This window comes from Thamnophis elegans, chromosome 4 (assembly GCF_009769535.1).
Source record: "Thamnophis elegans isolate rThaEle1 chromosome 4, rThaEle1.pri, whole genome shotgun sequence".
Lineage (NCBI taxonomy): Eukaryota > Metazoa > Chordata > Lepidosauria > Squamata > Colubridae > Thamnophis > Thamnophis elegans.
In genome coordinates, this window is record NC_045544.1 from 81,835,550 (window position 1) to 81,907,638 (window position 72,089).

The following is a 72,089-nucleotide window of genomic DNA, read 5'->3' on the forward strand; positions in this document are numbered from 1 at the left end:
TCGATCTCCGTTTTTCTGCTTCTCCGAGGGAGGAAAGGCTACCCCCTCCATCTTGCAGCCACATGGCCTGCCGTTTGCCTTCTCCTTCCGCTTGTCTCTCCTCTCTTCCAAGTGAGTCAGGAAGTCCCGCCTTCAAAGTCCTACAGTAGAAATCTTGAGCCTCCGAAACAGAGTTAAGACGAAATCTTTGATTCTTAAATGTAACCGTGATGCCGGCAGGGGCCTCCCATCTGTATCGAATCTGTTGACTCCTAAGCTCTTTAGTTAAAAAGGTGTAGTCCCTTCTTGCTTTCAACATCTGGAAAGGTATATCTTTGAAGACAATCAGGTCCTGGTCATCAACTCGGAGACTGTTGTTATGAAACTTTTGCACAATCGCGTTTCTAGCTTCTTTTGTAGAGAAATGTATAATTATGTCCCTCGGGAGCTGTCGCTGTTCCGCTATCAATGAGTTCTGGCGATAGATTTTCCGAATCTGCCAATCAAAATTAAGTCCCGGGCTTCCCACCGCATGGCTGAAGGCTTCAGCAAAGGTCTGTTTCAGATTCTCTTGCTCCTTTTCACGGAATCCTCTGACTCTTATTGCAAATGCCTTCCTATTAAAATTTATCATCATAAGCTGTTGTTCAGTGTCTCTAATTTTTTGTTGTAAAATTTGAATATTGGTAGTCAAATTAAAATTAGCCTTCTCCAAACTTTCCAATTTGTTCTCTATTTCAGCAGAATAATCTGACAGGGCAGACACGGCTGCAAACGTATTCGCCTTCATTTGATTAACTTTAGACTTTAAATCATCATATAGTTCCAATACAAATTCCTTAATTTCTTGTTTAAAATCATTAAACATTTTAAAGAAATATTCCTGTGTTAAAAGTTCTCCAGTAGAGGGCGTAGGAGACAAAGGCTGTGGTTCCAGTAAAAATTCTTTAAATTCTTTAGACACATTTGTAGCAAGGCGCTTCTTTGACCTGGGTGCCATAATAAATAAACAAGTAAGCAGCGCTTTGCTCTCCTCTGTTTCCAAAGAAGAAGAGTTTATTTTGTTAAGGAGCGGTCTGCAGGAAGGTAAAACCGGCTAAGTATATCCACTATCAATCATCCACGGAGAGAAATCGCCATTTTGAAATCCATTTAGACAAAGAAGTCTCTAAGACAAATGGTGCTGGTATTTAAGATAGTAATAAAAAACATAAATCTCACAGGGGTGGGACCCGCCCGTATCAATTCTAGCTTGAGAAAAACTTTGTTTTGTCCTGGGGGGGGCTAGCCTGTCTGGGGCTGCCAAAAAAAAGGCAGCTGAGAAGAACTGGCTGGAGATAAAAGCTCCGCTCCGGCTGGATCTAATCTCTATCCACAGCCAAAAAAAGAAAAAGGCTGTGGCTCACGAATAGACCCTAGCCTACAGAGCTACTCCCTGCCCCTTTCTTAGCCAAAAAGGGGTGCTATCTATGATCTTATTTAGATATACAGACCAGATCTCTGAGGAGCTCGGTGGAGCCCTCCTCGGCAACAGGCCACGCCCCCAGGAAGTCTGTCTGTCTGGACTTAAAGCAATCCTTTTTCTTTCTTTGTGCTTGGTTTTTCTTTTTCTTTGATGCTCCTGTAAATAGTTCTATAATACATCTACCTCTTTTATTTTTAGTCCAGATGAAATGTCCTATCCCTATTTGTCTTGTTTGACAAACACTAAAATCAATTAAAATGCAATTCTATTTCAATTCTGTGTTCCCAAGCATGGGCCTTTTTAAATATATAGCAAATCAATACAGATTGCACATTGGCTTACCTGCTGAGCAGGGGTGAAAAGCACACTATAGAAAGATGGATTAAAGAGGATTCGTCTGTGTTTTTGAATCTGTATGCACCTTTATTTTGTGGTGAGTAAATTGATGAATTCACAAGGATTAGACTGAATTAAAGCTTTGTCGTTCATAGCAAAGGCCTGGCACAGTATTCTTTACTCATTCTCTGTCTAAAGCAAAAGTAATGTAATAAGTTTGAGGTTGGGAAAGTAAAATGTGAAGGTTGTGAGAGGAATGTTTTGATTGATTTAGATCAGAAAAACTGAGAACAGTTTCCAAACCAATCACTTTTTTCAATGCCATTGTAACTTTGGTCATTATACCACCTTTCTTGCCACAGTTCTTAAGTGAATAACTGCAGCTGGTATTTTGTATTTTGGATAGAATCTTTTTTAAAATAGTCTAAGACAATTTAAAAAAAGAATCCACACAGAATAAATTGAAGTAAAACATTTCAAACTATTCCACACAGAATAAATTGAAGTAAAATTATTTTTAAAAATTCTATGCACAATATATTTCAAAGTATTGTGCATAGAATTTTTAAAAATGGTTTCACTTCAATTTATTTTGGATAGAATCTTTTTTTAAATAGTCTAAGACAATTTAAAAAAGAATCCACACAGAATAAAACTATTTTAAAAAATCCTATGCACAATAAATAAAATATTATTTTAAAATACATTAAAAAATAAAAGAAAAAAACCCAGCTCACTTACCAGCAGGCACAAGTGAGCACTCTAAGTCAATCCAGAATGATATAGATGTTAATACAAAGAACTGAGCAAATTAAAAAGGTGAAATTAGTCAGGGAAATATTTTTCAAAGAAACTTTGCCACCATTTTTTCCACATGAGCCGACCTCCAACCTCCGTGCCCCTCCCCTCCGGGAAATCCAGGAAGAAACAGTCCTTACTTCTCTAGCCAAGTATTTCCTGCAGCTCTATGGTACTGGGTCATCTTTTCTTATAAACAGAAGTAAAAGGGGTGGAGGGGGGTCCGTTTTGTTGCTTTAATGTTTTAATATCTTCAATGAAAGTACTGAGACAGAGAGAGGGATTAGACAGGGTGTCTTTTGTTTTGCCCTGGTTAGGATTTCTTAAGCAAATCCACTGGGCTTTCAACATGAAGCCAGAAAATTGGGACTTTTTTAAAACGCCCCGGGACATGGGACAAATTGTTAAAAATCGGGACTGTCCCGCTGAAATTGGGATGTCTGGTCACCTTAGGTATAAATAGTATTTCTGAGATTGGACATCTGTCACATGTCAACTGACTTCTGCTTTGAATTTATACACCACAAATTTCAGATGGAAATGCCAACATGTGATGTTTTGCTATCAGAAATTAATCTTATTTAAAGTACTGAGAGAGCCTCATGAAACTTTCCTTTCTCTTTGTTCTTGAACTTAGAGCATTACAGAATGCTTCTAAGCAGAACAAGGTTTTTTCTGGGCTAATCAATATTTTAATAAGTAATAGCCTTATTGGTGTAAAACACTTGAGTTACTTTTCTAATTCTTCAACTTATTTATTTTAAAGCATTTTTTAAAATATTTTTTTTAAATATTGTTTTTATTGTGTATTCTTAGTGGTGGTGCGCAAGACCTAAAATTCAAAATTAAGTTTCAGAATTTAATGTAGAGTAAGAGAGTTTAGAGTTTAGAGTAATTTATTTATATGCCGCCCTTTTCCCTGGGGGGACTCAGGGCGGCTTACAACTCAAAAAGGGAGGGAAACAAACAATTAACGCATACGACAGTACATCATTAAAAGCACAAGATTCATACTATTCGGGTGGGTTACAGTCTTTAATCCCAGGCCTGACGGGATAGCCAGTTTTTAAGGGCTGTGCGGAAGGTCTGGAGGGTGGTGAGGGTACGAATCTCCACGGGGAGATCGTTCCATAGGGTCGGAGCTGCCACCGAGAAGGCTCTCCTCCGCGTAGTTGCCAGTCGACATTGATCGGCAGATGGGACTCGGAGGAGGCCTAATCTATGGGATCTAATTGGGTGGAGGTAATTGGCAGTAGGCGGTCTCTCAAGTACCCAGATCCACTACCATGAAGGGCTTTGAAGGTGACAAGTAGCACCTTGAAGCGTACCCGGAGATCGACCGGTAGCCAGTGCAGCTCGCGGAGGATAGGTGTTATGTGGGTGAAGCGAGGTGCACCCACAATCGCTCGCGCGGCCGCATTCTGGACTAGCTGAAGTCGCCGAATACTCTTCAAGGGCAGCCCCATGTAGAGCACATTGCAGTACTCCAGCCTAGAGGTCACAAGGGCACGAGTGACTGTTGTGAGAGCCTCCCGGTTCAGGTAGGGGCGCAACTGGTGCACCAGGCGAACCTGGGCAAATGCCCCCCTGGTCACAGCTGACAGATGGTGTTCAAAAGTCAGCTGTGGGTCCAGGAGGACTCCCAAGTTGCGGACCCTGTCTGAGGGGTGTAATATTTGACCCCCCAGCCTGAGAGATGGAGTACTAGCCGAATTAGTGGGAGGGAAACACAACAGCCACTTGGTCTTATCTGGGTTGAGCACAAGCTTGTTAGCCCTCATCCAGTCCCTAACAGCTTCAAGGCCCTGGTTCATCATGTCCACCGCTTTATTGAGTTGGCACGGGGCGGACAGATACAACTGAGTATCGTCCGCATACTGGTGGTATTTTATCCCGTGCCGCCGAATGATCTTGCCCAGCGGTTTCATGTAGATGTTAAAAAGTAGGGGGGACAAGACCGAACCCTGCGGCACCCCATATGTTAGGGGCCTAGGGGTCGATCTCTGCCCTCCAACTAACACCGACTGCGACCTGTCCGAGGTAAGAGGAGAACCACCGCAAAACAGTGCCTCCCACCCCCACCTCCCGCAGTCGTCGCAGAAGGATACCATGGTCGATGGTATCGAAAGCCGCTGAGAGGTCAAGGAGAACCAGGATGGAGGCGTGGCCTCCGTCCCTGGCTCTCCAGAGGTCATCGGTCAATGCGACCAAAGCGGTTTCTGTGCTGTAGCCAGGCCTGAAGCCAGACTGGAATGGGTCAAGATAACTAGCTTCCTCCAAGGACCGCTGGAGCTGAAAGGCCACCACCTTCTCAACAACCTTCCCCACAAAAGGGAGGTTGGAGACTGGACGATAGTTGTTAAGAACGGCTGGATCCAAGGATGGTTTCTTCAGGAGGGGTCTCACCACCGCCGCCTTAAGAGCGGGGGGAAAGACTCCCTCCCAAAGGGAGGCGGTAATAACCGCCTGGATCCAGCCCCGTGTCACCTCCCTGCTGTTAGCAACCAGCCAGGAGGGGCACGGGTCCAGTACACATGTGGAGGCACTCACAGCTCTCATGGCCTTGTCCATGTCCTAAGGGCAACAGCTTGAAACTCAACCCAGCGATGGCCTACCAGATTATCCCCCTGTGCCTCGGCTGGATCTGCGGAATTGGAGTCCAAGTCCGACTGAAACCGAGCAACTTTGTCCGCTAGGAACTGGACATAATCCTCAGCCCTACCCTGCAAAGGCTCCCCCGTATCCCTCCTATTTAGGAGGGAACGGGTTATCCTGAACAGGGCGGCTGGGCATGACTCAGCGGAGGCAATCAAGGTGGCAATATAGGTTCTTTTCAACGTCCTGATTGCCCTGATGTATTCCTTGATGCAAGAAGTTAAAAGTGCTCGGTTCGATTCGGATTTATTGGATCTCCATAAGTGCTCTAGTAAAACAGGAAAAGCCAAGAAAGTATCACTAGACAAAAATCCATGTTTATTTTTACAGAGCCAAAATAGTTCGAATCTTCCTGTTCACTAAGATCCTTAGCCAGATAATGTAAGTTCTTGCTGGCTGGTTAGTCCAAGTAGAAACTGGAAGATTGAAGAAAAGGTGATGAGAAGGTTAAAAAAAACACAAAATCTATGCTCCGCATTTTGTCAATGTTGGCATCTCCACAGCCTTTTATACCTTTTTGGGAATTTGATTGGTAAGTTCACTTACCTTCAGATCAGCTTAATGGGTAGCTTTAAATTCTGAGAGAATCAGGCCTCTATTGACAAAAATATTAGTAAAGAGAAAGGTAATTGCAGAAAAGCATTTTTTAAATTTAGGTTGCATTCAGAGAAAGACTCAAAGGGCCTGGAGAATTTAAACAAATTGCAGGTTGCTTAACAGAGAGTCAAGGGGATTATATTGGAATAGATTACCATCTCCTAAATGTTTTAGAACATTGGTTTATACTGAAATGAAAAAAGTGCGAAATCTATAAACTAAACCAAGCAAATAAAAATAGCTGGAGTCAAGTCAGCTGAAATTAGTATCACTTTATATTGCAGTTGGTTATATATATATTTCCTTTACTGAATTTGCACTTTTAGTGATCATGATATTATTTCACCTCTCCCTACAGTTTATTCATTTATTTATTTAAAAGATTCTGGGAGGCAAACAATGATTCAAACCATCACCACAACATATTTCCCTTGAGGGTCTGATTAAAACACACTTTCAAAAATTTAGTATTTATTGAAAAGAATCAGCGTTTTAAAGAAGTGGATCTCTCTTTGGAAATATGAAAACCATTAAAGTATGGCAGAACACTGAATGAGCCTAAGTGAAAGAGATCATTCTCAAGTTACGTTGCAGCTTAGTTTGGAACCTCTGAGCAATACAGAGTTTTCTTGTGTTGCTGGGGGATGCGTCCTCTAATATTTCTATTCCAGGTTGTAACCTTAATGGGAAGCACTAAATCTCATTTTTCTCAGCAATGAACATGTATTGAGTGGCCAGGTGTGATCTGTCCATCCATCTACCTAGGGATTAAAGATCGGGTTCCCTTGGCATGCTATCTTGAGATCCTACAGAAAAAACAAGATCAACATTTCATGAATAATTTTTTTTTTAATGTAGCTTCTGTTTCATGGAAATTGCCTACATTTCCTATATTGCTCTGCCCATTTATGGCATTTCTTTTGTAGCCAGAAACAAAGCAGAATTTCCTACAATAAAGTTGCAAGTATTACCGGTATATGCAAGTATTTGCAAGCTATCATACATGTATTTTGAACTGAGCTGTGCTACAATTCCTGCTTTCAACAAGCTTCCTTTATGGTCAGTACCTGGGACGTGGAGCCAATACTTTGGCCTTGTAGTGGGAATAGAATAGAATGGAACAACAGAGTTGGAAGGGACCTTGGAGGTCTTCTAGTCCAACCCCCTGCTTAGGCAGGAAACCCTACACCAGAGGTGGTATCCAGTAGGTTCTGACGAGTTCTGGAGAACTGGCAGCAGAAATTTTGAGTAGTTCGGAGAACCAGTAAATACCACCTCTGACTCTCCCCACCTCCATCTATTCTCTGCCGCCCGAGTCCCAGCTGATCGGGAGGAAATGGAGATTTTGCAGTAACCTTCCCCTGGAGTGGGAGGGAATGGAGATTTTACTGTATCCTTCCCCTGCCACGTCCACCAAGCCACGTCCACAGAACCAGTAGTAAAAAAATGAATCCCACTACTGCCCTACACCACTTCAGACAAATGGAGTATGGTGGACCAGACTACAACAAACAACCCCATAATAAACATCCTCCATATTGTTCTGTGAGTAGCCTTATGATTTAATGTTATCTTCCCCAACCTTCAGGTATTCTGGGATGCCAACCTGCATTGGATTACTTCAGTAAAATCAGAGGCAAGCTTCCTTTCTGCAGCCAGGGCCAATTTATATATGCATGTTTGGAGGCTGCAGGAGAGATAACAATAACAGAAGTAGGGAGCCAATGCTTTGGCCTTGTAGTGGGAGTATGGTGAACGTTTTTAAATAAAATAGTTGCACCCAATCTAGTGCAGGTTTATCAAACTTATTTTTCTTGCTATTTTAAGGTGGGAAATTGTGCCACTAAATGTCCATGTTTGACATTGAATTTTGGCATCATGATGGGGGGGGGGGGTATAGACACTACAGAAAGGGGGAGGGGCTGATACAGGTTGCCCGTCCAGAATTAATAAATTGCTTCAAGTAAAAATAATAATAATATCATTGCAGAGAATTCATAGAAGTAACAGCACTAAAGCAAGAGGAGGATAGGAATGTTCCATTGAAAAAAATGAAGTTCTGTTCACTGAAAACATAAAAATAAAGTCTCTGTCAGGCAGAGTTTAGGGTTTATGTTTTTAGAATGGCAATAGTTAAAAAGAGATCTTTCCTTCCCTCCCTCCCTCCCTCCCTCCCTCCCTCACACACACACACACCACTGCACAAGAATATTAACCAAGAATAAAGGAAAAGATAGATAAGTATAATAAGTACAACTTTTCAGTCCTTTCATCTTACATACATATTTAGTCTTCATTACAGGATCTACTTTTGTCACTTTTTGTAACAAGCAGGTCTTAATTTCATTGGTGTTGAGCCCCAGAATTCATTTTCAATGGAAAAGCTGTGGGGGTAAACAAAATACACACACACAGAGAGAGAGCACAATGTCTTTAGAAAAGCAGAGGCTCTTTCTATCAACACATTTCCACTCACTCAGCATTGAGGAGGTGCATTTATAGGATAATGACAAAACTACCTAGGATGGTTTTACTGTCGGAATAAAAACCACTCTTTTTTGTTCGTTTGTTATTTTATTTAAACACTGGGACACTTCTGAAAGCTTAATACTGCATCTCTGAAATGGTGATTTGCTTATTTTGCTCTTCCATTTATCATGGTGTTGAAAACATTCTCTCAGGGAACGACATTAGATTCCTTTATATTCACATCACTTTTAAGATTAATATTGGAAGCCAAAACATGTCATTGGAAAATTAATTTCACAATTGATTCAGTTTTCACAATATATATTTGGATTGTAGTCACCGTGAATTTCATCCCACAATCATGGAAATCTTTAATTCAGAGAGAAATAAGATGTCAAGATATGTGAGCATGGCCAGAGCTGTAGTAAATCAGAGATACTGACTAAAAAAATCTGGGATGATTTCTCGCATTCTGAATATGAGTAAACAAAGAGAGAAAGTGGTTCTGAAAACTCCAAATGAAATTTAAAACTCAGTTGAGTCAGAATGAAAATCTCACACACCTCATCCTATCTCTGATTCAAAGAAATCCACAAAACAGCTTCTGGATCATAATTTCGGAATCCAGAAGGAGGGACAAGCTGTGCTCTGCATCAAACAGGTGGGGAATTTTTAAAATAGTAGTTTGGGTCCTGCCTTATGAGCAAGCAGTTTGATGCGAAGAGCCAAATCAGATTAACTTTCTGATTAATTTTGATCATTTTGCCTGAGTTACTGCTTTTTAGAAAGTGATGATATTATGAGAGGTAGCGAGAGAGATTCACTGATTACTGCAAGCATCTGAGGAGGCCTTACAAAACAATGCAAAGCAAAGCAGGAGGGCAGGAAGACTTGGCACCTTGATCTGCATCCATAGTCTATTTTGCTCAAAGCACCATTGTGGATAAACACCACTTCCTGCTCTGAAGAACCCTAAAATTCTTTGCTTTATTAACTATATATTCTGCCCATTCTTGTGCTCTTAAAAGTAGAGATGTATTCCAGTCCCACAGATTCTATAATGGCCATGCAAGTCTAGGCCATTGTGTTTCAGAGAATTGGAAGAAAGGAAAATCCAAGAACTTGGTTTATCGACAGAAGGCTGGTTTCCATAGCTGTTGTTAAAGGAAGCCAAAGTAAACAAGGATCATTTTCTTCTCAGCAAGACTCCCTTGAAAGAAACATTTAATAATCAGAGCATCAGCAAATAAACACCTTCTCGGCTTCTTCTTCTCACTACCTCTAGAATTCTGACTAGCCATCAGATCAGATATGCTATCTGTCATTCTGCTTACCCAATTGAGAAGACAGTTTGTTTGCTTGCTTTTATTATAGTATGAGCAATGTCCTTAGGCCTAGGCAATGAAATTTCAAATGCTACAGCCATGAACTCTGTTTTCCTAACAGCTACTGATGGGTTCCATGCTGTGTGCCCAGCTGGAATTTGGGGAACCTAATACAAAGAAAAAAGGAAAACAAGAATAACCCTTTCACTGCAGCAAGTACAACTGAGCATCTTAGGCATTTTCTTTTCATTTCTGTGCTGTCGTTTTCAAATATTTCTCTTCTAAAATTGCTTCTTGCTACATCACTCATTATGTGTAAATTCATCAGCTCCACTGATCATTCAGAATTCCTATTGATCTTCACTCCTAATGCTCTCTCTCTCTCTCTCTCTCTCTCTCTCTCTCTCTCTCTCTCTCTCTCTCCCTCCCTCCCTCCCTCCCTCCCTCCCTCCCCCCCTCTCTCTCTGTATGTATATGTATCCAACATGGCTCCAACATGGTAGTCAAGATTGCTTAACAAAATGAAATTGAAAAATGCTGTGCAGGGCAGGTGAGTTCAAAACAGCATGTAAATATCAATAGAAAATGTGATTGGAATTAATACCATATTGTTGGATAGACCTATTTTACTTCCCAGTTCATAGACTTCAAACTTCAGTATTAAAAAGAATTAGACATTAAGAATCTTCTACCATGAACAGGGTTGAGTTGCTCTATTCCAATTGTTCATCATATTTGTTAACCAGATATTGGTGAAGGTTTTTTTTTTTCTATCCTATAAGCACTAAATTTAAATAGAGGTAGTCTATCTAACAATAATCTGGAAAAGTGCTTCTTAAATCTGCCAAGGTAAAACTTTAAAATGTATCTACAATTGCCAAAATAAAATTGCAGCAGCTGAAGAAAAGTTCAAAATGCAAAATGCATTGGCACGCTAAAGAGGGAATTTTTCATTCTGCCTCAGACTTCTTTGATGTGGATCAAGAACTCTGATCTCAAACTGTAGACAGGTCACAGTGCAGCAGAAAAATATGCAAAAGTTTCCAGATATGTGTAGTATCTCCAGTTGGAGCAGAAAAAGATTTCTCTTCCAAACCAGAGACAGTTAAAATAAGTTACCATAGCTTCCTTTGTAGGGTGCACTCCAGATGTTTTTGGCTACGAAATCTGTAATTCTCAGGCAACATGGATTTAGATAATAGCAGATGAGAAGGTATGGTGTACTAGTTTGTTTATTTCTAAATTGCTCTTTCTCCAAATAGAAGATCATGTTATTGAGCAACCCCTGAGATATCGGAGCACTGCTATCATGTCACCCCTAGTCCTTCTTTTCATTAAACTAGACATACCCAGTTCCTGCAACTGTTCTTCATATGTTGTAGTCTCCAGTCCTCTAATCATCTTTGTTGCTCTTCTCTGCACTCTTTCTAGAGTCTCAACATCTTTTTTACATCATGGCGACCAAAACTGAATGCAGTATTTCAAGTGTGGCCTTACCAAGGCATTATAAAGTGATATTGTCATGAATGAGTTTGTCTTTAGGACCAGATGGATTTCTCAGAGTCTTGAAGAATGTGTGAGTGTCACCTTGGGGTCCCTTTCATAGACAGGCATCACATCAGAATATTGGGGGGGGGGAGGCAAATGTAGTTTCTGTCTTCAAGAATGAGAAGAAAGTTGACCCAGATAATTATAGATCAGATTTGATATTTCCCTGGATCTCATTATTGGGTAGTTATTTTGAGAGCATTAGAAAAGAATGCATAGTTTGGGAGGAGCCAACGTGAATTTATCAAGTAGAAATCATGTCAATCCATCAGGAATATTTTTATTTGTGGATTCCTGCACTGGGCAGAAGGTTGGACTAAATTATCTGCAAGATATCTCCAAAGCTTTACATGTTAATACAGGTGTGTTAAACTGGGGCCATGCAGGCCAGATATATCACATACAGGTCACGCCCACCCCTGCTCTGCAAAGGCAATATGTCATATGACATCACATGATCAAGTTTGACACCCGTATTCTATTATTTTATGAAATTGTGGGATTTGTTGCTCATACTAATGGAAGACATGAGATAACTTATGATTTAGAAGCTTCCGTGTTTTCCTTTGTAGTTTTGTTACTGTCATTTTCAATCAATCAATCAATCAGAATTGAGCTGGAAGGAACCTTTGAGGTCTTCTCATCCAACATTCTGCTCAAGCAGAAGGCCCTATACCAGTGATGGCTAACCTTTTTGTCCTTGTGTGCCAAAAGCGCGCCCACGTGCATGACATGTGCGCGCGTGCCCACATCCATAATACAATGTGTTCCTAGGACCAAAAAAGGGGCATGGGGGCCCCACCCCACCCCCATGGTCCCCCCCTGTGCATGCCTACACTGTGATAGGAGTTATGTTAGCCTTGTATACAGCTTTATTCCTCTCTAACATTCATCGCCATTGTTCAGTGATGCATTTCCTGCCTCTCTAGATTTACCTTATCTGCTCCTGTGAGGCACTTCCTGTATATCGATGGCTTGTATAGTGTTTTGCAGAGACCTGAACATCAGCTGGCCGGCAGCACATGCTTGGTGGAGCTCAGTTGGGGCTTGTATGCCGGCAGAGAGGCCACTTGTGGCATGCGTGCCATAGCCTCACCATCACAGCTCTATGCCATTTCATATAAGTGATTCTCCAGTCTCTTCTTTAAAACTTCTAGTGACAAAGCACCCAAAACTTCTGGTGGCAAGCTGTTCCACTGGTAAATAGTTCTCACTCTTAGGAAGTTTCTTCTTAATTCCAGGTTGCTTCTATCCTTGATTAGCTTCCATCCATTGTTTCTTGTCCTGCCCTCTGGCACTTGAAAAATAAATTGACTCCCTCCTCTATGTGGCTCTCAAATACTGCAATACTGTTATCATATGCCCCCTAGTCCTTCTTTTCTCTAGACTAGCCAAACCCAAATCCTGCAACACTTCTTCCAGAGGTGGGTTCCTACCAGTTCGCACCTATTCGGTAGAAACGGTTCGTCAAATCTACCAAACCGGTTAGAAGAGGTTCCACCAGTGGACCCGGAAAGCAGGCCACACCTACAGAAGAGGTTCCAAAATTTTTTGAAACCCACCACTGCCACACACACAAACACGCACACACAGAGACAGACAGACTGGCACAGAGAGAGAGAGAAAGAGAAAGAAAGGAAGAAATAAATAAAGAAAAAAGAAAGAAAAAGAGTGAGAGATGAAAGAAAAAAGAAAAAAAGGACAGAGAAACAAAAGGAAGGAGAGAGAGGGGGGGAGAGAAAACACATGGCCGGCAAGCCACTCCCACAAAGGAGGCCACACCCACAGAGTAGGTTCCAAAATTTTTTGAAACCCACCACTGACTTCTTCATATGTTTTAGTCTCCAGGTCTTTAATAATCTTAGTTCCTCTTTTTTGCACTTTTCCAAAGTCTCAACGCCTTTTTTGTAATGTGGGCACCAAAACTGGATTCAGGGTGGAAACCAGTGGTGCGATTCAGCTGGTTCGCAACTATTCGCAAAAACTGTTTGTTAACTTTCTGAGTAGTTTGGAGGACTAATTGTTGGAAGAAATCTTCTTTTGTATTTTTCTACTTTATAGGGCCAATACTATAAGGGAGGCAGGAAGGAAACATTCTGGTATTGTTTCTAGCCTAATCTCTATTGTCCTGCTTACAAAAACTGCCTCTCCGTTCACCTTTATAACATTCTTGGCAGTACGTCCAGACTTACTGTCGCCTGAGCTTCTCTGGAGGTTTTTTTCTTCTTTTTTTGCTGGTACTTTGCTTTGCTTTGCTTTGCTTTATTAGGGGCTTCACTTTCTTATAGGGGAAGGGTTGTTTTAAGCTTTTTACACTGCTGTTGGGAGGAAACACTCCCCTGTTGGAGTTCTTTTAGCCTGAATCAGTGGTGGGTTCTAAAAATGTTTACTACCAGTTTTGTGGGCGTAACTAAGTGGTGGATCATGTGACTGAGTGGGCATGAACTTGATGTCACTCATGCACATGCCCATTCAGTCACATGCCCCCTACCTAGCCATGCCTACCGAACTGGTTAAAATTTCTGTTTTGCCAGCTGAGTGGCTGGCAAAGAAGCCTTGCTTTCCCTGCCGCGGCTGCTTCTACCTCAGCGCTGAACGTGGCCTCCATCTACGGACTGACCGGGGTGCTGCCAGGGCAACTGAGGGAAGGAGAGGGACCGGAGAAAAAAAGAAGGTGCATGATAAAGCAGCCCCTGCTGCCAAGGGCAAAAGAGAGTGCCACTCTGGGTGTCCTCTTGTCTCTGCTTAACTCCCCACCATCATTTCTTTGGCCCTTGTGACCAGGCAACACAGGGGAGGAGTGGGAGGAAAAGCAGCAGGAGGCGGGTGGGCGAAGAGAGAGTAAGAGAGGAGGGTTTTTACCCAGGCAGGCAGCGTCGGTGCTACTACGACATGCGTCTTGCTGCACCTGCCCCAATGAGCAAAGGAGGCGCCGGCCACAAACCACCCACCCACGTTCAAACCAGCCTGCCTCCTCTCTCCCCGCACAGGCTCCCTGGAGGGAGAGGGAAGGTCTCTCCCAAGACTGGCTTCCTTCCTGTCATCCTGGGTCATCAGTCCATTGAGTCACAAGGAGCCCGCTGAGTGAGGGGAGAGCTCTCTCTCCCCCTGTCTCAGGGTGTGCTCCCCCGTTGGCTCCAGCCGACACTGAAAGTTTTCTGAGGGTGAGAAGGTAATGCAGTTGGTCGGTCTGGCATGCACCAGGCAGAGAATCCCTGGGTGCTGATCCTTAGCAGTGCCCCTCCCTGCCAGCTGCAGTAGAACCCGTTTCTACCTCAGCACCAAATGGTCTGTGCCCCCCCTACACACACACACACACACACACACACACACCGCTTGCCCTGGTGGCACCCTGGTGGAGAACGAAGCGAGCATGGTGCACTCAGAGCTGCTACTTCTTCGCAACAGCTGAGGACAGAAGAACTGGCGGTTTTGGGTGCACCACAGCTGCTTTGTTCTCTTTGAGAGCCGCTTTGCACCTTGTTTGCAAACCCACCGCTTGGAACTCATGCTGCCACACACCCCTACCATTTGGACCTCCAGGCGGCAGGCGAAAGATGGGTAAGGATCCCCCTCAAGATTTTTTCCCGCCAATGGAAAAAGTGCTGAGAGATAACCCCTGCCATCCCACCTGCCGCTTGGAGCTCCAAGGCGGGGGGGGGGCTACAATGCCGGCAGCTTCAGGAGGCGGTGGCCAGTGGGGAAGTGGGGCTAGGCTAGCACAAATGCTTACCTGTGTGTAGGCAGGAGGCAGTTCTGTGGATGCATGTGGCGAAGGCGAGGCAGGGCAAGCATCAGAGCAGGCCGGTTTGGGGGCGTGACCAGTCAGCCATCACTACTGGTTCAGTGACCCAGGCCCAATTACCACTACCGGTTTGCCCGAACAAGGAGCAACCCACCTCCGGCCTGGATGCAATGGTCAGCACTTTGAAGAAATAATTGAATAACAAAGTAGAGCTGCCAGAAAGAAGCTTTTAATGACAAGGAACCAAGATGGGTAACATTCATCAAGGCTTCTTGACTAGAAAGAAAGATTAACATTCACTTGTGAGTTTATATACCCTTTCGAGTTTTGGTCTAAAACTGGTTTTTGGTGAAGTTTAATTCTGTGCTTGGTGACATTTAATCCTGTGTTTATTGATGGGATAATTTTCCCTATTCAGCTTTGTTTGGAAGGAAAAAGGTTAATCTCTGATCCTGAAAAGAAGCAGGATTGAGAAATCTGCCTAGTTCCTGTGTCTATTTGTTCTGGTAATTGGTTTAACAAACAACATCTACTGTGCTTGCTATTTTGCTACATTCTAGTGCTAATTGCATTCTTTATAGTTAGGCTTATCTCAAGTGTTCACACTTGAGCTTGCCTGGGGTATAAGCTCTGGCAATGAGCCAGACAAGACTTACGTTTTAGTTTTAAAAGGATTTAAACTGTTGTGATTTATTTATTTGTATTATGTTTGAATTTTCCCCTGCCTCGTGGTTTCTTTTTTTTATCTGGGGAGAGGTCTTCCTTCACAGCTTTAGTGGTTTCTGGCACTGTCCTTTTCGGGTGTACTTCCAAGAGGCAGGATGTAACCTTGGCACTGATTTTTTTCTATTGCCTTTCTGGGAGCATGTGATCTTTGCTTAAATCTAGATGGTTTCTTTAGGATATCTTGTAAGGTGAGTGAGACTGGCTGGTATCTCTAAGTGGTGCAAATGGATCTAAGGATTGTTTCTCCTGGATGTGAAAGGTGCTTGTCAGTTCACTGAGCACAGAAGTCTCTTGTCTATGGGGATTCTTCAGTCATTCAGGTCATGGCTGTCCAAAAGGTGTTTTTTGCAAGAGGCAACTGGACTTTCTTGGCTTCCAGAAAGTCCAGTTGCCTCTTGAAAAAGCACCTTTGGTGCTTTTCAATTGCTTTGGAGTGGGCAAGGCACATGATTTCTCACCAATACTAAGATTTTTTAAAAAAGGAGGTAGGGATGTGGCTCCTCCAATTCATTTTAGTTTTCTCTCATAATAAGGCTTAGTAACATGGCACGAGGCTGAAAGTTTATTTAGATATGGCACCAGGCTGAAAGTTTATTTAGATATCTGTGGCATGTACTAATTTTATTGTGATCCTGACATGGTTGGGAAGCTGAACCTGGGTCCCCTATATAATTTGTCTCTTTATGCCCATCCACTTTCTGGAGAGCTTAAATGACTTCTCTGCTAAATGGTTTCACTTTATGAGAAAGACTTGGCTGCTGATAGTTATCATTACATTTTAACTATTTTAATTCCTCAAGGTGCTCTGGCACTCTGCCTGATTTGCAACTCCGGCTTGCAGGTATTTCTAATGTAGTGATTGGTATTTAGGGCAGCTTTTTGCAAGCAAAGAAGCTTTTGGTATTTTTGTACAGGTAATCCTTGACTTACAATCATTCAAAGTTACAATAGCACTGAAAAATGTGACTTATGACCATTTTTCACACTTTCAAGTCTTGCAGCATCCCCATGGTCACAAGAGGTTGGGCAAGGCAAAATGCCCCTCGATATAAGTGATTTCAAGCCACATGACCGCCCAGCCCTGCCTACCCAGCTGGTCATTAGGGAGAGAACTGGTTGTTAAATTATTTGAATCCCACCACTAATGGAAATGTATGAAAAACCTAAAATAGGATTGGTCAATTTTAAAGCAGATACCCCTTCCCAATCATCACTGCCCCAGATGAGTTCCTCAAGGGCTTAGAAATATTAACATCCTCTCCATCCCCCATTCCTTGACACACAGAGACACACAGACACAGAGAGAGGGGGGGAGAGAGAGGAAGAGAGAGGAAGAGAGGGAGGGAGCGAGGGAGGGAGGGAGAGGGAGAGGAGAGACTTTAAACAAATATCGGAGAGTAGCCAGACAGATTCACTTTGGTAAGGTTGTTTGTGAGCGTGCCAGAAAGCTTTTTGATTAACTATATGTCTAAACTATGAACTAACCTAAAATAATTCCTCTAGCATAATGCACCTTCTCATCATCAATAGTAATGATAGTAATCCAGTGCTGAGTAACTATTGAAGAGACTTCATAAATATGTATACTAAGGCAGCTTTCTCACTCTATAGGGTGTTTGTCTCCATAGCAACAAATGGCACCGTTTCTAATCTTCCATTTAAGCCCCGTATTGAAAATGACTTTTTTTGGTAATTAAAAATAGGCACGCACATGCACATACAGACAGGAAGACACAAACCCTGTTAGGAATGTCTGTTTGTTCAACTATGTGCAATCAGCACCCCCATGTGGCCAAAGTGAATAATTCCACCAGCTTCTAGAATTTGAGAGATGGTTAGGGTTTTTTCTCACACATTTCTACTTAGATAATCATATAATCAAACATGCATTTTATTCAGTTATTACAAGAAAGGTAAATAACTGTTTCCTATAATATGACTCGGAGTTACCTAGAAGTGAGATCACAGTTTCTTTTAATACAAGAAAATCGAGACTGCCTCCGAACACTGTTTCTTTTGAAACTGTCCAGGAGACAATGCCTACTAAAACAAAACATACTTTTTGGCGGTATGTTTTTGAAAATGCATGAAAATGAAACAAAAATGAAAACTTCTAGATGAGACTTTCACAATTTTTTATCTTAGAGGCAGGGGAGGGCTGCTGGGGGTTTGCAAGGTTCTGGGAGAGCCTCTAGCTTGGGTGCAGTTCAGAGGTCGTGGCTATCCCATCTGTCTATCTGTCCACACCACCTCTCCTGCTTATAGTACCCTTCTCGCTCGCTCCAGCTTGCACAGTCATCCCACACCTTCTACAGGGGCCCAAACAGTTTGAAATAGTTGTTAAGCAGAAGGGGTGAGAGCTACTCCGCCCTGAGGCATCCCACAAGTGAAGAATTGTAAGATCAATCTGTTCGCCCTTCCCCTGCCGCCATATCAAATTCAGCAAGTGATGTGACGTAGTTAACTCCTCTATCCTTTATTTTAAAATCATGTGGTTGAAAAGGAATGAAATAATGGATCGGGACAGTGAATTCCAACTGAACATGAGGAAATATTTCCAGTTTGACATTAAAAACAATTACCTAGAAATTTAAAAAGACAAACAGATCTTAAAGATCACACATCTCCATTTCTATCTTGGGTCTGGTCCTAATACAGAAAATATAGATTAGTGCCTGCACAAACTATCTAAAGCTAGCTACTTTTCTCAGTCCTAATGATTAAATCCTTTTGTTTATATGACAGCTATAAGAATAACAAGTTTGGTTCTTAACAGAATCCCCATGACTTGTTAAGTCAGGATTGAAAATGTCAATTTTGCTTATAAAATTTATGGAACATCTCAAGAAATTTAAAAGCTTCCTTATGCAACACAAACAACACAAAGCATACAAATGTCAGAAGAAGCACTTAGCAGGGAGGGAAGGAGATTTTATTCTATTATTATTCAAAAACAATACCTGTGTAGGTTGATGTATTTCTAACATCTATGCATAAATAGTCTTGGGAAAGAAAATCAATTCTACATCTCCCATTTAGCTACACTACGGAAGCAATGGAGATTTAAATTTCTACTGTATGTAAAAATGTGAAATATTTAAGTTTTCATTTTATTTAATATCTTATTTAATATTTATTTAAATAGCCAGCTACAAGATTGAAAACAAAAAAGCCTAACTTCACTCCAAAAATCATTTAAAAATACATACTGTATTTTTTGGACTATAAGACGCACTGGAGTAAAAGACGGACCAAGATTTTGAAGAGGTAATTTTTTTTAAAAAGGTTTTTCCCTTCTAGCCCCCAGGAGCACTCTGCAGGCCTCTCAAACCATCTGCACTCGTTTATGGCGAAAAATGGGGCATGCAGAAAGCTTGAGAGTCCTGCAACGTGCTCCTGGGGGCTGGGGAGGGCAGAAATGAGCAAAAAACGGCCCATTTTTTGCAAAAAACAGGGCATGCAGAGGCTTTGGGAGGCTTGTAGAGTGCTTCTGGGGGCTGAGAAGGGCAAAAATGAGCAAAAAAGCAGCTCGTTTTTGCCTTCCCCAGCCCCCAGGAGTACTTTGCAGGCCTCCCAAACTCTCTGCGTGTCCATTTTTGCGAAAAACAGGATGCGTGGGGGCAGGGTTTCGGGAAACCAAAAATGCTATATTCAGTGTATAAGACGCACCCAGATTTTGGGGAGAAAAAAGTGTGTCTTATACTCCAAAAAATACGGTATATTGTATCATGCACTTGGGATCCAAAGAGCCATACCATTTCAATTACTATGATCATTACAAAGTGCTCATCTAGCGAGTTCATGTACTCTTGGCCCAATTGCCTGTGAGAACATTCAGATCTTTAAACCTTATGGAAGACCCACCAAGTCAGGGCCATCTGGATCTCTGGGAGAATGCTGTTCTTCAGGCAGCATACCAACAGAGAAGGCATTAATTACTTAAGATTATTTTATCTGATAGGACACCACAGACCATGCCAAATTTGTCAGTTCTGGCAGCAGAGATAAGTAGACCTGCAAATCACCTGGCCTTGCACCTAATATGTCTCTATGAGCAATAACCAATGCCTTGAATTTCATCTAGAAAGTCTTTGGGATCCAGTGCACCTTATGGAGCAGAGGTGTTACATGGAAGCATTGTGAAATGCTCAGAACTGCTTGTGCTTTTGAATTCCGGACCAGCTGCAGCTCCAAAAAAATGTCAAGGGCACACTCCATATAAAGCACATTACAAGAATCCCATTAGGAGAATGATCTAGAGATTGGCACACATGTTGAACCTGTGGAACAGATTATGGTTAGGATTGCAAACCATTTTTTGGTATAAGAAAACAAGGAACATCAAATTGTACTAATGCACATAGTTTTTTTTCTGGCCCATAAAACCACCAATCAATGCTTGTTAGCCATTATTTGTGCTGTTGTTGGGGGCGACCTTTTCAGTCAGAGACTGCTTATTCCTTATTTTCAGACTCTGAGGGTCACGAGAGGAGAGAGAAGCATGGCAATAAATTGCATGTCATCAAAGTTGGTACAGCAGACATTTTCCGCTCTTCCATTTTTAGGAATTTGGGAGTTTAAACAAAATAGGGATCTTGAAATCCCAGAAGCTTGGTGGAGTTATGTTTACTGGTTAAATTGTTTTACCATCAAATGTTCCCACTGAAGATCACCATTTTGCCTGTGGAATTTTGCAGGGTCTGAAAAGTTCCAGAAGCGGCAAAAATGGATTTAGCCTATTGCAAGATTCTAGACAGTTGTGCATCGTTCAATGAAATAGTTCTTTACAATGAAAGTAAACAATATTGTGGCTTAATGTGTGGTCTCACAAAATGACACCAGACAGTGGTATTTCTATCTTACAGATTTAAGTTACTTGAACCATCATTCCTTCCCTTACAGAAAGAACAATTGTAGTTCTATGAGTAAAGTCTAACAAGAATTAAAAGAATTCTCAGCATTTCTGTAACCTACAGCTTCAGCAATTTTTAAAGATATTTATTGTGTTTAAGGCAGTATAAATCCTATCCGTCCTTCTAAAGTAGATAACAAAAATTCCAGATAAGAGTACCTGCCAGGTTATATTTCGAACCTCAGACAATCGTGAGTTTTGATACAATTCAATAAGCACCATATTGACTGTCTATTCTTGCAGAGTTGTGAAGGAAGTAATAGATAAGAGTTTAATCCAGTCATTATCATCAACTTGGAAGCAGAAAGGCGGATTTATTGCAGATTAAGAGTTTTAGAAACTTCCAAGAAGGTAATTTCAGCATGAAATTTTCATGACCTCCCTCATCCTATTCTTGTAGTATACATTCACCTTGTCCTTGCTTGCTCTGAAAACTTGCTTTATAAAAAGTTCCAGCACTCAAAAAAAGATCTTATAGAAATTATAAAAATATAATTTCAAAATGTATTTTAAGATAACAATTTTAAAAGTTTTTCCTTCCAGGATTTCCATTAAATATTTATTATTTTTATTAAATGAAACCTCTTACATAATTAGGAAGCATTCATTTCAAGTCCATTTTTAATTAAGCACTTCTTAAAATGTCAGTAGTTGAACAATAGCCTACACAAAATATTTAAGCCTTAAAGATTAATTTTTATCTGGTACAATAAAAAAAAGATTCTCGAAACCTCAAATCATAGGAAATCAAGCAAAATGTGATCAAAAATGGGAAATTTTATTTTAAAAAATGATGTCCAAGAGTAGGTTAAAAAAAAGCAACAATTAAAACCATGTATCATACAAATCCTCCACAGATCACATATATTTAGCATTGCGCATCAACGGTACAAACAAAAACTTATAAAGGAACAGTACATTATAATATAACTTCACTAAAAGTGGTTTTGAAGATGTCATATCTTTCAAAGTTTACTCCCAGCTGCATTCAATTTAGGTTCAATTATATATTCAGAGTGCAAGTAAAAAAGAATTAAGAAATAAGTCATAGGAGATTTGTATGCAGAGCTGGATGAATGTTCTGAGTAAATTGGCCTTCTGGACTAGCATAAAGAAAATAAAATTATGCACATTTTTTTTTTTAAAAGTGCTTCATATAGTTCATAAAGTTTTTTTACTGCAGCAATCATAGACCAAAGTAATATATGTACTATATAACAAAATATAAAAATATTAAAAACATAAAACATAGAAACCATAAATACATAAAATTCACTAGTTTCTATTAGCTTTAAATATAGTGAGTTAGTTCATTAAAAGGAAAAGCAGGTATCAGCCATGATTTTGAGCAAAAACCAACGGTAATAGTAATTATATTGGAACAAAAATTCTGTATTAAAAACCTGTTCTTCAAAGTATAAATTCATAGTCAAAAATGAAAAGTATAATATGTAACAAAAGTGAAATGGAATTTACGGATTTCCATTACGACGTTATACCTCATGCCTCTTCCATAGTTTCCACTCTTCAAATTAAAGATAGTGTCAACACTTATTAAATTATTACCATTAATTCAATTTGCACCATTGCTTAAACTACTTAAAATCCAACTGACCAGAAACTACACTGGTTTACAAGATTCCATGGGTAATCAGAATTGATCTTTTTTCACCAAAAGTCACACCTCTTTTTTGCCAAAACTGTCACTGTAGGGTGTTTGCTTCACTGAAAGCCATCTAGACCTTCAGCTGGTGGAAAGTCTCTCAGGTAGAACGGTAATCACAACCTGCCAAATCCATCAACTCAAACATTATTTTCTTGATAACAGTCCAATTTTTTCTGAATTAGTTCACATTCTCAGAACTTCCCAGCTATAATTCACATCTTCTTCATCTTCTTTTTGCTGCGTTGGTTGAAAACCGGTGAAGAGCCCATCAAACTATCAGCGGAATGAGAACCGTAACTGCTTTCAGAACCATTTGGGCTCTGTGGCATCCCAGCTTCACTCATACCTGACATTGGCTCCTCAAATACATCACCACCTAGGACTCCATGGTGTCCGTGAACATTACCTTCTTCATTCTCTTGTGGTTCCATTTTTACTGGGGCCAAGTTCCAAAGAGGAGAAGTGTTCACCTCACCACCTGGCAGAGGGAGGGAGTGAAGGAGAGGGAGGGAGGGAGAGAGAGGGAGAAATGGAGGGGAGGAGGAAGGAAAGGCTTTCTCATCAATCAGTAAAAGATGCAAAACTGAAAATCTTCAGAATGGTCCTAAAACATGCCCATGTTGTGTCACTTTAATATATTAAATAAATGTATCCAAATAGTACAATGCAGAGGATTAGTTGCAACCATAACAAGGGCCATCTAATGAAAACAAGGATCAAGAAAAAAAAGAACTTCTACATGTTTAATAATCATTAATCTACTATTGGATAATCATATTTAATATAGTGCCAACATATTAATATCAAACACTCACATCAAGCAATCTGTGAATAGCTCCCAAATGATCCAGGAATACTTGGCTGCACCATTTCCCTCAGAGTACATTTTTAAGGCATTATGGAAAACTCAGTGTCAACTTTAGCAACCCTACAGCTGGATTCTCTCCCAAAAAATATTTAGACCAGCAGTCACCAACCTTTCCAGTTTGGTGGCCCAGCCCAGCGTGATGGGAGGGGTGAGTGGCAGGCACAGGCAGCTCCATTTCTGAGACTATCGTGTGCACCCTCGTCTCACACAAATGGTGCTTCGCAAGCAAATGGAAGGAGCTTGCACTCACACACAAAGTGAGCTCCATTTGCACAAATAGTGTTTCACACATGGATGCAAGCGCCCTCCGCTTGCACAAGTGAGCTTTGCGTGCATGTGCTTGCCCATTTTTCCCACGGCCTGGTTTGGAACAGTCTATGGCCCAGTAGTGGGCCATGGCTTGAGGGTTGGGGACCTATAGTTTAGACATCCCTGGTTAAATTAAAAATTTCAATGCATTTCTAAGAAAACAGAAGATGACATTATTTCTGCATCATACAGTGTAGACCATAACGTCTTTCCCCATATTTGCATGCATGCTTGAATGCGTATTTGAACGCTTAAGACTGAAAGTACAAATACCTCTGATCATTTTTCACACTTACAACCATTGCAGCATTCCCATGGTCACATGATCAAAATTTGGGCCCTAACTTAAAATTTGTTACTAACTTAACAACTGCAGTGATTCCCTTAACAGTTATGGCAAGAAAGGTCTTAAAATAGGGTGAAATTCATTTAAGAACTCTTCTTAGGAACAGAAATTTTGGGCTCAATTGTGATTTTAAGTCAAGGACTGTCTGTAAATCATATTACAGCTTAGTTTCTGTGTTAAGGCAGCCTAAGCAGTTATTTTAAAGTGTGTTGTTTATCAGTACAAGAAATGGACAGATGGCAAGTATTCTGAGCCAGCAAGCATTAAAATCCAAATCACAACTCCTTAGGGCTTAAAAAATTATAAAGACATAGCATTTGTTAACATGCAATTTCCAAGCTAACTTTATCTAACACTAGAAATTTAATTCGGCTAGAAGCGAATTTAACATTTTAAGGGCCAGTTCACAAAAGATACCATTAGCAATTTCCTTCAGTTGAGCTGTAGGGTTGTTTTTCCTAGCTGTTTTAATTAGAAAAGTGATTATTGACTTTGTCCTCTAACCTTGCCTTTACCTTCCAAAAATAAATAACATTTCAAGGCTTAATAGACAAGCTAGTGTGACAAATGATAAAACTGCTACATTTATATCCCAGTATCTCCTTTCTACCAGCACCACAATATAGTCACAACCTTCAGCTAGAACTGGAGAACCCAGAGTTATCAAAGTCCCAAAATGTATCAAAATGCCCATGGACATCTCATTTTTTAATATAATACAAAAGTATGTCAATTTGTTTTACTCAAAAAATTAAACGCTGAAATGCCAGAGAGCAAAGCACAACTTCTATTATATATATTTTTCAAAATGCATCTAGGCTTCATATTGAACCCATGAACTTTCTTAAAAGATAAAATTAAGGAGTGCCTGCAGCCTGGACCTTTGACGTTTCGCCATTTGTTCATGCCAAGTGCAAAAATAAGATGGAATAAGACGATCTGGCTAGATGGCCCAGTAGAGATGGCAATAGGAAGCACAAGACAACCAATAGTCTTTATAACTAGTGGTGTTACTATAGCAGCCATTTTGTGAAAGTACCCCAAAAACTTCAGGCTTTGAATTTGGGTATCATTCTGATAGATCCGTGATGGCGAACCTATGGTGGAGCCATATTTGGAGGCACGCCAGGTGTCAGCTCCAGCTAATTTTTCACATTTACATAGGGGAAGGGGAGGCCATTTTTCCCCTCCCCGGGCTTCAGAAAAGCCTCCAGAGGCTGGGGAGGGTGAAAAACAGCCCCAACTGGGAAATCGGAAGTTCAGAAACGATCCGCTTCTGGAGGTCCTCCGGGGGGCCGGGGAGGCTGTTTTCACCCTCCCCAGTCTTCAGGAAAGCCTTCGGAGTCTGGGGAGGGGTCATGCATGCATGTGCATCGGGGGTCGTACGAGCATGTGCAGATGGGCGGGGATATTGAGTGGGCACGCAGGCGCACAATTTTGCCACGCCGTAAGAAAAAGGTTCGCCATCACTGTGGTAGATGATCCCAACTTAAACAAATAAAGTATATTTTTGTAATAAAAATCAACCCTATTTCCATACACTGGAAATACTTATCCATAAAGTAACAGAACTGTCAGGTCTTCTCCATCGTAGCCCACCCATTCCTCTAGAATAGCATCTTCTTTGATATTAAACTGGCACAAACCTGTTGTGGTTTAACAAATCTACTAAAACATGGCTGTTTCACAAGGCCTTTGAGAATGAAGACTGAGCCCCTCCTATGGTATAAAGTTATTCAGTTTTGTATAGAATTGTAGATTTTTGTTCCTTAATACAGTATGATAGGTGAGGAATTTTTCCCATTGTGTTTATTGTTTTCCTCTTTTTACTATAAATTAGGAGCATAGAGTACTTAGAAATAGTTGTGATTGATGCAAGGTATAAGTCTGCGAAAAATAAATAAAAATAAAATAATATGTACCAGAAGTTTGCGGCGAGGCCTCAGTTTCCATGTTGGATGAAAAGCGTTCACTCTGAGCTCCAAGGACTCCAACAGGCAAGGACTGGTCTCCAGATGCAAGATCCCCCTCCAGCTCCTCACTCATAGGAAATGTGATGTCACTAACAGGTTCTTCCTTGATTTTCAAAGGTTTCAAATCTTCTGCTGCCTTCTCAGGGTTTACAAGCTTTTCATACTCCTCAGAGAGTTGCTTGCTAACCTGGAGTAAGAAAGAACAGCCTGATTGCAATCAATTGTTAGATACACGAAGTATAACACAGCTACTGCCTCTGTGACAAATCAACCCTCATGAAGATGTCATTTTCATCACCAAGCCCCCAACTTTTTTTCTGTCAGACTTGCTTGGATCTTATAAACAGAGAAGCATAGGCTTCATTCACCCAGCACACTAAGCCATAACATTGCTTCTTTCTCTGAGGCTATATGTATTCATGGGAACTTGGCTCTTGTGATTTATATGCCATGGTTCATGACCAGCCAATTCAAGTTTATCCATTCTTGATTAAGGAAACCAGGTTTAGCACAGCGAACAAACCACATCATTTGTGTCTTGATGCAATTAATCCCTGGCTCCTGGATTGCACAAATGCACAGTTCAGATAGGCGTGATATATATTTCACCTTTTCACTGAATTCATTGTCAGAACAAACTACATAAGATGGATAATTATTTTTCAAATGTATTTTTTTCCAAAAAGTAACTAAATACAGTCCCAAGAGCTAACCTCACAAAAAATATGTTTATTCTACTGAATTATGCATGTATAATTTACTTTTTAAAAGTCTTCTGATTCCAAAGAAGACAACAAAAGTTCAGCCTTGCTTTTCCATTGATGTCACAATGCTATTGCCATACAATTGCCAGCCTTTAAGGCCAAGCAATTCATTTTTAAAAGTGCATATCCTGGCTTTGAAAAGGTTGCCTAACTTGGCTGATGATTTTGTTTCTTTTGTAACATTTAGACAGTATGTTACAATTCCATTATTGGAATCATATTTGAGATTCAAGTCAGATGCTTTTGATTTGATTTGATGTTACCTAAGCAGCATTGGGGGGGTGGGGGTGTTGGTCTTCAAAATGGTTCTTTTTTTCTCCTCAATTCCAAACACGGATAAATATGCTAAGATCCCAAAACAGAAATCTCAAGTCTTGGGATGGTAAGTCATCAGGCATCTACATTTTACCCTTATAATAGAGATTCTTGCAGAGAGGAGCAAATAATTCAGGAAAGAACACAAATGCAATATTTCATAAACAGTCCTTTGATTATAAACGGCTTATAAGGTGCAGACTGAACTCATACATTAAAACATGTATATAGTCTCCCATCTTACACCAAACTCTGGCCAACTCACTTCTTTCACGTATTGACTTGATTTAGCAATCTAGAAAATAAATGCTAAATAATAGGAAATCCTGAAAGCAGACGTTACCGCCTCTAACAAAAATCCCAATTTGAAATGAGGAAAAGCCCCATAAAGGCATCAAATACTTATGCTTGTCCTGAGAAATGCATCATTTTAAGTTTCCAATAAGTTGTCTTGGGTAATATCAAAGAATTTCAATGTCTGTACCAGGGCTGTTTTGGGAGAACCAATTCTCAACTTCATGCTCGCCCACTATATTTTAGTTAGAAAATATGGGGTTCTCCAAATTTAACAGACCTGTTTACATTCATTGTCACTCCCCCACCAGAATCCAGAATGAGCTTGGGGCAGTCACTCTCTCTGAGTCCTGGGAAGGAGGCCAGGGTAAGCCACATCTGAAAAATCTTGCCAAGAAAACGGTCAAAAACTGACTTGAAGGCACAAAAACAACCATTCTGGAAAACATTGTTATTACTTCGTGTTATAGCTGAATCATTCCCTAATCAAGTCAAAATTGGAAGTGCATAACTTAATCTTCAGGAATAGAAAATGTCTGTTCTGAGAACTGCTGTCAGAAGTGGCACAATGACTACATGGTTCTATTCCTTCTTCAAGATTGTTTCCAGACAGTAGCATGAGGATATATGCTTACCCCAGAACAAGAAAGAAATCCATATCTCATGTTTATCAATATCTACATCAAGCCACTTGAGGAAGATGGACTGTGGGAGCAAGGGGACAGTAGTATACAAACTCTCTTTTTCTATTCCATATATAATGGATGAGGCACTTTAGTTATCTAAACAGTATATAGGAGTATACTATAAAAGAGTCAAATAAAATTCATATGAACAAGATGAGGTGTTATTGCTGAGATATTCAAAGACGTTTACTCTGATGAGTATCAGTTCACTTGTCTTTCCTCACCTGTAGCACATAGCTATGATAGTCTTTAATTCGATGTTGCCAAAACCTCTGCAGAGAGAGCACACTGCCAATGCCCACTTCATGGAAGACCTGTTCCATAACATCTGGGAAAGGGGTCTGTCCAAGCCGAGCTTCTCTATCCACAGCACAACGTAGAAGTTTGGCGAACTTCAAGCAGTATTCATGAGCGATATCTGTCAGAGTCTCCAGAACACTTTCGTGGGCACATTCAAAGCCAGCATGAGCTAAAATGGTAGCTATAGATTGATACAGAAGCTGGCGGCAAGAGGTCCAACTCAACTCTATTACTGGCTCTCCTTTGCCTCTAAAATCAGATAATTATTTATTTATTTATTGAATTTAGATTGCCGCCTATTCGCCCATGGCGACTCAATGCGGCTTACAGAATATAAAACATTTAAACATTTATACAAAATATAAACATTTAAAACAATAAAACTAATAAAAAGAATCAAATAAATTAATATAGTATAATATAATAAAATCCCCCCCCGCCCACCCTACCCTGGTGACAGCAGATCACAAGAGCCATTTAATGGGCTCCATCCCGCTCTGGGTTCCCCAGGCCCACTGGCAGAACTAGGTTTTCAGTGCCTGGTTAGAGGTACTGTGGGGGGTTAGAGTGAATTAGAGAATTAGAATTAGAATGGGGGGGGTCATTCTAAACTCTTGCGGAATGATGTTCTAGAGAGAGGGAGCCACCATGGCAAAGGCCCTTCTTTTGGGTCCCACCAGGTGTATCTCCCTCAGGGATGGATAATGTACAATAACAATGAAAATGAAAGACAGAAATCATGCTGATGTGTTCAGAACAATTATTTGAAGCATGTAAACTTGGAATACCTAGCTATATACACAAAAAATATCCCTGATTTCATAATTACATTTTTTGAAATAAAAATATACAATAAAAAGAATGCCGTTGCAAAAAAAAAATCAGAGTTAACAGTGTTTACTTTAAAACATCATATGCAACTTTTTAGATTTTAGCTCAAAGCAACATATTCATATTAATTACAAAATATTAATTATCCGTGCTATAAGAGTCGGTATGGCTAAAGTTAAATAATTAATATTTGTAGTATTTACTCCAAGTTTACTTCTTAAATATGTCAAAGCTATTAGATTAAGATTCCCTAAAATTGACATTCATGAAAATAACTACAGAACCTTATAAAGAATCTCCATTCTACTAAAGACTAAGATCTTGTAGTTTTTACAGATCATATTCTGGAAAATAAAATCAGCTTCTGTTTAACCTTAACTATAGATCAAGCAAACAGTAAGAAAAACTTCAATTCTGTGAACATTTTATATTTTTTAAATTTTTGACAATCTAATAACATACAGAGAACTGAGAAATCTAATTTTTCTGTTCAGATCCCCAAAACCTGATTAACCAAACTACAATATAGAATTATAATGGTAAAATACAAAGTTGCAACATAAATCCCTCAAGCTCAATATAGCATAAATCTGCCTTGCTTAACTTAGTGTCTCCCTTAGAGCATCCTTCATCCTTGGTTAGTATCCTCCAAGACATCTGGAAGGCATCAGATTCAAGCAAATTGAGGAATATCTCTTGAGATTTAAATGGGTTTGGGTTTTTTTTGCAATCCTACCAAACCTGCACTTGATGCCTTTTCTGTATAATTCATGTTCTATTAAGTTGGTATTCCTCATGCTGCAGACAGCTCTGAACAGTAGAATATTAGCATCTCCTATTCTTTCCTGACTGAGAGATTATATACTTCCAAAACAACCACACATCTGATAAGCTAAATAAACCAAACATGGCTTAGTATTAGTGAAATTTCAGACATTACAAAATGGGTCATTTTTTTTCATCACTATCCATTAAACATTCTCAGAGGAAGTGATATGAAACCCTATCACAAAGCAACTTTAAGTAGCCGATTCCAATGGTCTATTCCCCATTTAATAAGTGCATGATGATGAAGGAATTTGGGCTGATTTGACAGTGAAGAAAAAGCTGAGGTCCATTCAAATAAAATCATAGGCTGAACCTATTGGCCACTTCAAAGATAAATGATAGTTTGAAAACAGGTCCAGGAAAGCAAAGATGGCTTTCTTACAATTGCTTCTATTTTATAAAACATTACACCTGCTGGGTTGTATTTTCGAGGCACTGAAGTGTAACCAAAATCCATTTCCTGATACAAAATTCCTTCCAGATAAAACAAAGAATGATGCTAGTAAATTATAAAAAGATTGCCTAGCATCCAGTATTCAAAAATAGAAAAGCTTGTTCTCTACCTTTTCTGATTTGATCTAGCAATACCAATTCCTTTCCTAATTACCTTTTGCTTTTGCTTTGAAATTTGCAGCAGGTGCCACCCTTAAATATTGTCATCAGTGACAGCCAGGCATTTTTCACTAGTTCTAATACAGTATTCTGAGACTCTAGCAGTCTCAGAATACATAGACAATTACTGTGCTGGTTCAAAAAAATAAGAGGCAGCAGTCATTGGCAGATTGCTATAGAATATGGGACAGAATAAAACAACACATGATATGATTAATCCATTACAGCCTAAGACCCCAGGATATTAAACAGAAATGGGATTCTGGGCAGAGATTTGAAGTGGTGAGGTGTCCCAAACCTGCCATGCTTAGTTCTTGATATTCCATCTTATAAAGGTTAGTTATTTCTGAATGACTGCCATAGATTAAAATTAATCATATGAAATAGGGGTGTCAAACTGGCAGCCCACAAGCTGGATGCGTCACATGCAAGCACACCCACCCAAACTCCACAAATGGGGAAAATGTCATGAAACATCACATGATGGCAATGTGATATGGCGAGTTTGGACACCTGTGATATGAAAGGTAAATATGGTCTTTTGAGTGATTTCAAAATAGACTATATCCATACAGCAAAAGCCTTCACACCTATAATGAACAAATAGGTCAATTCTGTATCTTTGTAGATTTACTTAAGGGACCAGAATCCAGCAGCGGATCATTTCACAAGAAAAGACTTGTTTAAAATTAAGATAATGGAAATGGAAGAGGAAATGGTATTGAGCACAGTGAATGTAAAGTTCAGATTTGTACAGCCTAATCCAATGGTCACCATACCAAAGATCTCACACATACCTGTAAAAGTCACTTTCTGGATCACTGTGCCTCAACTGAATGGCATCTTGGGTGTTTTACTATCCAAAGTAAGCAAGTCATCAGGGAGAGGTGGAGACCCAGGACAAGTTGGCAAAGACTCACTTCCTTCCATCTTGATACCTTCCAGTTGCTGTTGGTTCTGAGTCTGGGCCGTGGCAATGAGACTACGCAACCTCCTATTATGTTGGATTAGCTGGACCGTATGAATGGTGAGGCTACAGGGCTCTGAAGGACTATAAAGCGTGGTTGTGGGCTTAGACTTGTTAGCTGAAGGTTGATGCAATGGAGGATCCTGGACCTCTACAGTGCGGAATTCCCGCTGAAGCAAGTCAAAAGAGCTGCGGTTGGTCTGACTGGAGGAAACAGGGATCTCACCCCAGTAGCGGAGCATCTTTTTCACTGGTTGACCAAACAGAATATATTCAGATAATATTTCAGATAACAAAGTAATTGCCCTTTGAAAAAGACTGACTCTGTAGTATCCTTGTGAAAAGTTACTTTTTTTGGATTTGGCAAATTGTGAGGAGCAGGGAATCTAAAAATGTACTATTTTGTTCTCATTGCAGCTGAAGGGTTCATTGAGTAATACAGTCAATTTAAATTAACTTAGCAACATCTTCTTTAAGAAGTAACTTTCATAGTAACCCTATAAGGGAATAATAAAAAAAGAAATTGGCAAAAAGGTTAGTTTCTGTCTCACAAAAAATCCATGAGTTTATATCAAACCTAGAGACAAAACAAAGTAACTGTAGCCTTTTATATTTTTGAAGGAACCTATTGCTGTAGGGTTTTTAATCTGAATAATCTTGGTGCAAAAGAAAAAGAAACATCTCACTACTATATTTAGCAAGGGGGGGGAAGGGAAATTTTGTTCTTAAATGTTGTTGTTGAAGATTTCAAGTTGATCCAATTTAATTCTAATACAAAAGAGATGATAAAAATATAAACATGGAAAAGGTTATATGTCATAATACATTTGTCCACTTTGTCAATCCTAAAATTGCCACAACTAAAACTAATCTGGAGATTGCCCTTTATGTCTATCCTACAAATGCAAACATGTAGCATATGTGCCTATATTTGTGTCTGTATGTATACTTGAAAGAAGCTATGTCCCAAAATTATATAATGTAATTAAGTATTTTAGCTTTGGATATAACTATTTTTTTTCACATAGAAAATCCAGTTATGCAAATACTCATGCAAGTAACGAGAGAGAGAGAGAGAGAGAGAGAGAGAGAGAGAGAGAGAGAGAGAGAGAGAGAGAGAGAGAGAGAGAGAGAGAGAGACAGACAGACAGACAGACAGACAGACAGATGGAAACTGGGCAAAGTTAAAGGGCAACTGTATTGCAAGGAGGAAAACTAATTTACCAGAAAAGTAAAGAGAGAAGCTTTATTCAGATATTACAAAAGAGTGATATTCACTAGGCAAAAAAATGCCTTCCAAGCAACAACTAATCTTCAAAGTTACCACACTTTTTAACAAATATTCTAACAGAAATGTGTCCCTTTGGCATTCATAGAATATCTTCTATTCTTAGAAAATGGATGAAGAGACTCCAAGATTGCAAATGTATCCATAAACATAACAGCAGGGAGTAGAAAGATCAGAGGAAAAGGCATTGTGAAATCTTAAATGGAATTAAGATGGTGCTATTAGGAATAATTGCCACATTTAGATAACAGGAAAATAGTTTTCCCCATGTCATTACTTTGAAGAAGGTAGGTATTTTCTTACCTTCTCTAAGAAAATTAGCAAAATTAAATATAAAGTTGTTTTTAATCTCATTCTTCATAGTGCAAACTAGAAGATAAATCTGAAATATTTTGCATAAATAATATGAAGGCAGGAATCAATGGTGAAAACCCTGATGATTGAAAGAAAATCAAATGTAGCCTAAAAAAGACTGACAGAAAACCAAGTATACTATGACTAATTATAAAAGCAAGAACTTATAAGAATGTAAAGAAGTAGCTACCAAGAGACATTCTAAGCAAACTGATATCCTAGTCCCAAAGATTCACAAGTAAGTGAACTACTGAACAATGTTACTAATTTTAGATCCCAAGACATAAATTATTTATTTATTCCATTGTTAAATGTTTAATTTGAAATGTGCTTATTTTTATTATGCTAATCTTCATGTTTCCAATTTTGTTGTAGTTATTTTGTGCAATGACAATAAAGTGTGTGTGTGTGTGTGTGTGTGTGTGGCCTTTATAAATTAGATTGTATTTTCCCCAATTAATAGCCTTGTTAGGTCTAAAATTGTACATTTTGTTTTAAAAGCATGAAATCTGACACAGATATAGTGATGTCTGCCCTTCTGAAAGCAAAAGAACCACCTTATTATGAATTTTAACTAATATTAAATACAAAATATTCTATGAACACAGGAAAGATTGTTCCCAAACAGCATACTTTGCATGTTCTTTATTAGGACATGGAAGCAGAAAATATTTCTAAGAGAACTAAGTCCTGTAGATTAGATTTGAGGAGAAAGTTAACTCTCAACATTAACCAAAGCAAATAAGGTCAAAATTAACATCTATCAGATGTTTAAAAAGCACATGAATCAGTCTCTGTTTTTTCCATAATTATTATGTAACTTTCAATAGCTTGTAGTCTCTGTTCATGGAGCTTCTTGCTGTAAAATCATCTTTAACTTTTGTAAGATGAAGGAATAACAGTGAAAGAAAGTGAATCTGCACCTAACAATCCTTACTTTCCCTTTTTTATGCAAATCATTTATTTTTATTTATTTGTATCTATCTTTATTAGTTCTACAAATAAGGTGGCAAACATACCCAACACCCCTTCGTCCTCCTATTTTCTCCACAATAACAACCTTATGAAGTGGATTGGGCTGAGAGTGAATGATTGGCTCAATGTCACCCAGCTAGCTTTCATACCAAAGGTAGGACTGGAACACATCATTTTCTGATTTCTAGCCTGGTGCCTTAACTACTAGATGAAACTGGCTCCCTTTAGGATTTATATTTATAACCCTAAAAATGCTAGAGGAATTTCAAAAAGCCAATCAGAAGCCTTTGTTTGACCTACAGTGCTATTATTATTGAACAGGATACAATTCTGAGGAATGAATTATAAGCTTCAGAATGAAGAAACATCTCTAGCTTTCTAGATTAGGCTTATTCATGAAGTAAAGATCTGTATAAGGATTTTTTAAATGTCGGTATAGGGATAGGACTTTTTTTTGTACCAATCAAGCAAATGCTGCTTTATACAAATATCAATTGCTCAGGTAGTAGTAGAAGACCCTGTTACAACATACTATTTCTGTACTACTGCCAAGAAAATTGCAGGGATATCTCCATGAAGCCACCAGCTAAATTGGAAATAAACTTGACCTTTTAATACAGACCTACAACAAAATCTTTCATGTTTATTTTGAACTTATTCACATTGTCATTTATATTAGAACACCAAGAGCAGGTAATCCTCGAATTACAACCACAATTGGGACCAGTCTTTCTGTTGCTAAGCATTGTGGTTAATAAAGTAAGTTGTGACCAATTTTATAATCTTTTTTGCCATTTTGTTGTTAAGGAATCACTGCAGTCATTAAGTGATGAAAGCTGGCTGGGAAGATCACAAATGGTGATCACATGACTCCAGGATACTGCAATCATCATAAATACATGTCGATTGCCAAGCATCCAAAAATTGATCACATGATCCAAAGAATGCTATGAAGACGGACAAGTAAGGCTTGGTAAATCTTTTTTTTTCAGTGCCATTGTAACGTTGAACAATTGCTAAATGAATGGTTGTTAAGTCGAGAACTATCTGTAATATAAATCTATTTCTAACAAGTAAAGTATTGGTGCTTATGATATATAGTCAAATAGTTATTATGCTTATTTTTATTACATGAGATATATACTCCTTAATGTTTTTATATTTCATGTTTTTATCCTTTTAACTGTACACCATCCAGAGTCACTCTAAAAGTGAGATGGGCAGTATCATATAGGTGCCATGTCCTGTAAATAGACAAAACAACTTATCAACAGTGGACATATTTTGTTCTTCTTGTTCACATTTATGACTGGGTTTTAACTAGCATATGATTGTTTTTAGCCTTGATTAACTCTCCACATATTGTAGATGAAAGCATTTCTATTCCAGACAGCTCTAGCTCTTAAAGTTGCCTAAGATCCATTACCAAAGCAATGAAAAATAAAACACTGTATAGGTCCAAACAAGGAAGGAGGAATGCAGAAATAACACAGACGTTTTAATTGGCATAATCTAAGAGAGATAGTAAATCAAAAGGAAAACCAGAAGTTTCTGTTACTATAGTCAAACTTAATAAAAGTAGTATTAGTCTCAATATGAATGTCTTGGTCTGATCTTAGATCAAGTTGATCTTGGGGTCATTTTAGGGCTGACGGGGATTTGACTAAAATCCTATCCACACTCCTCTGGAGGTAAAGGCCACTGAACGCCATAGGATTGAATACGTGCGGTCAAATTTATAATGCAGAACTAGTTTTGCCTACAACCTGGTGCCTTTAGCAGCCATGGTTTCTGTAAATGTCAATATCAGCACATACCCGATGGGCGCATCGGATTGGAGAAAAGTTGGTGCACAGGATTTCATCCCGAAAAAAAGAAGCTCGCACAGCCGCCTCATATCCAAATTCTCCCCCTTTCCTTTGTTGAGTCACCACAGGGAGGGTTGTATACCCATTGAGTGCGATTGTATGGTTTGAGATTTCAACGCATCTCCCCGGCATCCCAACTTAATCGTAGCAACAATGTGTCCCTCGCGCGGCCTTACCGTCCCAAAGACTTTCAGTACCGCAATGCTCGACCAAACCGGATTCAGGAAGTCCCCAGCCTCAGGAATCCCCCCCCCAAGCCTAGCTTGATGATACTTTTTTGGGGGGAGGGGATACCAAATACCGTCCAGAGGTTTGCCCTGAAAATCACGGCCGCATCCCTTTTCTTTCCGCTCGCCCGCTTTCCCTCCGCGGCAGCCTGAAAGGGGCACCACCCCTTCAAAGAAGGGCCGCTTTTCCCGGAACTGAAGCACCGGGGAAGCAGTTTCCTGGGGGGACCCGTTAGAGAAGCAGACCTGCTAAGATGGCGGCTCCCACAGAAGAGAGTATTCCGTCGGAGGATTTTAAGAAGCCGAATTTGCCCCCGCCGTTGCCTCTTTCCCTCGCCCGAGGAAAGGCAGCTGAGGGGGAGGCTCCTAAGCGCCCCCGCGGCCCTGAGGTGGGCCCTTGTCCCCCTGTCCTTCCCGACTATCAGGAGCCGCCGTGGGGAGGTTGCCCCTCCGAAGAGGATTCCTCCGGCTACAGCCTGGAGACGGTAAAAGGCGGCACGGTGCTTGACCGCGTTAGCCTAGTCGGTCGGAGCCGGCTCCTGGTAGGCCGCGCGCCGGGCTGCGACCTCTCCTTGGTTCATCCGTGCGTGTCGCGGCATCACGCCGTGCTTCAGTGCCGGCCGCCACGGAGCTCCGCGGAAGGGGAAAAAGAACCCCTGGCGTCGGAGAGTCCCGAACCCGGCCTGTATATCTACGATCTGGACAGCGCCCACGGCACCTTCCTCAACAAAGCGAGGGTCCCTCCCCGCACCTACTGTCGCGTCCGGGTGGGTCATGTCTTGCGTTTCGGAGGCAGCAGCCGCCTCTTCATCTTGCAGGTGAGTTAAGCGCAGCATCCGCAAAACGTCTGGGCAACAGTAGCAGGTGACTCAAATATTGTTCCTTATTAAAGGGGGGATGTATCCCGTGGAAATGTTGCCCAGGATTTGATAGCTGTCTCTTAAGTTTATCCCTGTAAACTAGTCTTTTTAGTTCTTTTTAGAGACAGTTCAGAAGCAGGTTTCCATGTGTTATGTTGTACATTATTTTAAATGTCATGGTTTTGGCTTTTGTTTGTTTTGGTGCCTTCAGGTCAGTATTGACTTTGCAACTCCCTGGACAAGCTCCTGCAGTTTTCTTGGCAAAATATTTTGGTTTGCCAATGCCTGCTTGCTAGGACTGAGAGAGAATGACTGGCCCAAATCACCCAGTTGGCTTTGTACTTAGGGGAGGACAAGAATTCAGAGTCTCCTGCTTTCTAGACTGGTGCCTTCACCGTTTATACCAGACTGACTTTTTACAGTATTTGAGACAATAGGAAGAACTATATTTCACAGCAAAATAAGAATACGAAAGTGTTTGTATGTGTTGTCAGCTGTTGTACATACAGTAGAGTATATTATATACAACGCAGTATAGTACAGTATATTCAGTACATTAGAATAGAATAGAATTCTTTATGGCCAAATGTGATTGGACACACATTTGTCAAGAATCATAAGGCACAACACTTAATGATAGTGATAGGGTACAAATAAGCAATCAGGAAACAATATCAATCGTAAGGATACGAGCAACAGAGTTACAGTCATGCAGTCATAAGTGGGAGGAAATGGGTGATAGAACGATGAGAAGTCTAATAGTAATAGTAATGCAGCCGTAGTGAATAGTTTGACAGTGCTGAGGAATTATTTGTTTAACAGAGTGATGGCATTCGGGGGGAAACTGTTCTTGTGTCTAGGTGTCTTGGTATGCAGTGCTGTGCAGCATCGTTTTGAGGGTAGGAGTTGATACAATTTATGTCCAGGATGCGAGGAGTCTGTAAATATTTTCATGGCCCTCTTTTAGACTCGTGCAATGTACAGGTCCTCAATGGAAGGCAGGTTGGTAGTAATTGTTTTTTTTCTGCAGTTTCTAATTATCCTTTGAAGTCTGTATCTGTCTTGTTGGGTGCAGAACCAAACCAGACAGTTATAGAGGTGCAGAGGTTACAGCATATTACAATAGATTTTATATTTTAAAGAGTGCCTATTTTCCTTGAAGATTTGTATTGAACATGAGAAAGGGCTAAATAGTTTTTTTTTTCATCATTGCATGTTTTTTAAAGAAAATAGAAACATGGAAAACTGATGGCAGAAAAAAACCTAGTGGCCCTTTGAGTTTTTGTTTTCTTTTTAATTTATTACTTTATTTTCAATTATTTTATATTTCACTTATTTTTATTTGGGGGGGGAGATCTGAGTCTTGTGCTATTATACATAAATATACAGTTTAGACAATACAAAATTGTCATGTGAACAATGTCAAAAAGAAGATAAAATATGGAAAGATTATATTTTTAATGTTAAAGTAAATATGCTGATTGAATATTTGCATATTACAAGCTCTTTGATAGTTTTCATTATTCTCATTTGCAACTTGCATCAGACTTTTTCCAGTATTGCAACCATATTTGTCTTCATTGCCTTAAGAAAATGTCTGGTAGCTTTAGCATGAATGTGATTAGAATAAATAAGATGCTGATTTTTCTGGTGTTATCCTGTCCAGATTTTTATATAATCACTGAAAGTAATACACAATTAATTTAATAGGACTTAATTTCTTGGCATATAGTTTTTAAGTTTATAACTTTAATCCCAGGGTCCAGAGGAGGATCAAGAGCCAGAATCAGAACTGACTGTAACACAACTGAAAGAACTGCGTAAGCAGCAAAAGGCCAAGTTAGAAAAAACTATGCTGGGTGATGATTCTGATGAGGAACAAAAGGAAATTGAAATAAAGAAAGTGAAACTAGTCGGAGTGATCTAAGCTGTTCCTGGGGAATAGGTAAGATTATAATATTTTGTTGCCAGAATCTTCAATGATATGTTTTCATGGAGCTTATTTTGCATTGATTTACTATGTCAGTTTGCAGATGCAATTTGCTTCTGACTTGAGCCCTATTTACCACTTCCCTCAGCCATTTTCTACTTAAAGTTTTTTTTTACAAATTCTTCATATGAAATGTTGTGATTGAAATAATATAATATACCCTGTGTTAATCAGTAATGTGCTAAGAGAAAATGTCTATATACATGCATTATATTTAGTTTTAGGGAAATAGATCCAGGCATGTATGAGCAAGTGCAAGTGGATTCAGAGAATCCACAATCCGCTTATTTCACAATATTCTAAATCATCCTCTGAAGCAAAAACTGTTTTTTTTAGTTAAAATTATATCTATTTAACATTAAAAAGTATCAAAATCATATCAGATGTAAACTGAGCATAGCCTAGATTATATGCAGCCAACTAAGTAACAAGTTTCTTTATCAAGACTTGTAATGGATTTTACTGGATCAGTTGTAGAAACCATGCAAAAAGAAAATTATCTATTGAGACAGATATATTTGCTTAGTTACTCATATTCAGGCTTGATGTATATATAAGCAAGATCATACCATCTTATCTCCCAAATATAAATTATTATTGTAACAAAAATCTACCCTAAAGAGATGTATTTTTCCTAAAATAGATTTACTTTGATAAATTCATTATGTTTAAATATTTAAAATTTTATTTGACTGAATTTTTTTGAAATGTTTTTCTAAAACTTTACTGTGTCAAATACTTGAGTCATTTATCCTTGAAATAAATTCTCTTCTCTAGAGCCCCATAGTGATGGATCATTCAATTTGTAATGGCAAAATTTTTGGGAATTTAAAACTGATCTAGTGCCTGTCCATTAAAGCCAGTATAAGAGTGAAAAGTGTTGTTTTTTTAAACTCATAATAAAAATACTGTTTTTCTATGTTCTTCTGGAGAGGTTTTACAGTATTAAAAAGTGCTGTAGGAGCCCAGGTACTCATAAACAAAGTAACCAGTAATGTGCTAAGAGAAAAAGGTTCTTTATAAACGCCTCATTAATTAACTAAAGGAATAAAAGATGATCTCACTGTGGAGAAATTTCAACAGTGTGATCATTCAAACCCTTGTAATAGAATTAATACTTTTTAATTATGTAAGTGAGTTATATTTTAAGTGAGTGGTGAAATGCATAAATAGCAATAAATAATTTAGATGGCTACAGCAAGGAGAAGAGAAGGCAATCTCTCCAAATTAAAAGAATTAAAGTTGGACAATAAAGTGGCAAATATGGTTCTGTGAATGCTGTTGCTTTCACACATTAAAGCAAAAATCCCTACAGCTGATGACATGTAACAAAATGTTCCAGGCTTATGCAAGCAGCTGGATGAAAATATTATTTTTCCATAGTTGGGAAAAAACACTGCATAATAAATCAGGTTCTATGTAAAGAATTATTAAGAAAGTGAATCTATAACAAAACTGTCAATATTATAATGCAGTCTCGGCATAATATTGTGCAAAAATATTACTGATCAACATCTTAAGAAGAAAAGCTTTTAGGATGAAAACTTTTTAGAATGAAAACCTTTTAGATGCTGAAAAGAGCAGCCAGTTAAATTTTCTATGACTAATACGTTACAACATTCAGCCCATGAAAAATATCAAGTAATATGAATTACACATGGTCAAAGAAAGTTAACCTGGAAAAAGGTTTTCTCCACCTTTCTTTCCTCGAACACAACATCCCTAAATGAAGCTATATGATGGGAATAAAATTACTACTTTACAACACACATATTTAACATTGGAATTTGTTCTGGAGAATATGACTGATATCAACATGGGACTAGATAAATGTATGAAATGAAAGTTTGCAGTAGTTACTAATCATGGCTATAATTTCTTCTGTATTGAAAGCAACATGTTTCTAAAAATTTCTGAAGAGCATGAAGAGATCTAGTAGAACATGTCTCATCTTTGATTTCTCATAAATATCTGACTGGGAACCCTGAGAATAGAATGCTAGCCATGCTAGGTTAGGTTAAAGTTTAATGTTCTTATTACATTGTGAGTCATCTCTGATGCCTAATTCTACCTGAATTTATTTTTCAGGGGAAGATGCAGAGGAAGAAGAGGGTGAAGAAAATCCAATTGCTGTTGAGTTCCAAGAGGATCAAGAAGCCTTTTATTTGAAAGATCCCAAAAAGGCATTGCAAGGGTTTTTTGATAGAGAAGGTGTGTCAAATTTGACTCAACTCCATAGCGGGAAAATCCCAGAACTGACTTTGCTTCTGCTTTGTCTAGATGAATCTTTCAATAAGCTACTCTTGGTCATCCTAAAGAGCCAGAGGTTTTTTGTTGTTGTCGTTGAATGTTACAAATGGGATAGTTGACAAGGTGCTAGCCAAAAATATCCAGTGCATTTGTTTCTTTCTAGTGTTCAAAAGAATGACTTATTTTTGCCATTTTGAGTTTGCCTATTTAATTTGCAGTATATTTAAGTATCATTTTAGGCCATTGAACACAATAACTACAAAACCAGTATCATAGTTGAATCTCCAGGTTAGTAGAATCGTCATGTGATCCAGCCCTATTGCTTAGTGCAAGATCTGCTAAAGCATTTCATACAACTCACTATCCAGCCTCTGTTGGAAGCCTTCCCTCCTCCCACTTGAAGGCAAACAAGGCTTCTGAGTTTTTAATCCCCAAATACAACCAATTTCGTTGTATTTAAGTACAATGACAATAAAGATTATACTTATAAATTGTCTTGTTTTTTAAACTAACCTGACAAATAGATTGTTTCCAGTGTTTAACAATGGAGTTAAACAATAGCTTGGTCACACCTATGTGTTCTTGCTATTATTAACTTCTTTTTAGAAGTAATTATGAAATATATTGCAGTTTTCTAATTAGATTGTTGTTAGGACATTTAATAGTAACCAAGTTTGTGGTTTTCAAGAAATGATGCAGCTGATTGACTAACAAGTTGTATGAAGATACACTAACATCTAAGAGCAAGATTGAAACAAGGAACACTTTTGTGAAAGCACATGGAGCTCCCCAAAGCTGCATTCTACTTACTAAAAATATATCATTGCTACTTATGGTAGATCATGTTTTGGGTCATTTGCCAAATAATGTCACATCCAGCACTACTTGACACACATATAGTGTTGGATGTAGTAATTGATAAATGAATCCAAATTAAACATAGCAATTAATTTCAGATGAAATTGTATGCAGAGCTAGTAACATCTAACAAGCAGCTAACTATTAAAAGACTTCAAATGATTTGGATCAGTCAATTTGGAAGTTCCAATTTGGTTTAATCCATGTAATTAAATTAACAAGTTTACAACAGTAATAAAATATTGATCAATATAAATATTAAAAAGCTATCCTTTAAAACCAATAATTTGATTCCCCTTTCCCTCTTTATCTAGGTGAAGAATTGGAATATGAATTTGATTCTCACGGAACAGGCACCTGGCTTTGTAGGGTGAAGTATGTATGTATGTTATGCAACAATTTTGTGTATATTCATTCAATTAGACAGGCTGCAAAATATTTTATGTCACTTATTTCCAGATATGGATTGATATCTAAAATGGATTTATTTATTTATTTTGCAGGTATGGGGGTTAATCATTTATTTTGTTTGTCTGTTTGTTTTCTGGCTGGTGTTGGTTAGTTGTTGGGAGGCGTTGTCTTTTTTTCTTCCTCATTTGTCTATTACATCTATGACATTGTGATTTTTTACTATTATACCTGGAATGGAAAACTAATTTGAAATAACTAAACACCTTGCCTTTAAAATAACAGGAAAACACTTTGCTTAAGCCAATTTTAAAATGTTTGATTTAAAAAAACAAATCAGAGGAATTGACTGAACTGTTGATTTTGCTTTATAATTTCACCCCATTAATTTGGGTAGGCTGCCTATAGATGATGCCTCAGGGAAACAGCTCGTAGCAGAAGCTATTCATTCAGGGAAGAAAAAAGAAGCAATGATCCAGTGTGCATTGGAAGCCTGCAGAATATTGGATGCTAGGGGTGTGTTGCGACAAGAGGCAGGTAAGTTATGTGGCCAGATTTTTTTCTCAGCAGAAATCTTAATGAAGCAATATTGTTATCAAGAACTTTTGTAAATGTATGCCTATTGTACTTGTGCTTTGGCTAAATGTAGTTTAATGTGGAGTCCTTGGTGTTCTTTGAGCTTTATTGTTTTCTCGCAGACATAAAATCATCAGTCTGAATGTAGTTACTCTTTAAAAGGTTTTTTTACCTCACCATTTGATAAGGAGCTCTAAACAAGGGTTGATCGAAAAATAAGCCTTCTGCATAAATAACTGCAGTTTAAATATGTATATTGTAATAAAGGAAAATAATCCTTGAATATTACCTGTAAATATTTTACTTCTTCATATATTAACCACATTTGCCGGCAAAGGACAAGCTTCTTAAAGCTTTGTTTCTTCAGCCAGGTCCTGACAGGTGTTTTCCTCTTGGTGACTCATATTATTAACACAATCTTAGCCATAAACATATGTTCTGTAGTGAATTTCAGTTGGAAGGATTCCTTCTGCAGCCAGAAAGTAATCAATGCATAGTGGCAAGTACTGACTGCAAGCTTCCATTTCACAAACAATAGCAATACAGCCTTTTCTCATACCAACTTACAGCCCACTGAAGTGGGAGAACAGATTGCCAACAACATGTTGGAACGTTGCTTCCCAAACTGAGGTGTAGGTCCCTTGATAATTTATAGACAGAGTTCAGGGAAGGTGTGAAGAACTTTTTAGTTGTACATTGTTACAATCTTCCTAACTCCAAAGTTTTATTGTATTGTTTTCATAGTTCATTTCTATACATTTTGCTTGGATATTTAGGGGAGGTATGTACATTAAGTTTACACTAAAAGGTGTGATGACAAAAAGTTCAGGAATCACTATGTTAGAGCTTCAAGTATATCTGTACTGCCATCTTTTGGCATGTTACAACATTACAGCCGTTCAATCCTCATAATATACTGCTTATATTTATTATTTTCATCACAAATATGTGATATTATATGAGACACGTTTTTAAAAAAATGTGTGAAATCATATTTGTGGATTATTGGCCTCCCTTTGCTTGTATTTTATTTCTATTGTCAGTATTTTATTTGCAAATTTATCTGTGGGTTATTTGTAAACAATCCAGAGTCATGCAGGTGAGATAGGCAATATAGAAATTTGATAAGTAAATAAAAATATAAACACTTTTCCCTTAGTGTCCCGGAAAAGAAAAGCAAAGAATTGGGAAGAAGAAGACTTCTACGATAGTGATGATGACATATTCCTTGATCGGACAGGAGTTATTGAACAGAAACGACTCAACAGAATGAAGAAAGCTGGAAAGATAGATGAAAAGCCAGAAACATATGATTCATTGGTAAGAGCAAATTAAGTTTTGAAAAGAAAGATAAAACAAATCAGTACTGACGTCTGACTTACCATGAGTATCTTATCTATTTATAGGTTGCAAAACTACATGCAGGTGAAAGAGAGCTCTCTGAGATAGCAGAGAAGCTAAAATCTTCAAGGACAAGTAAGGCTATAAGTTTCCATTAAAATTGGGAAAATCTCATAGGAACATATCATTGTATATATGATTGCAGGCTGTCTTACACAAATGGATCATTAAAAGTATTACTTCTACATTGTAAGCTGCCTAGAGTCAGTTTGAAACAAGATGGGCAGCAAATAACTTTCTAAATAAATAAAAATAAAATTGTTTTGAAATCATTCCTTCAATAATATATTTATGCATCAGGCAGGGTCAAATTGTAGAATATGATTAATTAACATACAAACATTGAAATATTTTTTTATTGCCACCAGCTTTTAATAGTATAAGTTTATTTTTGTGGACTTAACTGACTCAGCAGTGACCAGAGAAAAAGATAATTAACCAGATAAAAAAGATGATTGATTTCATAATGTCATTTTTTTTAATCTCTGGGACCTTTCTAAAGGCTCACAAGATAAAGGGAGACATATGTTGCATGTGTCAAGTGTTTCGACAAAGCGTGCTTCATGGATCTCACATGGTGAGATTGTTTCATTAATGGAGATAAATAGAGCTAGATCGTAGAGAATAAGGAAGCTGATCATTATCTAGGATCCATCATCTAAGCAAAAAGGCTGAGGCACTTTTTAAGGTTAAAATATCAGATAACATTTGTGACTCAGGCTGACACCTTTTTAATTGACTGAAATATGTATAAGAAGGAAGAGGAAATACAACGCATACTCGCCCTGCCATGCAGTCTTCAAAGGCAACCCCAGAATAGTCCAGTCAATAGGGGTAACTATAGCATGAGTAATTATAAAAGGATCCTCTGATCCAGAAGAGGTACAGTTGTAGCATAAAGTGAATTTGTGTAAAGGCTGCCTTAGCCATAGCTGCCATCTATTCTTTCAACAGCAACTGGAGTTTAAGACAGTTCACAAATTTCCCACTGCTTCTGTCTGAATTAGCACAAATTAGCAAAACTAATGATGATAGATTTCCCTGACTAAATAGTCTCCACATCTACATTCTTTCACTGTTACTTGGATTGACCTGAAGGCTGTTTGTCCTCATCCAAACTTCCACAGCCTGTAGATAGTATGGGCATTGAATATTTGGAATAATCTTGTTTTCAAAGGAAATTACAATCCCTGAATCAGGCCAAATATTCTCTTACTTTCTGAGAGGAAGGTTCTCTTACTGGTGTGCGAATTCTTAGATTTTTATAACACTTTTCTAAAAATTTAAGTAGGATAGTATATAGGGGACAATGCAGTTCAAAATATATCAACATTATTGAAGGTAACATTGTTTGCTTTTATATATAACTATGTATTCATATTTTACAGATTCAAATTATATTTTAAAATCCATACCGTGTTTCCCTGAAAATAAGACAGGGTCTTATTTTCTTTTGATTCCCCAAAATAAGCATTTGGCATTATTTTCGGGGAGATCTTATTATTTTTGAGTTGCAGGAGGCAGCGAGTGTGATCACCTCATGGCTGCTACTGTGTTGCAATATTTTGGGGAGGTCTTATTTTCAGGGGAGGGCTTATTTAGCACATGAACTCAAAAGCCCAATTGGGCTTATTATCTGGGTAGGTCTTATTTTCAGGGAAACAGGGTATTAGAAATAGAATTACAGTATATTTCTTTTGAAAGAAGATACAATAATGACAGTGAGATTGAGAAATCAATTCCTGGGAATCAAATATGACTTGATTTTGTGTGAATTAAAATGGAGAAATATCTAGCCATTATCTTAGCAAGTACAAACTAAGATGCTTACTTGCATTAGATTTAAAGTTTAACATGAAACTGTGACTTTACAAAGCATAAAACGTTTGCTTTTACACAGGACAGGTTGGTTTTAGAATTTCCTTTGTTTAAAAAATAGTAATTTCATTAAATTAATCAATATTGTTTTAATCTTTAAATGGGAAGGAGAAGGGAGAATATTGCCACTAAAACTGTTATAAGAATAATTGGATACCAAGATGCATTGAAACACTGTATACTTTTTGCAGATATTCTCTGTATTATTTATGTATTTACAACTATATTTGAATCTATATTTCACGTACGTGTTTTAATATATAATTTCCCATAGCACAGTCCCATTCAGCAACTCAGGATTCACTGGATGAATTTATGACAGAAATCAAGTCAGGGTGTTCCGTAGACAGTGTGACACGTAAAAAACTTCATTTGAGAACCTTTGAACTGAGGAAGGAACAGCAGCGATTGAAAGGATTAATTAAGATAGTTACCCCTGCATCCATGCCACAACTGAAGTCCCAGTGAGTTTGATTGCACAGCATTAATCACTTTGACTTATCCTTTTATTTTAAATAAATATATAAATCTTTGATATGGCCCGAGGGTTAATCAGTAAAATAAAGTAAAGTGAAGTATATAATATACTGTACTTTAACTATTAAGTGCAATTGTAATGGAATACAGGTTATATTCGAACTTAAAATATTCTGACTTCAATTTAAATTATGGTTTGAATTAATTGTAGATGGTGTGAGCACCACTGTAATGTGTAATAACCCCTGAGCAATTGCAAGAGACACAAGTTCATGCTTGAGATAAGAAATGCACTGTTGTGTGAACTGGTCTTGATTGCCTGCATCGGGTTCCCATCAGTCATATAAATCTGTACTGCATGAAACCAGCCCAAGTAGAGTTGTGTAGACTGTTTGTAGGTTATCTATATGAGTAAATTTGTTCTTCAATATCTGATGTTAATTTTTTTGATATATTTCATTTTAGGTTTCAGAATCAAGATCTGGAATCTCAAAATAAGCCCAAAAAGCTAACATTACCCCTATTTGGTGCCATGAAAGGCGGAAGCAAATTCAGACTAAAAACAGGGACCGTAGGGGTAAGTAAGTAAGTGAGAAGAATAAAAGGCAGTGGGTTTTAATTTTACATTGTAGAACTTTTCCAAGTACACAGTATTAGGAAAAGCTGCCATAGGATTTCAGAATTTGTATCTCACGTGTTTATCATAGGAACTATATATTTTCTGAAATAAACATTAGATCATTAACTTCTTATTCCTAGACATATGTATAAGATCAGCTTTTAAAGTACCTTTTCCAATTTTCCTTATTTTTCAATGTCAGTGAAAAACAATCTTTACTGTAATTTCTGTTTACAATATAGAAGCTGCCCATGAAACGTCCAGATATACCGGTAAACCTGTTAAAGATGAAAGATGAGAGGCCAGAAGAAGAGGAAGAAGAAGAGGAGGAGGAGGAAGATGATGTGAACAGCAGTGTAAATCAAAGCTCACAGAACACAAAGATGGAAATGATTAAAGAAGGGAATCCCCTCTCCAGTTCTTATTCACCCAGCAACCAAAGTATGGAATTCCTTAATGATGATTAATTGTACTGTGTTTTTTTTTTAATTTTCATTCAACTTGCACATATTTTAATTAGTTGGAACTTATTAAAGTGAATGTGAAGATTTAGTCATTTTACTAGCAATTGTATTTACTTAACACAGTAAATGTTCAGTTTAATGTACTAATAGAGTAGAAAGGATGTCCAGGCAAATGGGAGGGAGAGGTTGAGCACCAAAACACATGAGGTCCATCTACTTCCCTCTTCTGTGGAAACAGTCGGAGGGAGGTATAAAGACAAAGTTAGTGACACCCATTGCACAGGTGGCAGCACTGAAACTATTGTTGAGAGCGACTACATTGTGAAGTGAGCCTGCCTGGCCCCATTGGGGCAATAGGGGCACATCTCACCGGGCTGCCATCTTCCATATGCATTAGCCAACATTTCCATTATCTAAGCCCCTTTTCAGCAAAGTCCATTGTTTCTCAATATTCAGAAGGTGCTTGGCTCCATAAGCTCCAAAGATTGGTAAGGTGTTAAATGAGCTAAACTGAGAGAGAAGGATTCGGAATCCTTATTGACCACTACAATGCAGTGGGCTATGTGCAATGTGCATAATTTTCATATTGCCCAGAATATTTTTAAATTTTTAATTTTAAACTTTATATTCTGTATCATCAACCCAATGTGGTTACAAAATAGCATGATTATAAATGTAATACAAAAGCATTACCCAATAGTGGTATAGGGGAAATCTTAAAACAGTCAGTAGTAAAAACAACTAATATAAAAAATCAAGAAAAGGCCTGCAAAATTAGAAGTTTAACCTATCACCAAAAAGATTGTAGCACTGGTCTTAGGCAAGCTTTCTGTTACAGGGCAATTAAAAAGAAACCATCCTTGCTCTTGAGGAAGTTTAATGATTAATTTTCTCATACAGAACCAGGAACAATGTTCCAATTAATAACCAGGCAGATTGGTATAAGAGGACTATTGTATCTACATTATTTGAGGCCACACAATTTTTGGAGCTTGAAAGGAAAGAACTGATATCATGAGTTGGTCTCAGTTGCAAAGTATCTTTTTTACCAGCTTTGACCAGACAGTCTAGGATGCAGTGTCTGCAACAGCCTGAGTTATGCATTAGCTTTTTTATGCACTTTGTTTGGCAGTATCCAGAGAGAGGGGATATCAGAAGAAGCAACATGGTGGTTACTTCATCATAATCAAAACATGCAGTACATATATTGTGCACACATACACAATAAGGCAATGTTCATTCTTATTTGATATTCCCATTATTTTTTTAAAAAAATCATATTTTATCTTTATACAATCTGATTTCTTTTTCATATTTTAAGGCTTCCTGTTTTTATTTGTCTGGATATTAATGAATTGCTCTTATCTCTTGCTTTATTTTGCAATATCATTGCTGTGTGTAATGGAAAAACTGCTCTAGTTTGATAAAACTCTATTTTTAAAGAATGAAAAAGTGTAGAAGTTACTATTTCTATTCCTAATTAATTAAATTTCTGGGGTCCACTTGTGTTTTTATAGGACTTAAGTCTCAGTCTGAGTCTTCAAGCAAGCATACAAGCTCATTAGCTCATAATTCCCCAGTGAATGAATTGCAGGTAAAACTAGAAGGTAAGCTGTTTTATCCAGCTCTTTGTTTCTGAATAATCTGTGGGTTATGAATGCTAGGAGAAAATGTCAATTTCATTAATACTTAAACAGATTATATTTCACAACCTGTGATGAAAATAGTTCTTGGCTCTTAGGAAGGCCACTTTTTTTCTAGTTCAAAATGAAGGAAAGTGTTTTAAACAATATTTTGCATTCAATATTGCACTGCAAAATTTAGAATGAAAATAAAGTGGATAGCTTCCAGCCACTGGGCCCAGGCTGAACTTTCAACCTCTCCAGATCTCTGATGCATATCAATCTCAGCCACTCGAACCTGTCACCTGAGGGGCTGTGAGAAAAATTCGGGAGCCTCAAACCAGTCATGCTGAGCCTTGCTGAAACTTTTTTATTCCCCCTGCAAATCCAGAGAGATCTTGGACTTTGAATGCTCAGCTTATCTCTATAAAAGCTCAGTTCTTGTAAAAGAATTAATTTAGAAACTCGAGACTTTTCAGAAGAATGAAGAGAAAAAACAATCGTAAATGGTGCTTTAGTGTTGGATTATTTCCAGTAGGAGTGGAATACACAAACAGGTGAAGAACTACTTTTATCTTTTTTTTTTTTTTTTTAAAGTAAATTGATGGAACGTAACAGAAAAATAATTATCAGTGATAATTCAATTTTTAAAAATACTTGTATAACAGTAATTGAAACAAAATAAATTTAAGAAAGAAGAAACTAAGGAAAATATATTTCAGACAAAATATTAGAAATTAGAAATGTTAATAATACTTCACCTTAGATATATTACAAAGGAAGTATGACAGTCCTACTGATATAAACATTTCTGAGATATCTGCACTGTTTTGTCAGATGAGACACAGTGCTTTATTTTCACAACTCCCTATGTGTTGTTCTTAAAGAAAGGATTTGTTTATTTTGAAACTAACCAAAGAATTAAGAACTGCTATCATAAACTTCATTTTTCCAACTGTTTACTTTACTAGCATCTGAGATGCCAGCAGAAAAACCAAAGAATCAGAAAGATAGCAGTAAACCTAAGGTGAGTTGGAAGGACAAAACTTTTTGTTTGTTTGTTACATAGATTTATATAGTGGTCTATCTTGAATAAATTACCATGGACAACTTACAGCATTAAAAAAAATACAAAATATAAAAATCACAGTAGTTGAAAATCACAAAAAACAACAGCAATCAACGTAACCAGAAGGCTCCCAGCAGTTTGAATTGGAACTGGAAGCACAGTGGTAGCCAGTGCAAATCACGGAGCAGTGGTATTCCATGTACCACAAAATAGACACCACTAACCACTACTCATTCTACATCAGCTGCAGCTGCTGAAAGCTCTTCAAATGGAGGTTCTTGTAGAACACATGGTAGTAGCCCAGTCTAGAAGTCACTAGGTATAACTTAAATCCAGTGCACAACCAGTGCATAATCCAAGGCTGGGTAAAAGCTCTCATAAACTCTCAGTTGTCACTGCTCCTTGAGCAAGATCTGTGAGTCCCAGATGGCACACCAGTTTGGTCTGAGGCAGTGCAATCCAGATAATCATGATTATAGTTATGGATATCAGATGCTGAATACTCTTTCCATGTTTGGGGGAAGAGATTTGGAATGGAAGGGAGAGACTCCCTTATGAATTAGAAGAAGAATTGCTTGTTAAGGGAACTAGAGCACAATTGTCTCTTTGTCTCAGCCTGATCCTATTGCATATTGCTTTTGGAGGGATAACTTTTATATTTATCAGAAGGAGATACTTCTTGATATTTTGGGAATAGTAGCTATCCTCTCAAACATTACAACAGTTTACATTAAAGGATTATAATTCAAATACTTGGTTTCCATTAAACCAGCAATGATTAAAATATCTAATCATTCTTGGTAGTGCAGTAGAGATAACGATGAGAAATTATGTGCAGCTGTTTTACCATCTGCTGTCAATCTTGCTCTACCAATCTGCCATAGTACTTAACTGAATGTTAGCCGGTACTGCATAAGTCAGGAGATACTGCACTTTTTTTCTCCTTCACAAAGCAAAAATAGACTTAAAAATAAAACTATTCTCTAGCATAGCATCAGATATAACAATGCAATGTTTGGGGGCCTGTCTGCAAATTTCCTTATTTAAAATGTCTTGAGAAAATTTTTGTATTCTTTTCCTGGAATCTTCCAGTAGAAACAATTATTTAAACAATTGTTAGCATTTTCCTCAATTTAAGTCCAACTAAAAAAAAAACCTATATGTTGTTTAGTTCTTTCTTCATTTGGTACAAAAATCCATCTCATACAGTATAAAGCAAGCCTCAGAGTACAGTCTGACAAAACAGTACTTTGCCCACAAATCATAATTGGAAATGAATTCTAGGTATGTGATGGTTGGCCAGATATATGACTTTGATACTCCAGTTTACATTTTTGCTTTGGGCTCACTCATTCTCAATCTCAGCATTTAAAATATGTAGACTTCAACTCTCACAGCTGGCTAGGGAATTCTGGGAATTGAAGTCCAACCTCTTAAAATTTTTGAGGTTGAGAAACACTGCTGTAGATAACAGAAAATATAAAAGTTGTGTTCTATTATTCTCCCCCCACCCCATCCAACTGTTTGCACAGCCTGCCAGCAACATTCCACTACCTCTGTTTTATTTTGCCACTGCCAAATATTTAAGACTTGAATACATCTCTATACACAGGACAGAGTGCTTTGAGGTGGCTTTGTTTTTGTTTATTTTAAATCTTGGGATCAACTGCTTTGCAAAGAAATGGGAATCATTATACGTTGGTGTGTTATTCTGTAACAAGAATTTAAATTATGCAAAACTAATAATTAGCAAAATTTAACATTTGACAGATTTATTCTATTGATTTGTTTAATAAGTGCTAAATTTAAATTTTGCCTCCCATTCATTTTTTAAAATGTATTTATGTGATTCTGGACTAGCGTGCCCACAATGCAAAGAAAGTTGAACATACTGGAATACGTTTACAAAAAGCAAATTACTTTCTGTCCTACAGATTCAACATTCATTATCCTCAAACTATCCAGAAGATGATCCAGATTACTGTGTATGGGTACCACCTGAAGGTAAAGGACAGAGTAATTGTGGAACATGAGTTGCTGACAAAATATAGTTTATATATGAACAAAGAAAACTTAGGGACAGGTGTTCTAGTCCCATTTTAATGGCTAACCTTGTGCCAATCAGGCAATGGCAAACCAATTCTGAAATCTTGGCAAGAAAACTGTAGACTCAAAGACACACATACATACATTATAAAAAAACCTAACTTATTTGAAGTACAGAGGTAAACGATACAATCAGAATGGTGCTGGGGGTGGGGATATACTATAGATTCCTATTTGTCCTTCAAAATGGAGTTATATAAATGCTAAGCAAGTACAGACAAAATCAGTGTTCCATCTCTAAATATAATAGCCAGAAGTGGATTTTGGTAGAGAATCGAAACTATGTGAAGTTTTTGCAGGAATGATGCTGTTCAGATTCGAAAGCATCTTTGACAGTATTAATTATCTTCCCATGTGCTTCTGGTTCTAGCTGTATTGAAAGCTAGAGTTGAAATAATGGCAACAGCCTTGCCTATCTTTGTAGGAGATAGAATAGTCCTTTAGTGGGCAATATCCAAAACTTCTGAGTAATTTGTTTTTTTCAGTAATAAAATCACAGTGTTGTAAGAAGTATACATACATACACATATTTATTAGGTTTCCTAGCTCCATTTCTCAAATGGCAAATAGCCTGCAAATTCTGCATATACCTTTTGTGTTTCTAACCTATCAATTTCTAATCAACGAATTTGCTAATATGTTTAAAACATTTTATCCTACTCATTAAGAAAATATTTACAGGATTTAAAGTTAAAACTATATAAAAAATAAAAAAAAATTGAACACATTTAAAAAAAACCATTGAGGTAAAATCATTGAAACAACAGTAATGCAAATTATTTTAAAAGCATTATAGCAAAAAAAAATATGTTAAATGTTAAAATATATTTTCTCTGTTGAGCAGGTCAAAGTGGTGACGGCAGAACTCATCTGAATGCTAAATACGGCTACTAAATTACGCTGAAAAGTAAGACGTATGGCACAGCAACTGATAACTGGTACAATATGCCATTGAAATGACAAGCAACAATTTTTGTTCATTTTCTTTAAAACACTGTTTAATGATTCCTGATCTTATTTAAGGATGTTTTTCCCCTAGAAGTGAATGTGTGTATAATGTGCATCATAATGTATATAGTGGTGATAATTAAGAATTTACAGGTAACATAGATATAGCAATGTTGGTTTTATAAAAACTTTTTAAAATACTTGTTTTATTTCTTTAACATTATTTCTTGATGTAAAAGAGGTAAAGGAATTAGTTTTAGATTTTTGTTTAGTTAATATGTGTGCTAAGGGCTACTTCAATACTTTAAGACTTGGGTTGATTACCAAAATGTTTTCTGCCTGTCCATGTACAAGTATATATTTCCACAAAATATAATTGCCGATGGCCCTCTCCAGGTGGAGCTGCTGAAACTTAAGCTAATTTTTATCCTTCCTTTCTGTTGCAGTCTTTTCTGTGAAGGTTCTTTGTTGTTGTTGTTTTTCCCTCTACAAGGTGAAATACTAACACATTCATATCTTGGCCAGTTGTAGATTAGTATTAATGTGGGTGGGAAAGTGTGTTAATCTTTGGCAGTTCCTGAAAGAATGTTAAATATCTAACATTGGATAGTTGAGAGAGTAATGGCTAAGATATGGAAGTACTATGAATTAGTACTGAATAGTATATCTGAAACTTTTTGATAAGCCAGGAAAAAGGCAATTATCTTTGGTCTAGACCAGGTTTTACTTCACAATTTCTACACTTAGGTTGCCATCATATTCCATATGAGAAAGAATAGAAATTGCATTTAAAAGGGAAAAAAACAATCCATAGGGATACAGTAGTCTTATCATTAATTAAGGTCGTAAACATTAATTATGAGAATGGAACCAATTCAGGAGAGGAGAGGGGGAAGCACTGGAAAATGTTTACTAGTTTCAACTTTCTTTTGATGGTAAAATAAAGCCTGTAGTTTTGAAGCTCTACTTTAATGGATTTACTGGCAAGTAGGAATATGACAATTGCCCAATTCATAGACTGAAAGGAGTACTGAGTTCATAAGTATGGCCTGAGACAGACTTTATGAAGTACGGTAAACCTCCATTTTCTGGGTTCCTTTATCTAAGGCATAAGAATCTACTTCCATTTTGGTCCATCTGTAATATTCACATACTAATAACCATTCTCTTATAACTGAAAGATTTTAAGAGATATTTATTTTACATTTAGGCAAAACCCAGCTTTTTGAAATATATAGCCCAGACTGAGGTTTATTTCTAAGATCTCCAGTGTTTCTAAGGTCTTCATATTGGATCAGAGTCCCAATAATTTTAATTTTTTTAAAAATGGAAATAAGCATGCAACAAAATAAAGTACAGATAAAGTAATATTAGAGTTATTTGAGAAATGCTTCATTCCTCTCAAATTACTAGAAAAGAACGTGGCTAGTGGTAGCTCATGCTTTGAGGAGCTCTACCCATTTCCCTACAGAGTTAAGCTTCGGATATAGGAAATATCTTGGAGGAAATAAAAGCAGCTATTTCAAAAGTGTGTCTTCATCTGAAAGCAAATAAATAAAAGTTTTCCCTCAACTAAGTGGGAAGTTTAGGACTATTTTTGTCCACTATAGTAGCAGTTTGAAAATAAATAAGCCTCATGAAATCTGGCATTTATTAGGGTTCCTGAAATTTCAAATGTCCAAAATAGTTTGTGATCCCTGGTTTATCAAATATTTGCCTTGTTTGGAGATAAGCTACCATCTTCAGCAACAACTTTTCATTCCTCTAAGTCATTTATTTTGGGTTCATAATTTGTATGAGCAAGGATTACTAATTCCAGAGCAGAAATAGTATATTATATAATTATAGGATTTTTTTAGCCATTGCTGTAATTTAAATTTCTCCTCCAACAGTTAATTTTACTTCTGCCACATGTTTGTGACTACTTGGGGGGGGGGGGGGTGTTATTAAGCTGTGAGTGCTCTCAAAGTTGGCTTTTAAAAAAAAAAAAAAACTATCCGGCATACTACATCTAAGCTGCAAAATATGGCATCTATGCTGCCATAGGTGACAGCAAAATGACTTAGAGATCCAGAAGTCCATCTGTTGCCATCTAGTGACCACCTAGATTTTTACAACCTAAAAACATGCAAATATATTCTTCCAGAATTGTTCCTATATATTAAATTACAAATGATAGGAAATCCTTTTTTTTTTAATCCAAGTGAGCACTCTATTTCTTTCCCTCTGTTTTTTTCTCATGCCAAGGCACAGAAAGATTTATTAAGGCCTGCACATGGGTGGAAGCTGTGAGGTTATTCTAGATAATTCTGTCTCCTGTTCTTTGTTCCACATTACAGAAAACTACTCTATGTTCTCCTTTAGTCTTGTGTGACATAAACTTGCCTCCACAAACCGTAATTGTGGCCAGACTTTCTGTGTTACCACAAGAGTTAAATGAAAAGAGGAAATTCCTGATTGCTTATAGTTTGACTCTGTACAATTTTACACAGCAGCTTCATACATTAAGATGGAAATACAAGCCAGCTGAATGGGGCACTAGGGCCAAGCCTCAGATTCATCCAGATGGTTCACCGACAAAACCGCGAAGCCCTTATCCGCGCCGACATAAGCGTGGAGGGCAAATCCGTGCCGTCCGAAGCGCTAAGGAAAAAGGCGGCCCTAGCGCGATGACAAAAGCGCGGAGGCCAAATCCGCGCCTTCCAAAGCACTCAGCACCCTAACCCTAACCCTAAACCTCACCCTAAACCAAAACCCTAAACCTAATCCTAACCCTTACCTTAATTTAAGGCGCTGTTTTAAAGCGCCTTTTGTCACCGCGCTGTTGTTGCCGCGCTGATGATGTCGCAGTGATGACATCGCGGTTTTAGTGATGCGGTTTTGTCGCCGCTATTTTGACCGAGCGCGGTTTTGTCGGGCCACCAGCAGTTCCACTGGATCAAAGCATATTCAATCATCATCATCTCCAGACTTTACTGGAGAAAATCTTTCTAATAATCCAGGAATATGAACAATGTTATTTAAATTATTATAGAGGCAACTGTTGTGGAAAGGAGATGCTGCTCAATAGTTGAAAGATTTGAGACGAAAAATGGGGGGAAACAGCCAACTATCTTTAAGATGGCAGAGTGGATTGGCAGTTAAGTCAAACTGTCTGCTAGAAGTGTTTTAAGCTTCTAATGTAGAGGGTAAATAATTATTCATGTTTTATTAAAGTATAAAATACAAATGGAAATATTGGAAAATGGAGGAGGAAATAAGATAAAGGTGTAGGATAAAGGGAGGAAAGGAAAGAAAAGCATAGATTTCCACTCTTTTTAGCTCAGTAGAGTAACATAACAGTCTCAACTTTTTACAATTACATAATATGCATTGGAATTACCATAACAACAAACCTAGCTAATCAATAAAACCCAAAGCCAGTGTTTCCTTCCCCCCACCACCCCATCTCAAGCACAAAATCCAAAAGTGGTCTCCAGATAGAAACAAAGTTGGATGTAACCGTTTCCTTGATTTGAGCAATTAATTTAGCCATCTCTGCTAGTTCCGACAGTTTTTTCCAGCCATTCATACATTGTGGAAATTAAAGTATCTTTCCATTTTTGTGCATACTGGTAAAATAATTATTAAATTTAGACCTATTAATGCTCTGATATAAAATAAAAGGCTAATCAACTATTAAATTGGAATTGTTCTTTTTTTTTAATTAGATGATCAGAAGCGCCTGCACGGGAGTGTGTGTGTCTGTCTTTGTAGCTGCTTTCTCCCCCCCCTCACCCATCTGGGTGGGAAGTTGTTATTTCAAATCCTCTAAATAACCCATTTGAGTTTTGCCCTCATAAATTTTCATCACCCTCTGTTAATAAAATAATGACATATTTTTCTTAAAAACAATTTGGCTTTACTGCTTTGACCTTTACCCAAGTCATGAAAGATTTATTGGTTGTCTCCAAATGCATCTTTTCAACCCAGAAAAGAAACTTAATTCCTCAAATGCTGCTGTTGTAAAGCTGAGTTTGAAAATGTCAAGTGGGCAACCAAATTGCAGGAAGAAATTCAACAGATACAGTGCAGCATGTGTGCAATTAAACAGTGAAAGGGGTAGAATTTCATTGTATACAGAACAAATCCTTTTATCAGCTGGCATCCGATCACCATTTACAAGTTTTGTAGTTAAGCATTTATGCACAATGAACTTATTTGTGCCCTTCCTGGTAAATCTTGGCTGTTTAAAATAAAAAACAGATGCTGGGGAACAACTCTGTTTTTTGTATGTTTTGGTGAAATCTTGATAGGATACTTTTGCGCTTTCCCCTCTGTAAAAATTGCTTGCATATGTTTCCATTTTGTAGAAGGTTATGCTTGAGACCATGTCTATCTTTTTGTGAAATGCTAAGATGCCATTCAGGACAACTTTAAAAAGTGCATAACTAGTTTATATCACCATGCTTTTGGAGAAGATTCTGCTTACCCATGTTGTTTTTTAAATTATCACATGAGAACTCTACAAAAGGAAAACTAGGATCGGATTATTAAAGCAGCAATTTATAAATTCAGTTGCAGACTATGGGATATGACCTCACTCAAAAGCAGCCATTAGTATTAGTTTATAAGCATTCTAGCCTACACATGACTTTATTCACAAGCAGAAATAGCTTTTCCCATGCAAAGTTGGTGACATCTTGCTACCAGTCATCTTGTTGGGATGCAGCAGTGTGCAGCTTTTTCTCTGATGTAGGGAGAAGATGTTGAGCTTGAGATCTTGCCCCACATTCTCTGAAAAAAATAGTTTACATCTGTGGTGACAGTAGAGATTACATCACTTGTCCCTGTAACTGCTGCAGCTGGATTGTTCTTTCAGGCTGTCCAATTGTAAATTGAGCCATTAAGCAATGAGAGTAATAGGGACAGCTAAGCATATGGCAGAAGTTTTCTCATTTTCACTGCAATGCAAAGCACCCAGCAGCTGTCGTTTCCATACCCAAAACATCAAGATCTCTGCCACCTTCAGAACATCATCTACCTTTCCAAATGCTTCAACGATCTTTTTAAACTGTCAACATGGCATGGTGTGGCATCTTTCAAAGGTTAATATGTAGACAAGCATTTCTGAGGGCAATGACTCACATAGCAAATGAATATGTCCATTTGGAACATGTTTATTCAGAAGAGGATCCCTTGTTTTCATCAGATCTTCATCCAAACTCCTTGAACAGAAGCATTCTGCATTCCCTGGACTGCAGAGAACAAGACCATCATGAAAAATTCACTCTGAAATAGGAAAAGAAAAAAAATGTAGTGGGGCTTCTTAAATGAGAAGCTGTCATTAAACACATCTCCATCCATGGTTAACTCAACTATCCTTAATTAATCCGTATAATAGTCAGCTAAAAATTAACCATATGTGATGCATTTGCATAACTTTCTAGATTAAAATGATAATTTTTATGGTTCAGTTCCATATGAATATAGCTAATAAGACATGGAGAACTAAGGAGGAAAAAATGATAAGTTTAATAAATGTGTTTAATTAGATTTGCAATCATAAAATGAAAAATGGAATGGCATGGCCACTTGATAGAAAAGACTGTTAGAATGGTTTTTGTCTGGCTCTGGATAAAAATTCAATTACAGTTGATTTCCAAACATTTAAGACCTTTTAATAGAACAAAATAACTGAAATATATTATGACACCATACTTTGTTGCAAATAGTTGAAGTAGTGGTGTGCATTATTCGGCATCATCATACTCAAATCTTGCCATTTTGTACTTGTGCTCTCAAAGTTTAAGTTTAGGATAGGTATTTATTCTTACCAGTAAGGAGTAAAACTAAACTTAGTAATTGGTTAAGAAGAAGTAGAAAGAGAAGGAGGAGATACTAAATGTGTTCTTTCCATGCTGTTTTTATTTAAACTTCTTGCCAAAATTATACACAGACAATAAAAAACGAGACTTAAACTTCTAACAAGTCCTTCAATACATAAACAAATTAAAGGTCAGACTGAGGTTAGTGGCTTCTTCAAAAATAGAAATAGCATCAATCACCCTTTCCCCATGAGCAAATCTAAAATGATCCGTTAGCCACATAAGAAATATTCAAAAATATTTTCCCTTGTAAATGTTTTTGTGCTGCAGTAATAGAGCAATCCCAAGATGTACTGGAAAAAGACAAATCAACAGTGATGGGGAAAGGGACTCATTCAATCAAAGGTCAACAAGGGAAGAAAATGGTAGGAATCTTGAGGGAGGATGAGAAGAGATAAAGGCAAAGCAGCTATACCACATCCCCTTTCAGATGTGGAGGAGATGGGACCAGAGGATTTTGCTGGTGAAGAAGCCATAACAGTGGGTAATGATCTCCAGCTGTTGAAATAAAAGGCCTATTCTGAGATTCATTAATAGAAGGAAAGGCCTCCAGACCTTTCATAGAGAACTCAAGACAAATGTGGTGATCAATTAAAAGTGGGGAGAGGACACAGCAAAGAAAATTATGTTAACATCTGGTCTGTGTGTAACATAGTTTTTTGCAACAATAGGCTGGGTCCATCAGAACACCACATGTTCACCCCAAAAGAAATCCTTAAATATCATCCTGCTAGTTGAGATAGAAGCTATTTATACTAAGTGGGTATATTAACACTGAAAACATCCCACTTCTTGGATGTTCTCCAGATGGCAGAGAATTTTTGGGATGGGCAACAGTTCAGTCCATCAAAACCTCTTTGGCATTCTAAAATAGTATAGTTAAGACCAAGCATTCTCAATTTTTCCTGGATTAAATCCTACCAAGCTATCAAAAAACTTGATTCCTACCACAATAGAAAGAAAAGCCCACTCTTTCTACAAAGAGTAAATATGTGTTCATATGCAGTTGTTATGGATGGTAATGCAATCAGCCAGATATTTACATTGGATTTGGCATGCCAAAAAAGTCATTCCCAAGGAATTCGGATATGCAGATGTTGTTTAATAATTATACAATTTAAAGATTTAATTCAAGTTTAGTGACATCTGTGTTCCCTGTAGATTATTTCCCAGTCTCACATTTGGTTAGCATACCCAACACTGAGAACCAATCTTGTCCCCATATAGCGTCCCTGTCTACTTAGACTAAAATCAGAGACTTATGGATTCAACATAATCAGGTCCTGAATCTCCCCAGGTGAAAATTGTTGAGTTTTTATCCTTTTATTTCAATGCTTTTTACATTTTCAGTACCTAATGTTACATTACAATTTTAATTATAACTACCATAATTAAGCTATGTTACAATGTATAACAAATTACAAGCTCTCTATTTCGCTTGGAGTGCAAAATATTAAGTTACAGATTTTAGAAAATGGTTTATTTACATCTTTATTGGTTATATTTTAGAGTTGTTAGTCTTCAATCATGTAATAATCATAAATCTGGGAACCAGTCATAAATTTACTTTTTCAGGGTTGTCATTAGTTCAAATAGTCATTAAACAGGACAGAGCTGGGCTGTAATCAAGCACTACTCTTGCCAAAATACTAATTGCTCACTAAGATCTGCCCTTTCTTTACTGTCTTAGCCTGCCAGGAGATACAACTTAAGTTTCTTGCTATGAATGATCGCACACCAAGGTTCATAAAGAATCAGAGAGTTCAAAGAGAGTATCAAATTCAAGATACATGCAAGATTTTTCAGTCTAATCAGATATGACAACAATCAGTAAACCATTACTGGAAACCAATTGACTTATGGGGGGGGGGGAGAAAAAGCCTAAATGCCATGTGATATATTCAAGAGTAGAATGATTCTCCATGAAGTAAAAAAAGAAGAAATTTCTCATCTAGATGAAAGGACTCATGTTTTAAGCACTTTCTGAAGCCTTGCCAATCAGTCTGTTGGGGAACATTTTTCTACAAATAATCCTTACAAAACTCATACACAAATAAATTGGAGTATCTTAATTGAGGCAATAATTATGTAGGAGTCAGATTAGTATTAAGTCAGATTAGGATTCCAAATCACATGCCAGATTATTCTACAATCAAGATACCTTGCATGGGAGCAAAGAAATTACCATCCCTCTGATTCCAGCTTGTGATTTGCAATATGTGCAGTGGAATGAATCAAGGTATAAAGCCTGTTGATTCCTTATGCCAGATTGATATGATTCAAGCTCTTTCTCCAAAGTCAAAATAGTGCTAAAGTAGCCCTATGTGAAAAGCTAGAAAGTAGCTCTGTAAGAAAAACAAGTTAAGGTATTTCAGAGAAGCTGAAATATCAAGGAACACTAGTATTTTGAAAAGGGACTATGGAAATACACCTTTTTTTGTCTTATTTACATACTAAGCAGTTTTGGCTTGGTTCAAAATCTTTGCCTGCAGGAATACCATGAGGGACCCAAGAATGGAATGTTAATGCAAAGTTGTCTGAAATATTTCAGCAGGGAGTTGGCTAAAGAAACATGTCTTCACTAGGCTTCCTAGATTTATTGCTTACATTTTTTGTATCTTTGTCCAAAGATGAGCTTTCTTTCTTTTATCTTTTTTCTTTTCATAAACACACACAATGGCATCTGGTGTTTAGCCAGTTACAAAATTATACTTATTGAAGTCTAAGCTTTGTGAGTAGGATTTGACCCAGTACGTTCACAGAAGAAATTGTTATCCAAAAGAGACTCACGTTTGAGGAAAGGTGATTTTTGCTTTCCCTTTTCCTTTTCCTCTATCATTTTGTTGTACTGCCTCATCCATTTTTTTCAGTGGGTTTCTACAGCCTTTAGAATATTTGTTTCTCCCAATGGGAAGGGTCAGCCAAAATAATGTCCCTGTCTCATTTATTGTGAAGAAGTGCTCCAGAAACAGACTTCCAGTTATAGAACTCAAAAATCAACTATGAAAAATCCCAAACATAGAGCAGGAAAAAAATTGCTCTCTTGCAACAAAGAAACTATTGCAGTCTTGCTAATTGAAAACAGTATGCCTATAGCTACATTAGGCAACTGTATATTGGCCACCTCCTTTCTTTTCAATGCCACAGTGAAATTTCTGTAAAGATAAGTTCTGACAAAAAAATAAGGTATGCTATCAGTGCATTTAAAAGATACTATTTGTATGATGGCCCTTGAAGACTGCTTCTAGCTGCTTATAAAGTGGTCATCAAAAAAAAAAAATCTTATCGGGTTTGCACAGACAAAATGGAACAAAGCATGCTGGCTGAAGAATTCTAGGAGTTGAATTCCAAACATAAAGTTGCCGAGGTTGAAAAACACCAGAAAATATCTTTGAAAAGCTGTTGCTTTTAAGACGTTCCAGGTTTAGAACTTGTTTTCAAAGTCCTTTCAATCAAGACAGTGGGCTCCAAGGTAATCTGGGTGGAGACTCTGAACCATTGGTAAGTGATTATCAAAAGTAATAGTTTGAAAGTGCTGTTTTCCATGTTCATTGATCCAGGCTGTTCCCAGACTAAGTTCCAACTAGCTATGAAACTCCTAGGCTTGGTCTGTTTAGCTGCCAAGAAATAAACTGCACAATGTCAGTTTTCCAAAACTGACTGTAGACATCTTCAGGCTTAGTTCCAGCTTTCAGTAGTTGTCACCTTCCAAGCATTCAATAAAACCTCTTATTAAAAGTGTATTTTGAAAGGTTTTGCACCATCTCCCACTTGGTTGTTCTTCGTATGGTTTTAATAACTAATGTATTTTATTTATAAGCCCAAACGATGTTATTAAATCTGAAAGGAATAACAAAAAGCCACTTGTTGAAGGTCATTCTACATAAAAGGACTAACTTCATGAGCCTTAGAATTACAAGGAAAAAAACTCAGTTTTACTTCTTGACCATCATGTTTACCTATAAAAAAGTGAGCTAATCACCTACATGGTTAAAAGCTTTCTAGAAGATTTACCAATGTTCTACAATCTGAGAGAATTCAATTATTTAAATTTTTACAATGTCAATTTCTGTCATTTTTGTTTGTATTAGTTATTTGACATAGTATTTTTTTTCTCACCAAAACCATTTTGCCCATCAAGTTTAGGGCACCAAATTAATTCTGTTAATTGAGTCTGTTAACTTCTGCTATCTCACTCTTGACAAATAGATTAGGGATATAGATTTGGTAGTTACCAATGTATGTATCCATGTCATAATCAAAAGGATATCATACCAGTCAGTTACATCTACAGTGGGCAAAATGTTTTGGATATCAAATTGCAACAATACAGGCAAAAAAAAAAGGAATAAAAGCTACATATTACTTTAAATTTCTTTGCATTTGTTTATTAAAAAGAGTTTCCTCATTTGAGGAATTTACAGTATCTTTTATCTATGTCTATGTCTCTAGCTGAGGGAGCATTTACAGTAATGAAATAAGAGGTCTCAAATGCTCTGAAAAAACTCCAGGCACTTCTGCATGAATCCTTCAATAATATTTTTAAATTATTTGGGAATGCTCTCTCTATATAGCTGTTTGTCCATTATATTGATTTATGTAGTGTAGCCACTCATCTTGCAATTATGACTCTGGGCAGTGAACACAAGTTTAAAACTTAACAGGATGAAAATAGTGAATAATAACAATCAACAACAATAATAGCACAATGGCTGATACGGGCAATCAAACTCAAAACACACAACCACAACACGTCAGAGAAAGCCACCGTGAGATGTGTCTATTGTGAGTTGAGCCTTACTTTTTTTTACTTTACATTTTGTCTCAAACAGTAATCTAGGAAGAGAGAGAAAGAACAACTTAGCACTTTGCTACATTACTGGCATAGCAGTCAATACAGTGCTTGTTTGTTTGTGCTTTTGAATCACAGTCTCAACATGGAAATATACAGAAAACCCACACACAGATCAGTATTTACATTCTGATTCTCACCACTCCAGGAGCACAAACGGGGTAATTAGAACCCTATACCACCGGGTTGAAGATTTGCCTCTCAGCAAAGAGGAAAAAGAGAAAGAACAAAACACATCAAGGAAGTGCTCAGAACTTGTGGATATCCTAATTGGGCCTTCATTAAATCCACAAAAAGATCTCCTTCAATAACAGATAAAAAAAGAGAACAACAAATGGAGTTGTCATTCCATGTGTTGCAGGAATATCTGAAAATCTCAGGAAGATTTTCACCAACACAAACAGACATGCACACATTTTAAAACCCAGGATACATTAAGACAGAAGTTTGTCTACCCTGAGGACAAAAAACATCTAGAGACAACAAAGCAATGTGGTATAGACAGTGTAATGCAGCAAATCACGTGCAGACCAGTATATCAGGGGAAACGTAACAACTGCTTCTTGCATTCTTCGTTTTCTCTTCTGAAGGTCTGTTGTAATTTTGGCAATACAGAGATTCACATTTGGAAAAATAAATTTAAAAAAAACCTCAGTCTGTAAAATCCTGCATTTGTTAGTCCTATCAGATGTTCATGACTGTCCCCCGTAAAATCTCAAGGAATTTGGAAGGCTTTGCTTGAGAGTCCTAAAATGTTACTGTTAGGTTTGTCTTATCATAATTTGGAATGGGGTTGTTTACACATGGCAGGGAGCCAAGTGCAGGCAAATAAATTGTCACAGCCAAGGTCACCCATGATAGAACTTTAGCTCCTCCATGATCATTGCATTGTTTAGCTTTTAGTATAACAGGGACTCAGGAGAAGGTTCACATTCTAAAGCATTTGCTAGTTTAAAAAATAAATCAAAATAGTTTCACCAAGCATTTGATGGTATGTTAATAAAGGGAGGGGGCTGTTTTAAAGGCACCATTTCACAATAAAATCTTTAGCAAAGTTAGTTTTTTGAGCAAAACATCTGGATCTATTAGATTTCTTTAGTATGTAATGGCAGTGGAAGTCAAGAATACCGGTTCCTAGAAAGACTGCATACTCAAGACTTCTTTGGGAAGCACAGTAACTATTTCCAGGGTTTTAGACTTCTCACCCACCCACCCCCAGCAGTTTCTAGCAGTCAAACTAGATACATTCTGAACACCACACAGGTGTTCCACTACAGAGTTACAGCCTTGGGTCACTGCTTCCCACTTAACTGTTGGAAATATTTTACCCTGGAATGTGGCAGAAGGTTAACACTGGCAAGTCTTCTTTTGTTTGTTCTCCACGGAGGAATTTTACTCCTAAATGGGGTTCCCATGTGCTAGCAATCAACTAAAGCAGTGTTTCTCAGTCTGTTGGCTAGCAATTTCCATGAGCTGAAATGGACACATCTTAACTTGCCAAGGTTGAGAAACATTCACCTAAAGGATTTTATTTTTATGTATTTATAAAATGTATTTGTTGCTCATCTCGTATCCAATGTAAACAACATTGAAAGGCATTAAAATCAGCCATTGTAAAAAACAACAACAACCCCATAGCAGATGAAAACATTAACAGATAAAATCATGGACACAGATGGCAAAGAGAAAGCTAGACACATGGGGGGGTCATTTAAATTAGTCAACCACCTCTAGTATGAAGCTCCCCCATTGAATCCCCCAAGCCTCTAGATGAGCCAGAAGGCTTTTTCGAAACGTTACACTCACTTCAGGGGATAAGATGTTCCAGAGTGCAGGAACCATGGCAGAGGAGGCTTTCCTCCTGGATCTCGCCAGTCAAAATTCCTTGGCTGAGGGAATCCACAGTCTGCTCCCTTTGTCAGTGCAGCTGGGGCAGGCCAGTCCCATCGGGGTGAGATGTAGAGGCTGTGATTGCTTTTATTTATTACTGTGATTACCAGGTACATACATGTAAAAAATGTTCTTCTTCATCATCATTATCAAAATTATTGCCCCACAAATATATCCCACTACCATCTGCTGATTCCCCACCCCCATTCCCAAAGAAAAAGTCAATTTCACAACTGTAATGGTATCAGCAAAAGTTATTTAAGAAGGTGGAGGGGGCACAGAAACTAGTTTTTAAAAAGGTGATTACTACTGTCCCTGCATTAATTGAAATTCTATTTCTGAGAGGAATTGCAGATGTTAAAATTATCTGGTAAAATTACTATACATATAAACCTAAAGTTGAATCCAATTAAGTTCCAGTTCTGTTTAAGAAATAAACCAGCTTTTCCTTTCAATCATGGGTTTTCTGAGTTTCCAAACTGTAACCATATGTAACATATGTAGAGCCATATAAACATGTACAGATTGTGCTGGGTTTAACAGTCCAAGTGTCAACAATTTTAGCTTCTCCAAGGGAATACAATATAGATAGCAGTCTGTATCTAAGAGACATTGCATGGAAAGTTGCTGATTTCATCCTTTCATATTAATTCCAGAATTTTGCAGTCCTACTTTCTTAATTTACCTATTGTTGATCTGTACCGGCAAGCCCAGGTTTCCTCTGAGACAATTAAAACTAACACTCTTTGAAGCAACTGCAATATAAGGCATCAAGCCATATATTTTCTAAAATAAACAGATCAAAGATTTGGCCTTCCTTTGATATGTGACACAGATCTTCTTTCCTAAGATTTTTATCCCTCCTTTACCACCATGACACACTTTAATTAATACATTACGATCAGCCAGCTCATGAGGGAGTTAGCAAAAAGCTCTGGTATGAGCCAGGTAAATATATAATTACTGACAAACTAGCCCTTCTTAGCAAGTCAAGCGCTTGATAACTGGGAAAATGTCCAGCTTTACACAGCTTTAATCCTCCTCTGCCTCCCTGATCATAAAAAAAGCAAAAACACTTGATTACTAGAATGATGGAACAATTACATTCCAGAGGAATAGCTGTGTGAAAGCTACTTTTCAGGAAGGATATCTGCAGGGATAATATAGCTTTGTTCTTCTTTTGCATGCATATCTTGCCATGGGGAGGGTGGGGAGGAGAAGAAAAGGAGGAATACCACCTAGAAAAATAAACTACCTTCCCCAAAGACAAATAACTTATTAAGGGTCACAATTAAGAGTTCCAGATGCTTGAAGCAGGCAGGGCTGATGAAAGGACTAGCCAGGAGATCTGGAAAATGACACCGTTTATTTTGCCAGAGAAAATGGTGAGGAAACAGAGGGTGTAATATCTTAGAATGAATGCCCAAGTATCCCAGCTAGGCAATTCCAAATACTAGAAATGGCTTTTGCCCACAGGATGAATCTATGCTCTGGCTAGAATATGAGGCAATTTTCTAAAGGCCTAAAGTAACCTTGGAAAGTCTCAGTCTTCCTGCAAGAAAAAGGCTAGTTTAAATCATAACAGATCAGATCTTTAAGACTGCGTAACTACAGACAATAAAAAATGAAGACATATCTAATCAAAGTCAACACTTGATGACTACATGGAAACAACCAATACAGATTTCTTCCTTCAACAAGACAAAAGTGGTTCATGGTCCTTTTCCAAGATGTTAATGACCTACCAATCTGACTTGCAGCCCTAAATATTGCCTGGTATTCTCCCATCCAAGTATTAAACATTTATTAACTTGACAAGATCAGCTAGATGTTGCCATCTGCCGAGAAATAACCACAGGGAGCATTGCAGTGAACAGAGAAAGAGAAAAAAGGTGTAACAAACAACTTTGGGACTTAATGCATTCTTATGTTCTTATGGTCTCTTTATCTCTCTCCTATCCTAATAAACCTGTTTGAAAAACAGGTAAATCCAAAATGTAACAGGTAAATCCAAACTGCAAACATATTAGGCTGTTAAATATAGCAATAGCAATAGCAGTTAGACTTATATACCACTTCATAGGGCTTTCAGTCCTCTCTAAGTGGTTTACAGAGTTGGCATATTGCCCCCACAATCTGGGTCCTCATTTTACCCACCTCGGAAGGATGGAAGGCTGAGTCAACCCTGAGCCGGTGAGATTTGAACTGCCGAGCTGCAGAACTAGCAGTCAGCTGAAGTGGCTGCAGTACTACACCCTAACCTTTATTGTTGGAGAGATGCTTGGTGTTTACTATTGTATTCAAATATTGATGTTGTGGCAAATACATGTTTGTGTGCCATCCTGATTATAAGATAGCTCTATAGTCAGATGCATACATACTATCTCTTGGTGCTCACAGTCTCTGATTATTATGTTCTTGTTAACTTATTTATAAATGATCCCGCCACAACAAACTACAGTCGTCTTCATAGTAGCAAAGTAATATTTGCCAACAAAGCAGCTAATGAAAACTAAAGACTTTGTTCAGATTCTTGAAAGGTCAACTCTAAATATAGTCAAAATATGTCACATTATTTTGTATTAGCCTACCTGCTTCAGTGAAGCAACAAGAATCAAGGGAGAAAAGCAAGTCTTATATTTAATACATATGTTTAAATAAACATTAATTCAAAAATTCCCAGGATCACTATCTGCACTACAGTATTGTTCATGAGACAATACTCATAAATACATTTTAAATAATCTGGCTAGGTTTAAGCTATTTAGCAAAGGAGAGAAAAAATATTCAACTTTTCAAAATACAACAATGAATCTGATTAATCATTCATTACATGAACAGTCGTTACAATAATTCTTACTCTTTGGTTTGCTATCTGTTCCTCTAGATGAGTTCTTGTGTACTATAAGCCAACTTTGCATCCAACAAAGCTTTGAAATTAATTACTGAAAAGTAATTAATTTTTGCCCTTCCCAAGCTTCAGGAAAGCCTCTGGAGCATGGGGAGGGCAAAACTTCCTTCCCCGTGCGCACATGTGGGGGGGGGGAATTGCTCACGCATGCAGGGGGGTCGCTTGCACATGTGCAGGTGGGTGGACATGCATATGCACATGATAGCAAGCACATACACAGTTTTTGCACAGCTTTAGAAAAAGGTTAGCCATCACTGCTATAGGCTAAATGATAAAGAATTGTGCTATGACTTTTCTTTCCCAATTTCCCCCTCTTGGGATTCAGATCCCAATGAAAACCTTTAACACAAACTGAATTCATGTAAATAACCCTGAAGCAGTTAAAAACAAACTATGAAATCTAACCCAGGCCAACTCCTGGTGAGATAGTTTGACAGTAGGATCCAGGGTGTTCCATAGCCCTCTGTGAAAGCTGGGAAAGATCTTTCCTGGCCAGTTGTTGATTCTTCTCCAAGCAAGCGAAGGAAGGGGGTCCTGTTTGGACAGATGTCGGTTGTATATCACAGGCAGAAATCCTAGCAGTATGTCAATCCTCAGCTGTTTATACTGGAATTTTTCTTTTCCTTTCTTTCTCCTTCCCAACCTCAATTCTCAAGCAACTTTAAACCATTGCAAAAGGACTTTTCCCCCTCAACTGACACTCAACTGAACACTTTTATTCACTTAAACTTGCAACAGTCAGGATATATGGAAGTGCTTGTGCAAGTATACAGAACAGGATATCTTTCTAAAGGTGACTTTAGCACAGTTTAGATAGCAATGCCATGGTCAAGTCAGTTCAGAGTAGACACCACTAATCAGAGAAGATCCAAGGTCCACATCCTGAGGGGAGGTCAACCACCAAAAACTAAGCTGGGTCAACACGTTTTCCATTCAATGGTACTTCACTTGCTTTGCCAGTCTTTGACTCAGAGAACGTAAATGAACAGCTGTCATATAAGGAACAGTTACTGTTATAAAGCTCAAGGTATTTAGAATCCCCCATAATTGGAACCAGCAGTTGCTCAAATTATGGGGGAAATGTCCTAAAGGCTTCCTGAAAACAACACAGCTTCATCTTATCTTCTAGACTGATAATCCTCACTGATAATCGTCTAAAAACAAGTATGATAGAAGTTACCAGAAAAGGCAAGACTATCCCCTGTCCCTCAGTCTAAATTTTCAACATTTGAACAACTATTGAAATTGTGATCCTTTTCAATAAATTACCTCAACCCTATTTTTTTCTATGGATCACTATAGGGAGAGAAGCACATGGCACATCTGGACAGGATAAAGCTATGCAAAATTTATATAATATGGGGTCTCATTTTTTTTCATTTCTGTCCTATGCTGAACTTTTGCTTGTTCAGATAAAACACTCACAATATATGTAGAGATTTATGGCGCATAATAGCAAGAGTATGCTGTGCTGTCTTTAAGTACATTTACTTTGACCACTGAATCCTTCAGTATAATTTCCTGTAAATAATAAAAATAAAAAAGGGCTTGCTGTTTTCCTTTGTTTGTTATGAAATTGCCCATCTATGCTATTTTATCTAGGACTGTTCTATTGTATAAAGTATATACTTCCATTTCACTTAGTAGAATGATAGAATTTAGTACTTTTCACATGACAGTGAAAAGTACAAAATAGCCAGCTTCTTAGAAATCATACTTAAATTGTACTAACAAAAGCAGAAGATCTAGATCATATGAAATAATTACTACAGGCTGTCCTAATTTATGACACTGCATTTGGAGTACTGCTTTAGAGTAGCAATAACACTTAAACTTATATACCACTTCACAGTGATTTACAGTCCTCTCTAAGCAGTTTACAGAGTCAGCATATTGCTCCCAACAACCTAGGTCCTCATTTTACCAATCTTGGAAGGGTGGAAGGCTGAGTCAGGCTTGAGACTGGTGAAAATCAAACCGTCAAACTGCAGGCAACTGGCAGGCAGCAGAAGTGTCCTGCAGTACTGCATTCTAGCCACTGCATCACCGCGTCTCATACCTGTCTTAGACTCTGATGAGATCTCCTTCACCAAATCTCCTTAAGCAGAGGCAAGAAGGGATATTGCCACTGCAAAATTTCTCCACCAAACAAACTGCTAGACTCAAGGAATTCCAAAATTCCTTTCAATTTTATGATAGTACAATTCTGTTTCTGTCAATCAAAGCTGGAAAATTGTATTACCCGGAAACCATGCAGGGAGAAGCGCCATGAAATGCTTGATTTCCTAAGTATTAAAAATACATTCTGTAAAATAATGTTATGAAATATTATTTTTAACTTGACTATGGGGACACTGCAACAATCGTAAGTGTGAGGTCCTATTATTATGTCACTTTTTTTCAGAGGTATTGTAACTCTGAACAGTTGTTAAATGAATGGTCCTATGTCAAGGACTAATTGTACTTGCAAATCTTAAGATGCAGATATTTGGCAAAATAAATATTTCTCCAGAGCATACAAAGAATGTGATATTAAATACAGAAGCCTAAGTAAAAAGAGTACTGAAATGAAAAAGAATGTATAGAGAGGCTCACGAGCCACTTCCAACACTTAGTTGGATTTGTTGTAAATATTTATCTGGCGGCTTCTAGTGAAAGACATGGACTTAAATCATGAAAGCTTCAACATGGTTGCCCTCCACGGTTCTGAATTTTCTCAGCTGATGATGTGGTGATGGATGGGCAAAGTGTGTGCTTTGCTGAAGGATATATGGCATCACACATTGGGAAAGCCAAAAGAGAAAGTGTGGGAATGCAATCTGATTCTAACACTGGGGGTTTTTTATGAGCTGAAGAAATGCTCTTTTGCAGGCTCCAGAGGCTTTCCTCAAGCCTCTGGGAGGACAAAAACTGCTTCCCCTGGGCTCCAGAGACTCTCTGGAGGCTGGAAACACGCCTGTTTCCAGACTTCCGGAACCTCCGGTAGGCCCATCTTCTCCCCTCTCCTAGCTTCCCCA

General features: G+C 37.8%; 2 protein-coding genes across 2 annotated transcripts; one reads left to right on the plus strand and one right to left on the minus strand.

Moving 5' to 3' along the window:
* Window positions 1-21,314: 21,314 nt before the first annotated feature.
* SUPT7L (SPT7 like, STAGA complex subunit gamma) lies at window positions 21,315-36,061 on the minus strand. The gene is given in 6 exon segments (XM_032215139.1): window positions 21,315-22,699; window positions 25,667-25,904; window positions 28,001-28,325; window positions 31,145-31,181; window positions 31,184-31,811; window positions 35,976-36,061. Coding segments are annotated over 5 exon segments (1,239 nt in total). The 5' UTR covers window positions 31,557-31,811; window positions 35,976-36,061; the 3' UTR covers window positions 21,315-22,433.
* Window positions 36,062-36,196: 135 nt separating this feature from the next.
* SLC4A1AP (solute carrier family 4 member 1 adaptor protein) lies at window positions 36,197-55,524 on the plus strand. Its single transcript, XM_032215138.1, is given in 15 exon segments — window positions 36,197-36,844; window positions 38,646-38,778; window positions 38,781-38,831; window positions 40,965-41,087; window positions 42,299-42,359; window positions 42,790-42,929; window positions 44,128-44,288; window positions 44,375-44,444; window positions 46,522-46,711; window positions 47,190-47,301; window positions 47,586-47,784; window positions 49,325-49,414; window positions 50,401-50,456; window positions 52,433-52,502; window positions 53,449-55,524. Coding segments are annotated over 15 exon segments (2,070 nt in total). The 5' UTR covers window positions 36,197-36,280; the 3' UTR covers window positions 53,499-55,524.
* Window positions 55,525-72,089: the final 16,565 nt, after the last annotated feature.